The sequence below is a fragment of the Prosopis cineraria genome, unplaced genomic scaffold (genome assembly GCF_029017545.1).
Source record: "Prosopis cineraria cultivar Desert tree isolate PC_DT_omini unplaced genomic scaffold, ASM2901754v1 PC359, whole genome shotgun sequence".
Taxonomy (NCBI): domain Eukaryota; kingdom Viridiplantae; phylum Streptophyta; class Magnoliopsida; order Fabales; family Fabaceae; genus Prosopis; species Prosopis cineraria.
In genome coordinates this window covers 1-53,305 of record NW_026555686.1, presented here as the reverse complement: position 1 = coordinate 53,305, position 53,305 = coordinate 1, and the positions used below count along the sequence as shown (strand labels likewise).

Here is a 53,305-nt window from a genome sequence, read left to right as displayed (position 1 = left end):
AAGTTGGTGGTTCGTAGAGCCTCATGTCATGTCATTTTGAGTCTTTCGGACTGTGAAATCTCTCTCTATATAAATATAACAAACTCAATTAAAATTTCAAAAAGTATGATTTTTTTTAAATAATAATCAATCGCTTCCATCATATCAAATTAATTATGGACTCAAAAATATGATTTATAGAATAGAATTTATATGATTCTGGATAAATTTTTAACAAAGTATAATTGAAAAACATGTAATAATAGCTTATGAAACATCCATAATTTTAAATTCATAATTGATTTTGAAATATAATAAGAATCTCACATTCTGCTGCCAAAAACATGCGCCACATTAATTCATAATGATTAGGATCTAATTCAGGACAAATTTGCCATGTTCACATTTAAGTGAATAAGAAGTTCAGCACAATAGAACTTGCATTATTCTTGAAAGGAAAAATTATATTCTTCCTACAATTCTAAGATATATATTTTTGTTTAAATTTAGATGAAAAGCCACCCCAATTTTTCTATTTACAAACGGAATAAAAACAGAATTTACAGTACAAAGAAGAATTTCAAGAAGTTTTTTTTACAAAAATAAAATAAACTATACGGAAAATGACAAATAAGTTCCACTCAAATATGCAAATAAAAAATGAGATTAGATAGTAAAAAGCCTAGAAATTCATCCAAGGCGAGATAATTGTTCTAAAATCCCGAAGAATTCATCTGATATAATTTTTTTGCGAAATAACATTATTGCTGAACCTCTGTAAATAATAAAAAGCTTAGTTGTTAGATATAAATTGAAGTGTTTACAATGAATGTCATGTTGTACGTTAATATAGAAAGTATAGTCATTATTGCATCACTAATTGGGCGTTATGGCCAGTTGTATTGTTAATACCTATATACAAAAAATTGTTAATTACTAAACCGAAGTTGTTAAGTAGGGATCGTACTTGTTATTATACAAATAAATTAACAATTGCACTTCCTATAGTTTGCAAAAGGCCAAAAATGTAATTTTGCACAAAAAAAAAAGTTAGACTTTCTAAGAAACAATCTCATTTAGTGGTACTCTTTTATCATGTACCTACATGGATGGGATTTATTTTGCCGTTCTCCATAAATATATGTGAAATAAAATTAAAAAGACAATTATATACCCAGTAACAATAATTAAAGAAACATAAATATTGTGTTTGGGTGTGTTGACTTGGGGAAAGTATTTTTTTTGGGCATATTGAAAATACTTCACTTGACGGTTTGTTAAGGCAAATATTATATATATACTATATATATGTCTTGATCAAATGCCATTAGATTTTTTTTTTTTTGGCGAAAAAAATGCCATTAGATGGCTTTGGAGAATTTCACACTTCAGAGCTTTGATAGCTCATCAACTTTTGACTATTAACGGGTCGTTGGCTTTCAGCTCCTAACTTTTCCATACTTCAAAAATATCTAATCCAAAATTTTACAAGAAATTACTAATGTGAAAAAGACAAATTACTTCGCTATTCTATTTATTTATATTGGGAGAATAATAATTCATGACTTCGTAAGCAATTTTACCACTAAACTTGTGCATTTTTAGGTAACTCGCCAGAATTTGAACATGTTTTTGTATTTATAGGAAAAATGATAAATAAATTTCATTGAAATAGGAAAATGATAAAATAGTACTGTGAAATGTGTGTAATTACTCTAAAATTTATAGAGACTCTATAACTTTTTGTTTTATAAATTTACATCTATGTCTCTGTACAAAAAATAGAAAGCGTGGTGTTAAAACCTAAACTGAAATTATTAATTATAAAGAAGGCAAAGTTGTACACTAAACTGAAGTTAAGGCCATCAACTGTGCTGTTAATATCTAAACTGAAGCTGTTGATCATTAAATTGAAGTCGTTAAGATAGGAAGCATATTTTGATATTGCATAACTAAAATAACTAGGCTTCATATATTAATAACTTCACATTTGGTATAAACAACTTCAGTTTAGATTTTAACAACTACGCTTTCTATTATTTGTTGAGGCCGATCAAAAATTTCACAAAAAATTATGTCGATAAGTCCTTAAAAATTTTTAGAATAATATATATTCATTTGTGGTACATTTTTGTTATTTACATATTTCGATGAGATTTATTTGCTGTCTTTTACAACGCTCCGCTGCTTATAATTTGTCATTAGACTTTTGCAATTTAATTACGAGTCCGTGGCACCAGAATTTGAACGTGTTTTCTATAATGGGTTAAGGGATAAAAATATATATTCCGTAAGTATTCTACAAAAAGTTACAAACATCTTTAGTAATATTATGGGGCAATCTTTCATATTAATTTAAAAATTAGGTTAAGGGTTCAAATAATTTTAAACTCAACTTAGGATTAATTTTATTTTTTAATTTAAAATTTGATCTTTACGCCTTTGGTGTATTTCTTTGCTAAGTAGGCTCCACATTTAAATTTTTTGATGAATTAAAAATTGATAGTGGGTCTCACAATTTATTTTTAATATTTTTATAAATAAAAAAATATTGCTTTCTCTCCTCTCTCTCTCTCCCCCTCTTCTTCATCTTCTCTCTCTCTTTGATCTGAGAAGCAGCGCCGCCAAACTAGACTAAACCAGGGTAAGCAACACTAAGTTAATTAATTTAACTCGTTTCCTTTGTTGTTGCCTTACATTGCTTCGGGAGCCGCAACAGTGCACTTGCTGGTCCTTCATCGGCCTTTTCAACCCCTGCTGGTGCTTCCACCGACTGCGACAATAATGGAGATAGTATTGGCGCCTCCTTGCACTAGGCGCGGCGGCAAGTATGGGTCCCAAAGGCTGCCTTCATCTCCACGACTTCATCATCCCATTCGATGAGAACTTCGGCTATGGCTCCTTCTGGCAGGCATCACAAGTGGACTTCGAGGGGAGGTGTTGATGGTGGCAAAGTTCTCTCTCTCTCTCTCTCTTCTCCTCCCCTTTCATGCATGAGTGCATCTTCTTGAGACTCGCCCTTGCTCCTTCGTGATTTCCACAGTCGATCATGGAGTTCGAAGTGTCGAGAAGAAGAAGCTGCCGACGGTGATGATGAGTGCCGTAACAAGGGATGGAGAAGATAAGGAGGTTTCAGAATGGCTCGGATGTGAGAGGTGGTGGACAAAGAGATGGAGAAGATAAGGAGGCTTCAAAATGGGTCAGGTGTGAGAAGGGTGGCATTGGAGTGAGAGAAAGGGAGGAAGGTCCTCTTGCTGCGGCGGAAGCCATAGCTAAGAGCTTCAGAGAGTGGGTCATCAATGGAATCAAGAAGGAGGGTGAATCTAAGCGTGGGCATGTTTGGAGGGCTTGCTTGTGCAAGTTGCTCTGCATGGTGTTTGATGTGGGGACTGGCTACCGCATCAGTTTGTTTCATGAGCACTGTGTTGGCCTATTTGCTTATGATGTCCCCTTCAGTTTGGCCAAGGATGACGGTGAGAGCATGAGCATGATGGAGGAAGTAGCTAATGTTGTTGAGGACGGTGCCGGTGAAGGGAACTGTGTACTGGAGCTTATACTGTAACATTGAGAGAGTGGGGAGGAGAGAGGGAAAGAGAGATGTTAAAAATAACAAAAAAAATATGGAGTGGGCCCTACTAATAAATAACTAACAACAGGAGCAAGTAGAGGTTAAGGGATAAAATTGACCCTTAATTAAATTTAAAATTATTTATAAATTTTTGTATTACATTCAAGAGCAAAAATGATCTTTAATCTTTAAAAAAAATGTGCAAAAATCTTAAATCACAATGGAGGACTGATGTCCTTTAAGTAAGAGCTGTGGATCTCTCATCCTATACCAAGAAGGCACAAAAATAGTTACCCATAAATATTTTACAAGTTACTACAAATTAAACATCCTAAAACTACGTTGTTCGAGAGAGAGAGATAACCACATAAACAGATTTGAATGAACATTTGTCCTAAAGTTGTCCTAAAGTGGCCTACCTGCAAAGAGTTGAAAACCCATTTATTCTCATCGACTTGGCATTCTTATTCTATATCTGTTCTTTAAATGAAAAGCTAATTGATTTGTTTCTTATAAGATGATGAATTATTTTTGTTGGATGAATCTAGTTGGTTATATATTGTATGATGATTGTGTGGATCTGTGACGCTGTGACTGGGAGGAGAGGAGGAACAAGGAGGATGAGAAGAAAAAAAATATTGGTAATTTTATATTTATTTTTTATTTGATGAAATCAATATTATTAAAAAAAAAAACAGGGATGATGGCAATATTGCTTTATAGTGTTGTTTAACGCATGTGTGCTGTAGGTTCTTGCAGAATACTTTATATTGGTATTCGTGCACTAAGCTCAACTTGTGAGATTCACAACCCTTCCTTAATGGATATACACCTCTATCACATATTAAAGATTTTTGCATTGTTTTCAAGATTGATGGAGTAAAATTGTATTATAGCGTAATTTAGGGTGTCTGTACTTACTCGTAAAATATTGAGTACTTTTACCCAATTTTTTAAAATTTGTAAGTGGTGCTTCATAAATTAATTTGTTGTCGATCATGATAATTTGATGCTAGCTCTCAATTAGATAAGGACAACGTTATTAGAACAGAATCATTGTATAATAAGATGTATCATAAACAATAGTATCATCAATAACAAGAAATCCACACCAGAATAATACCCAAAAAACTGAAAAAGAAAACAAATAAAATATAGGATCACATACAACTGTCACTCACATACAGAGACAGAAGAAGAGTACAATCAAAGCCCATACAAATGGTCGAATTAGATGTGTGTGTGCTGGATAACTACTACGGATCCGATCAAAGCAACCAACACAGTGCAGTGAATAAGCGAACGATTTGATGAGATTAATTGGAAGGAGGAGGAGAGAGGAATGGAATGGAGGGCATAGTGGTAGGGATGGTGGGAATGGAGGGAATGTTTGGGAAGAATGATGGCAATGGAGGAAGAGAAACCTGCGGCACTGTCGGAATGGTAGGCATGGAAGGAAGATTCGGAATGTTTGTGGGCAAAGGAGGAACATTGTTTGGCTGCGGCATTGTTATTGGGATTGAAGGCAAAGGTGGTAATCCTGTTGGCTTAGGCAAGTTACTTGGAATTCCAGGCATGTTTGGTATCGAAGGCTGTGTCGTTTGCAGAAGATGACGACCTGCTACGACACTCGAACTCATCATCATGCTTGAGAATGTGAGAGCCACAAGGAAAGTTACGAGGATGGAGTTCCCAGAAGTAGAAGCCATGCTGGATTGTGAAGTATTGAAGAGTATTGGGGAAGATGAGAGGATGCTTTGGCCTCTGGGTAATTATTTGATGAGAATCGATGTGGGTTCATGGTGTTATATATAGATGTAGAAGAAGGTAGACGTAGGGCTTGTGTGGTTTTGGTAGGTCACCAATTCCTTGTATATATATTTCTTAGTGGTTGGACTGAAATATCAATCGGTGGTTATTATTTTAACTCAGAACATTCAAACGTAGGATCACCTACTTGGTAAAATATTTTATAAGTGACACAACAAAAGAAGAGGAAAAGGGAAGGAAACAAAAGGCTGCTACTTTTATTACATTCTTTTTATTTTTTTTATGCTGAATTTTGAAGCCTGGGTTGGACTAATATTGATTTTGAGAACATATTGAGGTGGTCTAAATAGGTTTAGATTACTCTTCCTATACAATGGGGTTTTCAACGATATACTTTATTTTTTTTTTCCTTTGTTTATGAATTTCGACCTTTGTGAATCCAACACTGAGAAAATTTTGGTCTATTACTAAAAAATCATATAAATTTCAACTATGAACATATATATGTATGTATTTACCGTGAGTGTGTATACGGGCCCAGTTTTTATATTTTTATTTTATGTTTATTACAAAAAATTATAAAATTTTAATAAATATATCTTATTATTAATCTCAAAAATAAAGATTTAATCTGAATTGTCTAATTTAATATTAAATTTTTATAATTTTTATAAATTGACTATACAAATATATTCTAAACAACCTAAATTTAATATTAAATTTTTTTAACAATTTTATAAATTTTTTATTAAATATAATATTAAAATATAAAAATAAAAATAATATTCAAACTAGAACTTTAAAAAAATATAACAAATCACAACTTAAAAATGTTAAATCTAAACTATTTAAAGTATATCTAAATAGTCAATTTATAATAATTGTAAAAATAATTAATATTAAATTTATCATTCAAATTAAATTTATATTATCTAGATTGATGATAAAATATATTCATTAAAATTTTATATTTTTTAAATAAATATAAAATAAAATATATAAATTTATACTGTCCAGATTGCTTTTCGTCTCATGTGTATTAAATAGATCTTTTGTTCTTTCTCCGCGAGTTGGTATATCCGGGAATTTTAAGAGAAGTACTCTCACGTACGCATATATATTCGAATCTGGGGCACAATGTATACAGTCATTCACTTGTTCACTTATTAAATAAGCCAGGTAAGTCCCACGAATTTACTTTGTTATAATTAGTTTTTGCTTCTCAAATATCATATGCTTTCTCTATTAAAAAATATAAAATATTTTTTTAAAAGTTAGATGTTCAAAAAATATAAGATATTTTTACTCTTTTGAGATATAATCATTATATTTTTTCTAAAAATATTCTCATTAATGAATGATTTTATATTTATTGTAAGGTATTTAATAAACATTAATATAAAAAGATAAGTTTAGTTTAAAAGTAGGTGACTATTTTATTAAAAAGTAAAATTTTGTTAAAAATACCTTACAATTTTAAAGAGAGAGAATATGCCTTTGTGTTTTGCTAATATTGACCGGTGTTGACTGGCACCCACACCAGCAGTATCGACCAGTCTAAAAATGTTTTCTAGAAAATAATTTTATGAAAATTTTAATATTTTGGCATTTACAGGTCAATATATTATAATTAATATTTACTTTTAAATCTATGATATTTGACTTGTAAATATAATATGTTTGAATTTTAAATAGTAAATTATTAATATTTTAATAAAAATATATAACCTTAAAGTAATAGTATTTCAACGTCAAAAAAAGAGAATACTTTTTTTTAAAAAAAGTATGACTATAGTTATTTCTATGATATCTTTTTAAAGAAATAGAAAAAAGAATATCTTTGGAGATTATTCATCAAGAAATTTAAAACAGAAAAAAATAATAGAAAATATATAAAAATAAAATATCAAAGAATTATCTTGTAAGTTATCTCCCACCATATTTTTAATAAACTAAAGAAATAATCATGAGTCAGTAATACCCTACCTATGTGATGTGAAACAGGGAGGGGGAAGGGTATGACGGGAAAAAAAAACAGAGAGAAAAGGGAGAAGGAGATAAAAGAGTTCTAAAAATATTAAAAATAATAATGAATTAAATTTTAATATAACAAGATAATCTAGATTTAGACTTAATTATATATTATAGATATGCAATTTTATTAAAAGAAAATAATATTTAAAATAATTATAAAAGATGGTGATAAGAAAATTCAATTAATTAAATCATAATTAATCTAAGGGATATTTCAAATATTTTTTATTCAAATAATCTTAATAAAATAACTCTAACTATATATTATCCCATATCTCACCACTAAAATTATCTTAGAATATTAAATTAAACAATATCCAAATGTTATTATCTGGCAAGATTTTAACTGATCCCATTATTCATGGGATTTTCTAAATATCTTATCTTAAAAAAAAAAAAACTATCTCTAAATCCTCTATAAATAAAGATCAGGAGATAACACTTGTGAAGAAGGCGATTTGCGAAAAGAGAAACGTAGAAGCCAAAGGACGTTTTCAAAGGTACGAACCCTAAATCTAAATCTAAATTCTCTACAATCACAATCATTAGCTTTCTTTTATACATCGTTTGTGTTTCTGAAACCACAAAACTTTTGCACACATATTTCTCTTCTTATATTTTTTTTCCATACATGGTAGCATCTGTTAATTCCGTATACTCGTACGTCATCATCCACATGCTCATGTTATTGTCACTAATGGTCTTGTAGCCCTAGTTATTGGTTTAATTCCTCCCCAATTATATGCGACTTCAAAGAACAAAGGTTTTTTCGGAGGGAAAAAAAAGATTTGATTATTTTCATAAAAAAGGATTTTTAGTATTTTTTTATCTACTGTTGGTTTAGGCAGGATATATATAAATAAATATGACATCACATGTTAATAAATCTTGAGAGTCTTTTCCATCCTTCTCACACTTGACAATCCAACAATAACAATATAATATATATAATCAAAATAATTTTGATGTGTTGCTTTGATCCCTTGTCTCAGACCTGATCAATTGTTTTTTTTTTTTCGGTTAACCTGAAAGTCTTTGGTTAAATTCACCCTCAAGGCTTCGCACGACATACATTTTTGAGATGCCTTGAACTCATTTTGATGATCTTTTCATTTTAGGAAAAAAAAAAAAGGTTTTCCAATATTCTGATTTTAAGAAAATTTTGGTGGAGAGTCCATTAAATTTATTTTTTTATTTTAGCTAATAAATTTCTATTATTATGTATATACACATACATACATCTATATATATTTGAAATCCACAATGGTTAAAACAGGGTCCATTCTTTAAAAATTTTAAAAAGAAACAATTTTTAGATAGTTTAAAAATTTTAAAAAAAATATGTTTATTCTGTAGATATTATTATTTAATATTTTAGATTCATGATATTTTCGTTGATCTCTTCATAAAAACATTATTATTTAATTATTTTAAAATTTTATGATATCTTTGTATATTTTCATATGCTTATATTATTTAGGATTTAATATTATATTTTTATTTTTTATGCCATTATCCCTCATCTGTTATATCAGATAATTTTCAAAAGGAGTAGATTTTGATTATTTTTGAAAGTTTAAACAAATATAGTAAAATTTCAAAAAAAATAAATTTTAATTATATATTCTTTTTAATCTTAAATATCAAAACATAAAATTATTTGAAACTCTAGACATTAACAAGATAATTACCTTCGTCACATAAAATTACTTGTTATCTTTTGTTGAGAATATAGTTTTTTTCATTATAAATGATAAACAATATCTTAAAAGTGAAAAATTCAAATCTAAATGATTCTGTGTGTGTGTGTGTGTGTGTGTGTGATTTAAATTTAAATTAATTAATTTTATATCATCATCTCACCCAACCTTCGTATATATATTGTGCCAGATTCTTTTCCAAAAGCCAACGAAAAGTGATCGAGTTAATTATCAGAGTGAGAGAGATCAGAAAAAGTTACTTAGATCAGATATTCAACGAAGATGCCAACAGGGTTCAGATTCAATCCAAAAGATATTGAACTGATCAGAGACTATCTTTACAACAAAGTCACAGGACAAGACTTACCTAGCCAAGGTCGTACTGTAATCGTTGAGCATGATCTTTACGGTTCTGAGAATCCGTGGGAAATGTGGCAACGTTTCCGTGAGAAAGTGGTGAGATCGGGTCATTGTGAAGATCTCTATGTCTTCACAAGACTCAAGAGAAAGAGTCCTCAAGCTAAGAATGTTGAGAGGAAGGTCGGATCAGGCGCTTGGGAAGGTGAAGCTGTTGCCAGAAAGGTCGTAATCCAAAGCCAAACCGGTGACGACGTCGTTGCTGGCTTCATGAGGAGGTTCCGGTTCGAGAAAAGCCGAACCGATCAAGATGGCAAGTGGATCATGCATGAGTATTCGCTTAATCCGTCGCTCTTTCACGACCTCAAAGTAAGTATATTTATTTATTTTACTCCAAATTTCTTTTATATTGCTTAATTATTATGTTTTTTTATTCTTTTATTTCACTGCTTTTGCCTGATTTTTATCAGTTTTCTGTTTATTCAATTCAATCAAGCCAGTCCAATTCAAGAATATATTTCAAAGTTTTAGGGATTTTCATTGGTAAAAATTAAATTTCAAAGAATAAATTGATAATTTAGGAAAATTTTGAGGGCCCTAAAGTTTCATCATCTCAACATATGCACTTTGTATATAATAAAATATGTTTTCTTTTATAAGTTTGTATATATATATGTACTTGACTATTTTTATTTTACATTGCATTTATACTAAGGAATAATATTTTTTTTGAAATTTACAGGTGAAAGATTATGTTATATGTCGAATACGAAAAAATGATAGAGCTATTAAACATCAAAATAAAAGAAAAGAGCCTGAAGCAAGCCAACAAAAAAATTATGAAGAGCAGAACAATAATCAAATAATAATCCTGCAAGAGGGCAAGAAGAGACGAAGAACAAAGGCAAAAGGAAATCAAAAAAGAATTTGTGAAGAAAACAAATATAATCAAAGAATAATCCTACCAGAAGATGACAGGAAGAAAAGAACAGGGCCAAAAGAAAATCAACAAAGAATTTGTGAAGAAAATAAAGATAATCAAATAACCCTTGCAACAAATGGGGAAGAAGAGAACAACATGTCGATGGATGAGTTTGCATCGTGGTTGGAGGAAAATATAAGGTAACAACAAGAAGAATAATAAGAATAATTGCTGTTTCATATAAGTATGATATAGTTAAATTAGATTGTTATATAATTCAATTATAAAAGTTTAAAAAATACTGTAAAAAATTTATGTACTTATACTTATATATTAAAATATTTTATATATTATTTATCCTATAATAAACTTTTATTATTAATATTAAATAATATTAATATATAAAATATATATTAATTAAATAAAAATATAATTTCTCCGTTCAAAAATGTAAAGTATTTTTTGAGGAGTTGAATATTCAAAAACATAAGTCATTTTTAATCTTTCAAAGTGTAATTATTGTATTTTTTTCAAAAGTGCCCCTATTGATAATAACTTTATATTTATTGTAGAGTATTTAATAGAAATAAATATAAAAAGATAGAGTTAGTTTAAAAATTAATAACTAGTTTAGTATGAGGTAAAATTCAGTTAAAAATGCCTTATATTTTTTAACGGAAGGAGTATTAAATATATAAAGTTAAGTACTTAAGTCTTCTCTTTTAAACCATATTTCCTACTCATATAAGAGATCTGTCCCAGCTTTCTTTCTTCTTCTTCACTATATTTCCATATTATGTTTTTTTTTACTTTATATATGTGTTTGTGTTACACTTATTAATAAAAATCATTTATATAGTATTTTAAAAAAAAATCAATTCTGCATGTAATATTTAAGAGAAAAATTTATGCACTTACGATATCTTTATCATAGAACTTGATGGAAAGATATAAATGAAAAATCTTATGATTTCTCTGTTGTTGATTTATGTGAGTCTGATATATATAAGATTCCTAGATAATAAAACTTGAGTATTAATTTCAATGTTCATGAAAAATATTGTGATGTAGCTTTGATGTTGATGAACAAGAAGAGGAGAAGGAATTTTATAAGCAAGAAGAGACTGACATGTCGATGGATGAGTTTGCTACGTGGTTAGAGACAAACATAAGGTATGACAACAACGAGAATAATAAGAATAATTATTTTGTCATATATATAAAAGTCCTCATTTAATACTATTTATAAATTACTTCTAATATATTTTATCAAAATTAAAAAAAATTAAAACTCATTAATTCATCTAAAAATTTAATAATAAAAATTTTAATTTTACCCCTATTAAATATACTCCCTCTATTCCTTTTTAGAGGAACATTGAACTAATTTGTCATAGCGAAGAAGCTACAGTTAAATTATTGATTCTATCTAAAAATAGAATAAAATTTTAATTTTATCCCTATTTAAATAAAAAAATTTTAAATTTGTATGAGATTTTTATCATAGTTAATGAATTTAAATAGAAATAATAATAAAAATATAATTAATACATCATCAATCCTTTATGTTAAGAATAGGAAGGGACACATTTTTTAATAACATCTTTTTTCTCATCAATATTTAATAGAGGGTAAAAAAAATTATAATAAAAAATTAATGACATAACTTATAAATAGAATCAAAAAAATTTTCTTTCTATGCCTTATTAGGAATAGAATCAAGGGAATTCAATTATAGAAGTTTAAAAATATTAAAATACTTTTTCACATAAAATATTTGTTTTCAATTAAATCAAAAGATCAGGTAGATCTTTTAATGTGTATATCATTTCTCCTATAACAAACTTTTATTATTAATATCATTAACACTTTGAAATTCACTTATTTTAATTTGACTTGATTAAACAAAAGCATATTATATATATATATAAGTACCTAGATCTTCTCCTTTAAAACGTATTTCCTACTCATAAAAATTAAATTTATATATATGAGTATGTTAAACTTATTAAGAAAAATTATTTATATATACTTTTAAAAAAAATCAATTCTGCATGTAATATTTTAAGGAAAAAGATTATGCACTTATCATATCTTTATCATAGAACTTGAAGGAAAGATATTAATGAAAGATCATATAATTTCTCTCATTGATTTATGCAAATCTCATACAAGATTCTTTTTTTTTTTTTGGTGAATCTCATACAAGATTCTCAGATAATAAAGCTTCAGTATTAATTTCAATGTTCTTAAAAAAAATATTGTGATGCAGCTTTGGTGTTGATGAAGAAGCGAAGAAGGAAGAAAATTTCATCCCAGATTTGGATGGTGAGGAATATATAGAAATGCCCATATCAAATATGATGGATCATCTTGAACTCTTTGTTGAAGAAGAGACCAAGTCAACTGTGGACGATTTTAACTCTTGGCTGGACAAATTATTTCGGTATGATATTGTTTTAAAAAAATATGTCTGTTTTCAAATGTATTTTTGAATACATACATACATACATACATACATACATACATACATATATATATATTGATATTTGAATAATATTTAATGTTTATTTTTGTATGGTGCAGGAAGCAGCCAGGGGAAGGAGAATACCCAGAGATATTACTGCTCTGAAGTCTGAAGTGCAAAGCAGAAACTAAGGACTGGTTTTGTAGAGACGAAATGATGTGTCATGGCATAATTTTAAGTGAATGTATAGATTAATACTTGTCAGATAACATACATTGAATATTGTAAGACTGTACTGCCAAGATTATGCATAGCAGCAGAAATATTTTACATCATTCAAGTATGAAAAAAATTAAATATGATACAAATGATATATATATATATATATATATATATTGATAGGATAAGAAGTAGGTTACAGTAGAGCAAAGATTACCTGAGAGTAAAAGATAGGTTCCACCATTTGTTTAAGTGACCAGAGCTCCCAGCCACTCATGTCGACTTAAATTAGTTTGTATGTATATATGTATTTACATTCTGTTCAATAAACTCACGTTAATGTTTTTTTTTTCCCTAATGACAGTCTGATATTAGACTTTTAATCATATTTGAACAGTGTGTAAACTTTAACTTATTATAACTCATACTTTATAATTTTAACTTAGATTGCAATTCAATTCTTAAACTTTAACTTAATATACTTAGTACCTCTAATTTTAATCATTCAAAATAATAGTCCCTATATTTTAAAAAAATAAAATTATAAAGGCTAAAGTTATTTCTTAAAACTTAAGGATAAAACTTAAGGACTTCTATTTTATATCACTCAAACTATAAGGACAGATTTGTAATAAATTAAAATTTAAAAATTAAGTTGCAATCAAGTCAAAATTACAAGGATTGAATTTCATCAAATTAAAATTTAGAGATTGACTTATAATTGAAGTCAAAACTATAGGAACCAAATAATTAATTTTTCTTTTTGACAAATTTAAAGTTTGGATTAATGAATTTGAATTTAAATTTTAAATTTGAAATCTTACATTTCAAATCTCAAATTTAAAATCGACGTATTTCAAATTCATACACAAATAAATCTAAATCCATAAATTTTAAAATGCCCAAACAAAAGATTTGGTCCAAATCCAAATTTATATATACATCCAAACATAGCATAAGAGTTATTTAATCTCTGCTGAACCCAACTTATAACATAATTTGAAATAAATGTATGGACTATAAAATCATCAGTTGACAAGAGCTCACTTAAGAAACATTTATTTCAAAAGAGGAAAACAATCCGCGAGAGCTGAGAGAAACAGAAGCAAAAGTTTAGGACCAAACAACTCTGTCTTTGACTAATAAGCTAGCAGTTCCTTCTAATTTCATTTTCATGTAATCTAATGTCCATTTCTCAAATGAGCATTCAATGAAATCATAATAACCTCCATGAATGAGCAGTTCTCCTTTGCACACCCTTTCTTCTATCCATGGATAGGTCAGAAGGTTCAATAAGGAATGGTTAAGTGATTCCTGCACATTTGAAATTAATTTCTTTAGGAATTAACATTTGCAAAGGCCCATATCATAGAAATCAAGAAGCTGATGAAAACAGACAACTAAGATATATGATAATGCATGAGCAAATAAATACATTAAGACAACAATAATAAACTCTACTTCACTAAGTGAGGTCGGTTAATTGCACAATGACATCGAGGATCTGTCAACAACTAACTGCAAAGATATACTCCTTCCAGTCTATAATATAGGGAATTAGTAATTATTTCATGATTCCACCCCAAAAAAAATAATAATAATAATAAGTCAATTGAAACCTTAACCTTCTAAAAAATTGTATATCTTTCCAAGTATACCCTTATTAAATGCCCTATATAAATGCTAGAATAATAACAATTGAAATTCCAACTGACCACTTTTTAAAAAGGAATAATAAAGTAAGAATATAGCTGGAAAAAAAAAAACCTAATGCCCTATATTTTGGACCAACAAGGTCTTCTAAAAAATGCCCTATATTGTGGACAGGAGAGAGTATCATTTATCCTAGGAAAGAAGACATTAGACGCTATAAATACATTAGCGGATGAAAACATTAGAAAAAGTACCTTCTCACAATGCCTGCACTGCTGATCAAAGTCAAGGCCCGAAGCAGCAGCCTCAGTTTTTATTCTGGCATTTTTTCCAGCAACAACCCAGCTTTCTAAGAGGCTATGGAATAAAAATAACCAAGTAAGAAAGTGAGAGGTATTTTTTTCATCGTAGAAAGGAAAACACTAATGAATGTTTAAACTATCTTAAGTTCAACCTTCCATTTGCATCATCTTGCATGCTCATAAGAGCACGAATTCCCCCACAGCAGCTGTGACCAATGACTAAGATGTTCTCCACCTACAGTGAGAATAACCTTCATCTTTCAGCTCAAAGAAGTCTAGAAGAACTATATGTTTTCAGAACAGAAGGTTTTATATATACACACACACACACACACACATAAACTGAAATGTCCTCCAGCTACATAACACAGTCGCAAACCCAAGCTATAAATTGTTATTACAACGTATGGCTTAATGTTATTGCTCAAATCCATTAATGACCCAGACTTGAAAATTCTGAGCGGTTGACCAAACAAAGCTGCCATTATCATATATGCTTCCCTTGCTTCCTTTCCCATATTGAGCTCAAAACTTGTCACCGAGCAGTTCATTGAAGATATAATACAAGATCAACCAGAATTATAACTACAATCATTGTCTTTCTCTCATCCTAGTTTGTGAATGGGCCCATGAGAGAGAAATGAATTTGAAATCCTTGTAATTCAATATAGCCGATTTCAGGGTTCCAGCTAAGTTCTGTAATGAACTTCAAAATTTTACTTGACTTTGAGAAGCGCATAATGCATAAGTAAATAATTAAAGACCAAAGAAACAAAATGTACAGAGATAAATGAATATAACCATTAAAAGCTCCAAATCCTTAGGCAAAAATATCTTACTTTAAGCGTAGTTACGGCAAATTCCAAAGCAGCATTTGTCTCTGTTGGTCCATTCTGCATCGAGGAAGATGGAGCCAGATGTTAGAAAGGGAAAGCAGGGTGTACCTCCCACAGTGCAACAAGAATACTAGCTTGTTGATGTAGGCATATACCTCAAATGGAGTTACCAAATTAGCAACATTCCGAATCATGAAAGCTTCACCTGGTTGAAATCCCAGAATATATGATGGGCAAACCCTAGAGTCTGCACAAGCAATGACCATAAACTGTTCTCGGACATGTTAGTCAAGAAAAATTAATTTCACTACGAGACAAATTGAAGAGTGGCCCAAAAAGACTAAATGAAAACCCATAAAGCAATACGCAATTAAATCAAATTCTTAGTCAAAAGTGTGGGGAAAGACATACACAGAATAATTACCTGTGGTGATTGTACCTCAGCAAGATTTTGGAAATGTTCCAAGTTTCCCCTGCCAGAAAGCAGAAACCAATCTTGAAGAATTCTATTCCACTTATGACTATTAGAAGTAAAACTCTTGCGAACAAGAAACTACTGAAACTTACATGTATTTATTCTTTTTAAAACTTAAGAACCTGTCCTTCAGATCATTAAATAGATCATGCCCCTTTTCAGCTTCTGTAACAGTTCCTGGATTGTTGTTTTCACGTTGCTGTGTAAATCCAGAAGGCCCCATGGAAGCCTTTAAGTCTGAATTCTTTTTGCTCCTGCAAACATAAGAACAAGGTACTAAGTGATACAACAAAACGGTTTTACAGGATTTCATCACAATAAGAACAAATCACTTTGTTATTCTAACTTTTACTTCAAAGTGTTGATTATAAAATCAACAGAGAAGTAGAACTATAGGGTCCATTAAACCACAAAGAATTAAAAAATTGATCCATGAAACACCATGGGATCATATCACACATAGCAGCATTCAATATAGAATAGTGATTAAGAGTATTGGTGTTATCAAACAAGCATAGATTGCTCAAAGTTAAGCATAATCAAGCTGCAATACATATAGAAGACACACACCAAGATGAAAAGTCTTATTTTTCTTTTCAATCTATGTAATTTACACACTGTTGTGGGGAGCTCAAACATTTTACAGATTAAAATGAAAAAAAGGTAAACAATAACCGAGCCCTCTATTCATAGGGCTATCTCTTACATTCAGACAACTATAACGATCCCCAAAGAACCAGGGGATTAGTTGAGAACAACCATTCCAGAAACTTGTAATTTTTGTTTAAGTAGATACAAGTAAGTTAACAGTAAGCACAATCTAACAGTACTAATTTAACTTTAAGTAGATACCAAGGGAAAGTTGAGCACTCACCTCAAACCCTTCAACAATCTCAAATGGGTTAGCTCAGTTTTCCGTGTTTCCAGCTTAAAGCTAAAGATCTGCCACAGTAATGGTTACATAATTAGCTCATTTGCAAAAAATAGAACAAAATGGGCAACTGGGAGATAAATCATACAACACGACAGAAATACCCTTGATGCCCTCAATGTAGCTCCATGAAGCTGAATGCAGGAGGAATTGAAGGATAAGGGTGAAGCAAGAGGCCTGGAAATGGAAACAAAGGGATCACCTGAAACTGAAATCGGAGCAGCAGAAGCAATCATATCAGAGAGCGCAAACAAAAATGGGTTCGCTTCTCCTTGAGTACGACTCGAGAATTGAATGAAACAGTCATGGCAGGGCAATTATTTTAAAGGGTGGGTGGGTAAAGTAAAGTTGGTTTGATCAGGACGCATCTTCGAGTCGAGTCCAGTCGTCTCCAACAAAAAAGGAGAAATCTAAATTAAAAGAAGAAAGAAGAGAAGAGAGAAAGTGACTATATGTTTATTCTTTTTGCACCGTAGCTACTTCATTCACCACCAGTTCACCTTGGTATCGTGAAGGTGAAGCTTTTTCCTTTTTAGGGCAGCCAGCAAGATTCTCCAATTCGGATTGTCCCTCTCGTCCGACCTTCTTCAGGCTACACACTAAACAATTCCTTCAACCATTGATGATTGACCCGTCAGTACAATTTGGTAAAAATTTGACATTATGACTCACAAACCACCGAATTTAGATCCAAGTTTAGATTCTGCCCCAGCGAGGAGCTTATTTTTGGGTCCAAGTGTATTGTAAGCGCTCGACCCTTAATCATGTTTCAAAGGCCGACCGCATGTCAAATCAAGACAGAATTTCAGATAAGGATCGCGGAAGGAAAAATATAAATATAAATATATATATATATATATATATTTTTTATCTGTAAATCTAAAAAAAAATTAAAACTTCTCTGCAAGGTTATAAAATGAATTAAAATAAAATAGGTGATTGAAAAGAATAAAATACTCTTATGTAAAAGAAAGATAAAAAATTATTGACAGTTAATATTAATAAATTAATAAATAAAGTTAAAAAATTAATAATTAATAATTTTACATTTAAGACAAAATGATTGATTTAATATGATTATTGACAAGTCATATGATTCACCACTGATATTGGTAAATTAATAAGTAAAATTTAAATAATTAATACTTGATATTAGTATGATTATTAACAGGTGAAATAAGATAATTTACAACTAATATTAATAAATTAATAAATAAAATAAGAAAATTAACAATAAATAAAGGTGCTTTTTGGTCAAATCGAGTCAACAAATCTTGTAAAGGTTCACAAGTTAAATAGTTAATAAGTCATATTAATAAATTAATAAGTAAAATTATGAAATTAAGTAATGTTCTTAAGGTTATGAAAGCGTGAAATTGAGTAATTAACTATTTAACAATTACAGTTAAGAAATTAACAAATACAAGTAAATAATTAACAAGTAAAGTTAGATACTTCCTCCATTTAAAAATGTAAAATATTTTTTAAATAATTAAATATTTAAAAATGTAAAGTATTTTTAGTCTTTTAAGGAGTACTCATTGCCTTTTTTTTAAAAAGTGTTCCTATTAATAATAATTTTATATTTATTATAAGATATTTAATAGAGGTAGATATAGAAAGATAGGGTTAGTTAAAAAGTAAGTAATTAATTTATTGAAAAGTGAAATTCAGTTAAAAATGCCTCACATTTTTTAACAGAAAGAGTAGTAACTAAGTACTTGATAATTTTGCAAAAGGGCATTTTAGTCTCTTTAGTCACTCATTTTATTCCAACTGAACTCAAAAATCCTGTAGAGAAAATTTCAAATTTTTTTAGGACCCGTGAGTAAATATATTTCTTTCATGGTTCTTAACTAAAATTCTCACTTAAAACAAAAAGAAAGGTCATGATTTCTAAATTTTATAGTCTAAATTGTGAGACAAATAGCTAGAACTGTCAATTAGAACAGAGCCTATTATGTTAATCATTTTAAATCTAAAAAAAGTTAAGGTTGAACAAGTACTGGAGGATAGAAAATAGTAATTTGGGGCCCTTTTAAGCTCAAAAATAAAAGCATTAGCCCTTTTTTAAGTTCTTTTATTTTTAAAAAAATCAATATGAAAAATATAAAAAGACTAAATAACTAACTAAAAGAAATAAAAATCCTACACTCATCCTTCCTCCCTCATTCTTTCATTAAAATTTAGTTGATGATATTAACAGAGTTTAATTTTTATTGGTGTTAATTTTGATATTGTTATTTGATATTAGACTTAGATATTTAAGTTTTATATATTTGTTATAGTGTGAATTGACTTAAATTTATTTTTATAAACTTAATCTTATATGTAATAATTTTTTTAGAATTATAAATATATTCTTTAGGTTTTAAAATTAAAAAGATAAGGTTAAGGCCTACAAGGCCGACCCTTTAATCTTGAGAGCCAGGGCCAAGCTTTACAAAATAAAACCCTTAAATATAATTGAGCATATTAGGGTTAACTCATTTTGATCTTAGCCCTTCAAGGGTTGGGCTATCCCTAATTCATAACTCTATAGGTAGTTAATTATATAGTAACTAAATAAAAAATAATATTAAATGTATGTAATATATATACTCCCTCCGTTTAAAAATGTAAGGCATTTTTTAAAAAGTTAAATGTTAAAAAATGTAAGGTATTTTTAATCTTTCGATATGTAATCATTACCTTTTTTTTCAAAAGTATCCTTATTAATAATAACTTTATATTTATTACAAGGTATTTAATAGGGGTAAATATGAAAAGATAAGGTTAGTTTGAAAGTATGTAACTATTTTACTGGGTAAATATGTCTGTCTTTATATGTATCTAAAGTTCTCTATCAATGTAGCTCCATGAAGCTGAATGCAGGAGGAATTGAAGGATAAGGGTAAAGCAAGAGGCCTGGAAATGGAAACAAAGGGATCACCTGAAACTGAAATCGGAGCAGCAGAAGCAATCATATCAGAGAGCGCAAACAAAAATGGGTTCGCTTCTCCTTGAGTACGACTCGAGAATTGAATGAAACAGTCATGGCAGGGCAATTATTTTAAAGGGTGGGTGGGTAAAGTAAAGTTGGTTTGATCAGGACGCATCTTCGAGTCGAGTCCAGTCGTCTCCAACAAAAAAGGAGAAATCTAAATTAAAAGAAGAAAGAAGAGAAGAGAGAAAGTGACTATATGTTTATTCTTTTTGCACCGTAGCTACTTCATTCACCACCAGTTCACCTTGATACCGTGAAGGTGAAGCTTTTTTCTTTTTAGGGCAGCCAGCAAGATTCTCCAATTCGGATTGTCCCTCTCGTCCGGCCTTCTTCGAGCTACAGAATAAACAATTCCTTCAACCATTGATGATTGACCCGTCAATACAATTTGGTAAAAATTTGACATTATGACTCACAAACCACCGAATTTAGATCCAAGTTTAGATTCTGCCCCAACGAGGAGCTTATTTTTGGGTCCAAGTGTATTGTAAGCGCTCGACCCTTAATCATGTTTCAAAGGCCGACCGCATGTTAAATCAAGACAGAATTTCAGATAAGGATCGCGGAAGGAAAAAAAACAAATTATCAGTGAACCTTAAAAAAAAAATTAAATTCTCTACAAGATTATGAACTGAATTGAAATAAAATAGGTGGGTGAAAAGAATAAAATACTCTTATATAAAAGAAAGAAAAAATTATTAACAACTGATATTGATAAATTAATAAGTAAAGTTAAAGAATTAATAATTAATGATTTTATATTTAAGATAGAATGATTGAACTAACATGATTATTGACAAATCATACGATTCACTATTAATGTTGGTAAATTAACAAGTAAAAGTTAGATAATTAACACTTGATATTGGTATGATTATTAACAGATGAAATCAGATAATTTACAACTAATATTAGTAAATAAATAAGTAAAGTAAAAAAATTTAATAACAAATGAAGATGTTTTTTGATCAAATCGAGTGAACAAATCTTGTAAAGATTTACAAGTTAAGTAGTTAACAAGTTATGTTGACAAATTAACAAGTAAAATTATGAAATTAATAAATAGTGTTCTTAAGGTCATGGAAGTACGAAATTAAGTAATTAACTATTTAACAATTATGGTTAAGAAATTAACAAATACAAGTAAATAATTAACAAGTAAAATTAGATAGCAACTAAGTACTTGATAATTTTGCAAAAGGACATTTTGGTCTCTTTAGTCACTCATTTTATTTCAATTGAACTCAAAAATCCTATAGAGAAAATTTTAAATTTTTTAGGATAAATGAGTAAATATATTTCTTTCATGGTTCTTAACTAAAATTCTCCCTTAAATCAAAAAGAAAGGTCTTGATTTCTAAATTTTATAATCTAAATATTGAGACAGATAGCTAGAATTGTCAATTAAAACGAAGCCTATCAAGTTAATCCTTTTAAATTTAAAAATAGTCAAGGTTGAGCTAGTATTTGAGGATAAAAAATAGTAATTTAGGGTCCTTTTAAGCTCAAAGATAAAAGCATTAGCCCTTTTTTAAGTTCTTTTATTTTTTAAAAAAATTAATATGAAAAAAATAAAAGACTAAGTAAGTAACTAAAAGAAATAAAAATCCTAGACTCACCCTTCCTCCCTCATTCATTCATTCAAATTTAGTTGATGATATTAATAAAGTTCAATTTTTATTAGTGTTAATTTTAATATTATTATTTAATATTAGACTTGGATGTTTAAGTCTTATATATTTATTGTAGTATGAATTGACTTAAATTTATGTTTATAAACTTAATCTTATATGTAATAATTTTTTTAGAATTATAAATATATTCTTTAAGTTTTTAAATTAAAAAGATAAGGTTAAGGCTCACAGGACCAACCCTTTAATCTTGAAAGCTAGGGCCGAGCTTTATAAAATAAAATCCTTAAATATAATTGAGCTTATTTGGGCTAACTCATTTTGATCCTAGTCCTTCAAGGTTGGTCTATCCCTAATTAATAACTTTATAGGTAATTAATTATGTAGTAACTAAATAAAAAAATAATATTAAATGTATGTAATATATATATATATATACTCTCTTTGTTTAAAAATGTAAGGTATTTTTAATCTTTTGAGATATAATTATTGTCTTTTTTAAAGGTATCCCTATTGATAATGACTTTATATTTATTGTGGGGTGTTTAATAGGGATAAATATAAAAAGATATGTTTAGTTTAAAAGTAAATAATTACTCTATTAAGGGGTGATATTCGATTAAAAATGCCTTATATTTTTAAATAGATGGAGTATATATTATGTGTTTTTTGCCAAGAAAATCCATATTATGTTTAGTTATTAATAAGGTAACATAATATGATCATAAATCAATAATATTATAATTTATAATTTTATAACTCATTAAATATAGGTGGGTTTCAATTAAAATGGATAAATTCAAAAGTACCTGCATTTGTATTTATAATTACTAATATTTTTGTAAAAAAAATTGGTCCCAAATTATATTATATATGTGGATGGCTGCAAAATGAAGTTAGCTTTTAAATGTTTTTTATATTATGTTTATACCTGTTTGATTTTTTTAAAAATCATTTTAGTTTCTAGTTCATTGGAAGCTCAATTCCAATTCAACTCAACTTAACTATAAAAATAATTTTTTGTTTCAAACCAAGCCATTAATGACTTTGGTTAATAATCCAACCAGTTCGACCATCCAATCTGGTTCTTAAAATAATGATCAAAGCATCTATTAATTTTATCAAGATCCAACTCACCTTAACTTAATATATTAAAAAAACTTATGATTGAGTTGTATGTTTTTTTTTTTTTTTGGTGAATGAGTTGTTTGTATTTTGGTTTGTTTGTCATGACAAGTCTAATTATGAGTAACCCTCTTAAAAGCTACATTTACACTATTGGAACTCAAAATTTCTTGTACAGTCATAACTCAAGGCTTGTGCTAGCCTTGAGTTAAAAAGATATAAATACTTTTTGTAATTAAAAATAACAAATATAAAAATCTTGAAATTGAAAGTGTCTAAAATTTATCAACTCAAAGTTTACGCAAGTGATAGAAATTATCGACACACATTACTTAAAGCAAGTGATTAAAAGTGGGAATCGAATCTCAACTCTTATAAATGGGTTTAGCTTCAGTACTCTGTTGTTGGTGGAGTCCTTGTGCAGTCTTAGATTTTCTATTACAAAAAATTGTTATATAAAAAGAAAAATAAATGTATAAAAAGACGAACCTCTCTACTTAGAATATACAGATCAGCACTGAAGAGGATCACAGGATCCCATTGATATATAGACACAAAAAGTGACCTTTAATTTTTGGGACGGCTCATGAATTTTTTTCTTTTTTTTGGGCAACACTAATGACTCATTAGTGTTTGACTGGTCACCAGTCTGAGGCCGGTTCTTGTTTGATTCAGTCTATTGTTTGCTCAAAATCAGAATAAGTATTGATTCTCAGTTTAACTAGTTCAACCAGTTGGTCCCGTCCGGTTTTCTTAACAATGCTAATGAGTTCTCAAACCCCACATTAAAAAAATATATATATGAGTGTAAGAGTACATGAGATTGTTACATTATCACTTTCATAAAGTGATTTTATATAAAAAATTAAAATAAGTAAAAGCAATTTTTTTTTGGTTTTTGGTTAAATGTAATTATTATGACTATAATTTATATCATTTAAAACAGGCGTGAATCTTAGAGGAAGTGATTATAATTGCTTAAATGCAAAGTTTTGAGTTCGAGTTTATATAAATTTAAAATATATATTTAAGAAAATTATCCCCACTTAAATTTGACAATATTCGAATATGACTCTGTTAATTTGTAAATAGTATCTTTACCATTAAAGCCCAAGAGGAGGAGCCACTAGTGGTATAGATTGGCACTGGGCCAAGCTTTTCTTGCTTTCTTTTTCTTGTGTTTTTTCATGGACCCAACTTTTGCGAAATTTGTCAGTCACACTCTACAGTCCATTGTTGGTGGATACAAGGTGCAACGTCCCAGTGATATGATGCCATGACATAGACCTAATTACCTAACTATCAAAAGTTTGGATCCAACGAAACAAACTACGATTTTTGTAATTAAAATGGGATTGTTTCAATAAAAATATATTTATGTGTAATAAAAAATAAATCGAATTCATAACCAGCTTCTCCCTCAGTTTCATGAATTCTAAGAGGCACCTTACTCTGATTCCAAGTTTGCATCACATTTTCAGAGTTAAATCGCTCAATTCGAATCTTGTCGTTATACCCATTTCTTTGCTTCTTTTTTTTTCCCCCAATATACATGGCCATGGTAGGAGCCGTGCAAGAGAACAACAGCTAAGTTAAATCAGAATCCAAAAGATCTCAGTCGTTATACCCATTTCAATACCAAGCTCAGAACGATGGTTCATACGTGTTCAAACTAAGATCTGGATTCTGGATGGTGTAGCTCTGTGACAATGAAACTGACCATAATCAAAACAATTAAGCATAAATGACATAAATACAGTCTAAATGATGATACTGGAAAATATGAATAGGTGCCAAACTCTTTCACGCTCTGAAACAACTCAGGGAAGCAGCAAGTTTCGCATCAAGTGATTGTAGCAAAGAAAATCTTTTAAGCAATTCTGGGCTCAATGATTCATCATCAAGAAAGCTTACATGGTGTACAGGGAACGTTGGCGGCACAAACAGCATTGGTCCTCTCTTTGCGATTCACTCACACAAGCACAGGTCTCCATTCAAACTATGGACAGAAGAAGTGATGAGATCCTATGTGACGTCCTAGGTGGCATGCCATGTCATCAAGACATCCAATGCCAAATCATTCAAGTAGAAGAAAGCACAAGGAAAGAAATCAATATCCAAGAGCTTATAGTGTGGAGGGATCTCACCAGGAAGAAAGCATATTTCATGTGATAAACGAAAATAGTACTTTCCAAAGTCATGGAGATCTGATACTTCAGAACTCAATACATGACTATACAACATAAATGCACAAGTAGGTAATTTAGATTACATAACCACTGTTAACACATCAAAACTTCAAGAGAACAATAAAAAATCCCATCTTTTAAAGGAATGTAGCCAGGTCCCGATTAAAACATAAACTTACATTCTTCAAATTGAAAGGTGCTATTAAGTCAAGAACATTGATCAACAAATGGGACGATTTCTGAAAGGGAAGAAGAGGACTAATATAGTTATCAGTGCATAGTATATCAGGTCAATAATTCAATTCACTTGTAAACTGAAAAATGCTTCACCCATGACCAAAGAAACTACATAATGAATTCCTGATAGACTCCCATCCCAACCAGTGGCACTTTGGGTCAGCTAATGCAAGTAGACAAGTCAAGAGATAAAAAAAAGCATGCGTCTCTCCCTTTAGCTATGAGTATTGCATAACTACAAGAGTAATTAGCCTTGGAATAGTCCTAACAGGCCTAGTTAGACTCTATCATTGCCTTTTAAGCAACATTAACTGTCTTTCAATCCTTTTATAGTAAAAGGAATGATAAAGAAAGGAACAGGCAATCAGGCAAGGGTAAGGGCAAGGGTATTTGATACAAAGAAAAGCATTAATCATAGTAATAAGCCAAGAAAGATGCGTCATCCAATCTTTTCAGTTTCAGGACATGCAAAACTCATCAGACAGATATAAGGAATATGCAAGTCATCAGTATTTGTATTTCTGAAGACAAGAGCAGCAAAACCACATAATGCCAAAGGAAAAAAAAAAAAAACAGAACAAACACTGCAGCCAACTATACTACCAAAAAAAGCCAGAGAAAAGAAAAAACATATATGCATCAGGAGAATAATCCATAAACTAGAATTAGCTAGCATGGTTAGTATACCAATGAATAATACCCAAATAATTGCCAAAGAAAACATATAAAGACAATAACTTTATGTATCAAGACTGTGATGGATACAGACTGGAGTTAAGAGAAATGTGCCATTACAAATTGATCTTGCATGCAGATACACATCATAAAACATAGAATACTAAAATTATCAGCTGTAGAAACATAGTGATGATTCTTGAGGGGGATGACAGTTCAGTAATTTAAAGCATCAATAAGACCATCAACGAGTTAACAGACATCTTGGTTCATAGTTTATTAGCGAGAGTGTGTGACTATTAAACTTTAATTCAAAACGAAGTATGCACAAATTGCCGCAAATTATTATAAGATTAACCGGAAGATGATTCGCAGTACCTGTTACTACAACACTTACAAGCATGCATACAACTACAGGTAGAAAATCTACAACAGGGAACAAAAATACAGGCGGCAATAAAAGCTAGTGACCCTTAACCTTGTCATCTGCTACAACATTGAGGATGGGCAAGCTATTGAGGAATTCATCAAGACCTTCAAAAAATGCATTCCCTTCTATATTTTCCTCAGCATTTCCAGCTACATTACCATCTCTCACTGCTGGGGCTGGCTCTTCCACCTCATTGCTGAACTCCACATTCAAATCCAATTTCCCCAGATTCCCTGCACCCCTTCTTCTAGAGCTATTCGCGGCTTTTTTACTCAATTCTGCCCTCACAGTATTAGGCACACCAGACCCACCGTCTCCGACCACGCCATTTTCTAAATTGGCATGTCCTGACCCACTCTGGCTCCCTCTCCTAGTTCTTTCAGAAAAAGCTCTTCTAACTTCACCACTAGCATTACCAGAGGTTTTTCCTTTGTTCTTAGCCCTCTTCTTTGCCCTCTCGCTCCTCGCTCCCCAATCAGCATCATCAGAATCATCATCACTTGGATCAGAAAGTTCAATGAATGCAGCAGCAGCTTCATCATCATGAAAAACCCAAGGACCTCTCCGAGAACCCTTGTTAGATGCTCCTCCTCCTCCTCCTCCTCCTCCTCCTCCTCTCAAAGGGCATGCAAACGTTGCAGAGAATGGGTTCCACTTGGAATTAGTCCCACTTATGTGTCTGAAATCCCCAGAAAACCCTAACGGGAAAAACCCCCAACAGCAATAATACGAATCTTTCCCCGCCACCGGCGGCGTCCGTACCCTCACCGCATGGAATCCCCTTCTACAGCTCTGGCACCTTAGGGTACAGTCCTCGTACAACTCCGGGTACTCGTACATAACGTAACAATATGGGCACGCCGTCCAGAAACTCGAACCCGTCTCCGACACCACTGGGTCACTCGTCCGAGCTTGTGGGGTCGGCTCCGTCGTGGCAATGTTAGGGCTCGGCCTACGCTCGCCGGCAGCCGCCTTCCCATCTTTCGACCTTGGGCCCCGCCTTGCCGGACTTCGCTGCTGCTGTGGTGGCCGCTGGACAAGGGGTGGATTGGGAGTCGGAATCGGATTCGAAGTCGGAACCGGGTTCGGCGCTTGCACCGTTGCCACCGGAGCAGGTTGTGGGGGAGGGGCTGTAGGAGGTGGGCCGGTGACCATACGCAGCTCGTTGTCGTACATAGCCTTCTTTGCGGGACTGGAGAGTACAGACCACGCGTCATGAACGAGTGTGAACGCGTGGCTAGAGAACGCAAAAGGGTTACGGTGAGGGTCGAGGAGGAGAGCGAGACGACGGTACTGCGAAGCGATGTACTCGATGTTATGAGTGTAAGGCAGAATCTGGAGGATGCTATACCAGTCATGGAGGCCATTGATCCGATTCTCGCCAGCGAGGAGGGTGTCGAGGACAGCGAGGAGCAACTCCGAGGCGTCAAATGTAGGATCAGACTCGCGAGCTCGAACTGCAAAAGACCTAGCGCCGTGCAGATCACTGGCGCTGAGGAGCTTATTGGCGGTGTAGAGCCACCGTTCGGCTTCGGCTCTGCTGCTACTATTGTCCATTTTCACGGTGGCTTTGGGCTTCGATTGACGCTGCAAGTGCTGTCGTAGTGTTGTGTGTGGGGTTTGGGAGGAGATGGGGGAGAGTGGAGGAGAGAGAAAGGAGCTGATTCAGAAAGGACAGGAAAGGAAGGAGTAATTACGAGGTACGAAGAAGGGAGGGAGGGCAGAATAGAAGGGCATAATGGCCATTGAATTGGGATAGGAGTTGCTGATGCAAAACAGAGCAGAACATCAGGATCTGTGCAAGAACCGAAGGAGCAGAAATGAAGTAGGTTGGATACTTCAGTTCAGTGACCAGTGATGTGAGTTGTGACCGTTGACCTAGGAGTTACTGTGTTAGAAATGAAAAAGTGTACTATTTACCATGTAATATTTTTTTTTAAAAAAAAACACACATACATATATAATTAAGTGGGCAAAATATAAATATAAATAAATATAAAATAAGTTTGTTCTCCCTTTCATTTCTGAAACGTAAGTTGTTTTTATAAATGACACATTTTTTTCTAATTATCTGCCGTATTTATTATTTTTTTTACAAGAATGCCTTATTAAATTCTGACATTAATTATTTACGTGACTATGAAAGAGGGACAAGATGTTCAACCATATTGAAAAGCATTTTTGACAGGAAATGATAAAAATTTTAATCTTTTAAATTTATTTTAATTATTAATTTACTCTTTTAAGTGTTTTGTTATTCATGAATTAGTAACAACTTAGTTTCATTTAAATTTTGTATTATGTATAGAATTAAAAGGGGATGTAAATTGTGTGCCTTGCACAATTATGTATAGAAAATTAGAATAAGGTAAATTTTTTAATAACATAATATTTATAAATACAGGCACATAAACACATATATGTAACGAATTGGCAATATATATATATATATACACAAAATAAAGTTAATACAAGAACATTTTTGCAAACAAAGTTGCTTTGATATGTGATTTTTTCCTAATTATCTACCGTTTTTTTTTACAAGAATGCCTTATTAAATTTTCACATTAATTATTTAATAGACTATGAAAGAGAGACAAGACGTTCAACTATATTGAAAAGTATTTTTGATAATAAATAATAAAATTTTTAATCTTTGAAGTCTGTTGTAGTAATCAGTCCTTAAAATTTTATCGTTTATGACTTGTTGATAGTTTTTCATATAAATTTCATATTATGTACTATAGAATTAAAAGGGTGTCCAAATTTTGCATGTGTCTTACACAATTATAGTGTTAACTAGTGAATGAATTTTTAATCAATCTTAAAGTCAAATTTTAATTGTTTGCTCTTTAATTGCTCAAATGACGATATTGGTATCCGTTAAAAAAAAGTGCATATTATATTTGAATATTGTTAGAGTAAATAATATGAGACAACGAAATTTTTTTGTCATTCAAGTTTATTTTGATTATCAATTTAGTCTTTAAAGTTTAATTTTTATTAATAAAGTTCCCAAAATTTCATAATCATACATAATTAGTCTCCATGATTCTTTTTTAATGAAAGGACAAATTTTATTTAAAGAAACATATCACAAGCTGGAGGCCAATTCCAAAGAAAAAAAATCTCTTGGGAATTTGCCTAAGGTAAGAACAGAAAAATAAATATTAGAAAAATTACAACCATAGTAGAAAATGTCCTGATGAATGGGTTTGTGAGAAAAGTTCTCTGTGAAGATAACTGGGTTGACAAGTCTTCTCTGAAGACATTGGATGAAGAAATTTCTATCTCTACTGGTGGCATGAATTCATGAGAAGATGCAATCTAATGAAGAATAATCCTTAAAGCAATTAAAATCAGACTTTTGCATTTGAAATTGGTTGGGATAATCCATTTGAAAAATCTTTCCAAACGGTCACTAGAGTTAACATAAAAGAGAAGGCAGATCTATTTGTCAATTTTGGCCTATTTATAAGATAAGAAGAGAAGAATTTTTTTGTTTATTTATGTTATCCTATTTATAAGAAAAGAGATTGTTTATTTGTTTATACTTATAAGACATCTTAATAATTATTTTATTCATCTTTAACCTTTTATCCATATTATTTGTTTGTCAAAGCCAGTATATATATATATATACATATATTAATCATAAAAAAAATGATAGGCAATACTCTTATTAAAAATTTGTACTTTTCAATCCTTATTCTAAAGCAAATTGCCTTTCAGTGCCGCATTAACAATAATTTATTACCTTGCAATGCCACTTCAACAATCACATTCTAGGTTCATGACTATAAATATATAATACCCCATCCCTTTTAAATTATAAATATTTTAAATAAAATCTCACATATCAATAAATTTCATTAAATACACTTAATATTCTTATATTTTTAAAATAAAAATATAAATTTTTAAAAATACTTATCATTTAATATATTAAAAAAGAGAAAGAGTAAAAATTAATTATAGAGAGAGGAAATATGAAATTGAAATTGGAGCATTTAATATAACCTTAATCTACTCAAAGTGTCTTATATCTTAAAATAAATAATCTTTTAAAAATATTTTATAATTTAACAGGAGAAACTATATGTGTGTAAACCTGAAAGTTTATGGCCTTACTACAATTCCTTGCATTCTGTGTTATGAAATCAGCCCCCTACCAACGCAGTTCCGTCCTTGCCAGTATGAAATTATCTAGAACTAAATGTTAATTCAATAAAATCAAATTGTTATTTTTGAACTGTTTGTTGTTATTAAATTCTGAATTGTGTAACATTTTTTGTTTTTTTTCTAGGTTATCAGGGAAAAATCACAACACCAACTTGAGAAGCACAGATATTTACTCGTCAAAAATTATACTTGTTCTTGGAAAAAAAAAATCAAAGTTTAACGTCTTTTTTTTTTTATGTAACTTGTATAAAATCTAAACTTTTCCTTCTATAAATTTGGAGTTTGACTTATAAGTTTTTTGTATCGTCTCGGTAAAAGTTTTTAGTAAATGAGGAAACCACATATACACTTAAAAAAATTGAACATGTCCTTGTTAAAAATCGAAGTTTGACTCCTAATTTTTTTGTGTCACTTAGATAAAAATTTTCCGGTACATGTTGAAACCATATATATACTTGTAAAAAAAAAAAAAAAAAACTGTCCTTGTCAATAATTGTGGTTGGCTTGTTAATTTTTCGAAAATCTTGGATAAAGTTTGTCGATATATGACAACCACCGTCTGGACCTTTGAAAAATCGAACATATCTTTGTCAAAACCAAAATTTACTTGTTAATTGATTTACGAACTTGAAGAAATACAAAACAATGCTTGAATTTATGAAAGTCTATTTTACAGATCTTGTCCGAACATGATATACCAAAAAAATGCATGTTCAAATCAAAATACTCACTTTGTCAAAAAAATATAAAGTATTTTTAATTGAATATCACTCTTAATAAAAGTAATTATTTATTTTTAAATTAAAAACATATTTTTATATTTACTCCTACTTCCTCCATTTTTATTTATAAGAGAAACTATCACTTTTTACTTTTTTTTATATAAGTAAAATCACATATTTTAATAAATATTTATTACATATTTTTTAAATTACCCCTCACAATTTACATTAATAAAAAATAATTAATATATACTTGTGTTGATTAATATAGGACATTTTAGTTTAATTTTTTTATTTTCAGACATAAGTATTATGGTCAACCAACTTTTTTAAACTATGTGATATAGTTTTTTTTTGTTATATATAGAAATGGAAAGAGTATTTAATATGTTATTTCACTTTAAATAAATATAAAGTGAATTATTTATCAAGGGTGCTTGTGAAAAAAAAAAATAATGATTACACTTTAAAACACTAAAAATACCTTATATTTTTTAACATTTAATTTCTTAAAAAATAAGTTACATTTTTTAACAAGGAGTACATACTTGTTAAAACATAGGTCTCGTTTGCTTATTAAAAAGAAATGGAATGAAATAGATTGAAAAAATAAAAGTAAAAATAAGATGATAAAAAGGACAAGAGAGCACATTCATAAGGGAGAAGGTAATTTAGTTTATGGGCTTAAAATCATAATTTACAAGATTTTTTGAAAGATGTGATTATTATCACATTTATAATATATATTAAGGAGTTTTACCATACTTATTATAAGAAAGGATAATTTAGTTCATTTTTATCTTTATATTTTTAATTTATTCATTTTTAGTAACCAAATAAGACCATAAAGTTTTACTTGTTAATTCAGTGTAATAGAATAGTACAAATATTATTCTCCTCCCCTTCTTCTTCCTCTACATCTTCATTTTTTTCTTCATCTTCCTCTTCTTCTTTGAATCTTTCAGTTCCTTTTTTCTTTCCTTGCATTTTTCTCTTCCTCTTCCTTGTCTTCCTTTTTTCTTGTTCTTCCACGTGTATCTATTTACATTTGCAAGGCTATTTTACAAAAAATGTGAACATGATATATTGAACTTTTACATGTTAAGGTTACGAAATCTTATTAATACGTTAACTTTTACTCTCTCTTTTTTTTCCTTTGCCCTTCTGCTTCTTCCTCATCCTCCTTCTCTTCAATACCATCTTCCTTTTCTTCCTTCTTCTTCTAACACGTTTCCTTCTGACTATGCTGGCAAGGTGAAGAGGAAGTTCATTACTTTTAGTTGCTTCTAAGTAATGGATGATGTTCCATGCACATTCATGGTGCTTCTTTAAATTAGGGTTATTTTCGTCATTTTCTATCAAAAGGTATTTGCAACTTTGGCTGTTAGGCTTGCGAAACAAATTAGTCACTAGATTGATAAAAACTAAATTTCAGAAATTAAGTTGATAATTAAGATAAATGTGAAAGATAAAAAATTTTATTATCTCAAAAAGAATATTTTATCATGAGCCATTTGATATAAACTAATGAAGTAATCTAAAAACGAGTCCCTCCTACAAATTGAAGTGCACATTTAATATAGTACATTCACATTAAATTTACAAATTAATGGTTTCTTTAACAAAAATTTAGGTGAGTTGGATCCAAAACTTTATCAGGTTGCGAGTGCATGCCTCTAAACTTAATGAGTATTTAGAAAGATACTTACATATTGTTTAATAACAAGGTGCTCACATTGATAGCTAGATTCAAACCCACAAATTTATGAGCTATGAACTAAATCTTTACCAACTAAACTAATCTTTGTTGGCAATTAACAAGTTAAATGTTAATAACTTTGTTCAAAATTAAGTATTTTTAATTTAAAATTTTGAAAAGCTTGGATCTATTTTGAGCGACTCAACTTATAGGCGCACCATGCATGACCATATATGCTGCGTTAGATGTTTTACAATTTAATATCAGAAAGAAACATAGAATATAACTAAAAACAAAATCATCGTTAAAATTTAAAAAATCCCTTTTATATTGATAAAAAACAAATACATTAATTTAGTTTTACAAAGGTGAAGTCAAGATTTAATAATAAGGGGGGTTGACATTAAAAAAACATATATATTATAAAACTTCCATAAATTTTAGGAGGAAAAATGTGTAATATATATAATACTAAGAAAAATTTACTATTGATCCCCTCTTTCCACCCTTGATTTTAAATGAATAGTAAAAGCCATCCTTCAATAAGTGATTAGAGATTTAAATTTTAACTCTTAATACTCTTAGTTGAAAGGGTAATTCATATACCCTTCCTGCGTATGGAGATTAGTCTTTCATATTGATTTTAATGAATGATGCTCTTGATCCCATAATAAATAAATAAATTTTTAAAATAATATAAAAAAAAAGTTTACAATATCAAATCGTTCTTCTCCAATTAATGGTCTCTTTCCCTTGAACGTTCATATATAAGCAAAAATAAATCTCAAATCCAAGCAAGTCTCTTTTAGTCACAAATGAAGACTGACTTTCGTAATAGTACTAAGTACACAAGACTCATAGGGGCTAATTACGTCATGTTTGGCTAGCTGAAATTTGAGGCAAAGAAAAAGAAGATAGTGTACGTCCCTACAGGTAACATTTGAGAGTGCATTTGAAAAAGTTACTTTTCACATTTAAAAAGTTGCTTTCTACTTTAAAAAAATTACATGTTGTTTCGGGATTATTTATGGTGTAAAATTGACTTCTCAAATGTGCTTTTCGGACCTAGGCTGAACCGCAAAATTTGAAAGCTAATATAAGTAGCTTGTAGAAAGTCAGTTGAGGGAAGATGTGATATCTATTATTTTAAAATGACTATGATACCTTTGGCCTCATGTTTGTCTTTTCCTCCTGCTCGAACTCATCCGCATTTCCTAACCTACCTTCGTTCTCTCTTCTTTGTGCTCTCGTCTCATCCGCCTTGTCCTCCCTATATCTCCGGTGACTCTCGTCCTTCTCTCCTCCGTCTCTCCCCAGCCATTTAGTCACAGATATAACTCCGTCCATTCTTCCTTCGCCGAGCTCGTGGTCTCATTCTGTCATCCTTCCCTGCCATTCCAATCTCCATTTTTCATTTATAGCTCATAGATCGAGCTTCTTTTAGGTCTTGGACGGCATTACAAAGCTGACAGAAATGAAAACACCTGAGACCTATTGAACTGAACTCGGACACTTAAAACTAAAGCCTGACACTCTGACCTCCTTTCCAATCTACTATTCCATTTAAAGATATGATGTCGTCTAACCATTCTTTACTAGATCCAAAAATGGTGGTCCTTTGTTTTGGATGAATATATGAAAATATATGGGCTGTATCTTCAATCGGTGGTCCTCTGATTTTTCTCCAGATCAGTTATGCTATGTTTTTTTTCCATTGAAGGTACTTCTGCTTTGTTTGACTGTTTCTTCCACTTGCATTGGTAATCCAAAACTTAAGAGCTTTTGGGCGTTGCGAATCTGAACATTGAAGAAAAAGGTCTGGTTTGAACTTTCTTATACTCAATGAATAGGAATGTTGTGAATCTAAACGTAGTTCTGCTTTGTGTGTATGGTTCAAACTTTTCTTATGCTGAATGAATAGGAACCGAAATAGTGGAAATCTGAACATTAGTAGCTTGGTTCTGTTTTCAGATCTTAAATTATTTAGTTCTGCTTTGTGTATGTTTGTAAATTTTCTTATAATCAATGACTGATTCTTCGGTTTTGATCTCTTCTCTTGAGAATGTATGTGTTTTAAAATTTTCTTGTGCTCAGTTACTGGTGAATTATTATGGGTTTATGTGTGTTTATATATATATATATTTCCAAGTTTTCTTTTGTTTAAACTAATGTTGAATTATGGCTTTTGGTTTGGTTTCATATATAAACATTGGATGGTTTTACTTAATTAATTATTAGTTGCTTTGTTTCCTGTTAAATATGGGTTGACAAATAGGTCTAATTTATATTAATTAATTATTGAGAATGTAATATTTCGATAGTAAATGTGAGTAAGAGAATGTATTGTAGACTACTGAAGAGACATGACTATTCATCAAATTAGCTCTCGAACAAGTTAGAAAAAAACAAGCACAAAGGCTCTACCTTATCAAAGGAAGGTTGGGAAGCGCTAGTGTAACAGTTCAATGCTTTGAGATCTGGAAGCTATGATGAGAAGCAGTTGAAGAACAAATGGGATAATTTGAAGAAAGACTAGAATATATAGGACAAACTGCTAAATAAAGAGACCGGCTTGGGATGGGATAGTGAAAAGAATGCTGTATCAGCACCGAATGAGTAGTGGAATCAAAAGATTAAGGTATAGAATTATATACGGCATGCTATATATTTGATGCTTTATTTTGTAAATATATTGAACTCAGTTCTTGTAAATGTGTAAGAGAATCCTAAGTATTAAAAAATTCAGACATAGACCACTTCCATATGTACAAGAATTGACATAGTTGTTCTAGCCAATTACAGCACGAGGTACTTATATGTGGACACCTGCAGCTGATAACCCACAAGATGTGTATAGGCCTCAACTGAATTTGACTGAAGGATCAGGAGATAGTGATGATGTGAGAAATATTAGTGGAGGAGCTCTCCTAGAAATTAGGCAAGTCAACTTGAACAATGCATATAGTAGTGGTACTAATTTGGGGAGCAAGAGAAAGAGAGGTGAAAGTGGTCAAAACAAGAAGGGAAAACATTTGCAACCGTGATGGTTGATTCAATGAGTCGATTGGTGTCTACACAAAAGGATAGGATTTCAACATTGAAGTCAATTCTTAATTCCATAGAGGGTAGGACAAAACCAATTGATCAAAATGTAGTGGATGTTGCAAAGGAACTTTATAGAATTGAGGAGATTGCTTGTGATAAGGCGCTTCTTGGATAGTGTGCTGTGGCTTCGTTAGATAAGACCGCAAGGGACATGTATATTGGGCTTAGGGACAATAGAAGAGCATTAGTGACCTATTTGAAGTGCTTGGAAAAAAAAAATAGATTAGATCAATCCTAACTTACCTTCTTAATGTTTTAAATTTAGCTAGTGTCGTTCATGTTGTTAACTTTGTTTTGAACTTGACTGTGTTATTTAACTCTTGTGTTATGTGTTTCTTATGTTAAGTCATGGACAATAGCATAATGGTTGTCTAATTATACTATTCAATTTTTATGGATGACAATGCACAATCTCGCTCATTACAATTACTTGTACATGCGGAAGATAATGAGGTTGAGGCTATTACTGCAATAGTATCTAATTATTCAACAATTTTATTGAAAGAGCCTTGTAGAACCAGTTCACAATCAAGTCATGCATGGGTGTAAGAAATTTTGCAAGGGCATCATTAGTGTTGTTATGACATGTTTCGCATGGAAAAAGATGTTTTTTTTTCAACTTTGTGATAAACTAGTGCAACATGATTTGTGTCCAACTAGAAGAACAAGGATTCATGAAATGGTCGGTATGCTCCTAAATATTATTGGACATGGGGTAGGGAATAGGATGGCACAAGAATGATTTTAACATTCAATAGAAACTGTTCACAGACATTTTAAAAATGTATTGCGTGCTTGTGAGAAGCTAGCAAAGGAATATATCCAACCAAAAGATTGTACTTTTTAAGATATTTATCCAAAAATTTTAAGTGATCTGCGATATTGGCCATTCTTTAAAGATGCCATAGAAGCAATTGATGAAACACATATCCCGTGCGTGGTTAGTGTTGAAGAGCAAGGAAAATGTATTGGAAGGAAAGGTATTCCAACACAAAATATAATGGCCATATGTGATTGGGATACGTGCTTCACTTCTGTCATGGCTGGATGGGAAGGAACTACCCATGATGCTTGTTTGTTTGACTATACACTCACAAGGTTGAATATGAAATTTTCACATCCACCCCAAGGTATATTTCATATTTATCTAATTTAAAATAATTTACTCAATATTTTTTGGGATCTTATAATTTCTATTTTTTTATTGGTAGGTAAATATTATTTGTTAGATGCTATTTATTCAACACCACGTGGATATTTAGGTCCTTATAGGTCTCATAGGTACCACCTCCCAGATTTTAAGCGTTTATCTAGATTTGCAAATAATAATGAGATTTTCAATTATTATCATTCAAGCTTAAGGACCACGACTAAAAGGACTTTCGAGGTTTGAAAAAATATATTCGCAATCTTACAACATATGCCTAGCTATCCATTTGTGACGCAAGTTTGTTTTGGTGCAACAATGGCTATACATAATTTTGTTAGAAGAAAATCTGTAACCGATTCTAACTTTAGGGGTTTTGAAGACGAAAATATGGTTAATACTAATGATGATAATGACGAGCATGTATTTTCATCAACAATTTTCAAGTGCAATTTCAAGCGTAGCTTTTAATAGAGAGATGAATAGGGTTCGAGATTCTATTATAGATTAGATTGTATATTAAAGATCAAACCATTAGTCATGTAACTATTCAATATTAATGAATGTTTAACTATTTATTACATATTTTTTCCAAAATTAAATTTTATATTTTTTCTTATTATTTAACATTTTAAATTTTATGTCATTTTAAATTTGTTTTACATTTTTCAAACATTGCTAATATATTATATTTGTATAATATAAATTATAAATTATCATAAATTAATGTCCTTTTTAGTTATTACATATTAAAAAGTACATTTCAAAAGAATAAATTTTTATTAATTCAAACAACTTTCAATTTGTCAACCTAACTTTTGAAAAAATATATTCAAACACAAATTTTATTACAACAATTGACTTTCATCAAATTGACTTTTGCCAAATTGAAAACCAAACACACACTAAATTGATGGATTTTTTAAATTTGAAATCTCGCACACATTTCAAATATCACATTTTAAATTTATATATTTAAAATCTTTTTATTTGGATAATTTAAAAAATTTCAAATGAAGGAAATAGATGGATTGATATTCGAAACAAAAATAAAAAATTGAGAATGATAGATTTATCTTTATATTTTAATTAACAAGAGACAAGAATGAGATATGAAAAAAGATATAATAGTCATAGAAGTATGAATAGTAAAAACACAAAAATCCCGTTTGGTTATTAGAATAAAATGTAATGGAATTTGTTGAAAAAATTAGCACAAAAATAAATTAAATCACCCTTCTCCCTCATGTTAAGCATGATAAAATTCATTAATATATATTATAAATGTGACAATTATCACACTCTTCAAAAATCTCATGAATCATAATTCATAACTTCATGAATTAAATTAATCCTCCCCCTTATGAATAAATTCACCTATCCCCTTTGATCATTTTATTTTTACCTTTATTTTTTTCAATTCATTCCATTTAATTTCTTTCTAGTAAGCAAGTGGGACTAAAGAGAGTGAGATATTTAAAGTGATTAGAATTTTAAATGACTAAAATACAAAAGGAAGCGAGAATGACAAGTAAGGACCCCATAAAAATATTAATATTAAATTAGAATTTTTTAACACTAACGTTCCCAAATTCAGTATTCCTTCTCCCATATTTCAATATTAAAATTCTTGATTTGGAATTAATTTTCTTGCAAAGTCTTTACTTGTCATTCTATCAAAAAGGAATTTAAAATTACAAATGAATTGTAAAAAGAAATGAATTTAAATCAAATTTAAATTTATAAATTTTTGCTTATTTTGACAGGGCATTTGAACCAAATCCAAATTCTTACTAAGCTAAACACACCAGTTTAGTGTGAATGAATTTAATTTTTTTAGGTACATGCATTTTTCAATTGGAGACAATTATATTTGAAGGATGATTGGATCACTAAATGTGAAATTTTTGGTTAGTAAGGATTTAAATTTTGATTTGTCATATTGCATTGGACCAACCTCTTACAGTAGATCTATGTCCTATTTACAGTGTGAATAAATTATCATTTTCCATCACATTTAAACTCTAACATTCTATCAATGAAGTTAAGAAATAAGGAGAATCATATTAAAATAGTTTTCAATAACCTTAATTCAATTCTAAATAAATCTTATAGTAATAAATTTTTTTTGTGTAAGATCTATATGTAATTCTCCCCAAAAAATACTACCATATGTATAAAGGCTGAAAAGTCTGATATACCCTTACAGCAGCAACTTAACTATTTGATATTTCCATTAAGTTTCAAAGATTCATATTTCCTATTCCTTTTCTGTCTTCATCATACCAAACATTACTTTGAAAATTATTTCCTTCTCTTTCTCATGCATAACAATTATGACTTCTTTGTTCCTATCCCCACTCTCATATATTCATTCCTACACACCAATTATACTCCAAGTGGTAAAGTATGTTAAGGAAATTTCTTTTTTCTTTTTTTGTGAAAAATAAACATCACTTTTGATCCAAGTTTCTATAAAGCAACGAAACTCAAAAGCCAATTGCTCTGTCCTTTTTCCAAAAAGAAAAGTGCATTGGTAAACTTGATTTTTATATTAAAGGCTAAAAGCTCATGCTTTTGTCTAACTTCCTCGTCCAACATGTCAAAGGGTAAAGCTAGTCTTGAAGGGCATAAAAAAGTTAATTTAATTTAAATCAATGTTAGTGACACACATTTTCTTTTCTCTTTGAGCCAATAGTTCATTTTCAATTTTTTTAATAACAAAATTTATGAGTTAGATTTTGAACAGTCACGGTACACAAAACTTGCCTCCAAATTCAAAAAATGTTTATAAAAATATTTTTAGATTGTTCACAAAAAAAAAAAAATCTTCACATCGATAATAAAATTTAAGCTTATGATTTTACACCTATGAGCCAAATACATTTATTATTTGTATTTAATTTTCAACCATTGTGTGCGGAGTTAATAAATTCAAAGATATAGTCCTCACAAATCACAAATAATACAACTTTTTTTTTTAAAAAAAAGAAAACAAAATTACACTTCAGTATAAAATCACATGCTACTTTTACTTGAAGAAACATTTATTAGAATGTATTAAGAGAGTCCTACATTAATTAATTAAAAAATAAATTGAAAGTGCTTTAATAGAAAGACAAACATAATATATATCTAATTTAACAAAGTTTAATGTAACATCAGAGTCATATGATCTGGTACGCAGACAAAAAAAAAATAGAGAAGGAATTTTTTTTTTAAAAAAAAAGACAGAATATGAAAATGAAAATTGTAGAAGAAAGAAAAAATGAATGAATGTAAGACGCAGGCCAAGAAAAACAAGAAAGTAGGAACATTTTACATTAATGTTGACATTGCTATAAATAAAAAATTTAATAATAATCTAAACTCTCGGTACATATAACAGGATTAAGCCACACTATTCGACATCCTATAAATAGTTGAGCCTCCAACATTTTTATTTCACAGTTATGTTGATCCGTCTTTAATAAATTCATTACTTTAATCACTGAAATGGGGATACAAAATGATTAATTTCATAGTTTGATCTGCATTTTAGTTCCGAAAATCCTCAAGTCTTGTCAATCATCTCTATACTAACCTCATGAATATGATCTCATAAGGGCAACCATTTAATGTACATGAACCAACCTCAATCTAATGGTCAGTGCCATGACCAGTGAAACTATATATGCTATGCATCGCACGTGATGGAAAGAAGCACGCCGCCATCTGAGTTTGTACTAGTAATCCTATGTTACTAATTCTAAATGGGTATGCTAGCAATTCTAAATCACAAAAATCCTACAATCTCTATTCCGTAGAATAGGACCCAACTTCAGACTCAATCTGGCATAACAATATCTGACATGGAGATGCCACAATTTTCCCCCCAGGAGACTTGGGGTATGTTTGTCTTCTGTTTTTAAAAATCATTTTTTATTTTTAAAAATAGAAAATTTTAAAAATTTGTTTGGATAAGTGTTTTTATTAGTTGTTTTTAAAATTGTTTTCATTTTTTTAAAAAAATATGGAAACAACTTTAAGTTGTTTTCATTTTATTTTTATTGTTTTTAAAATGTACTGCATTTAATTATTAAAAATTATAGTTATCTTAATTAATTTCTATTATTAATCACCACCGTTAATTGCCTAAAACCATTACCACCAATCCATTTTTTAATTCTATAACTGTTTTTGACCAACATAAACAAAAGAATTGTCATTTTATTTTTGTTTTAAAAACACTTTTGAAAACTGTAATATAAAACAGTTTTTAAAAATAAAAAATGAGAATAGAAACCAAACAGGCCCTTGAAAATACCAAATGTCTATTCTCAAGTACTAGGACTCCACCTGGCTATGTTAGTAATCCTAAGTCACAAGAATCCCATAATCTCTATCCCGAAGTAATAGGACCCGACCCCACTTCAGATATTCTGAACTCATGGAATACCTCAATTAGGCATCTTCAAGTCATTTGACCTTTTCAAGCATTGTAATATCCCTACGACAGCTCCTTATTCTTGTATGAGTCAGGTTCAGCATCAAATGAACAGTTTTTCTGGGTCATGTGCTTCTCATTATAGCCCCCTGAATGAATTTCTGAACTCGTACCTGGAGTGGAAATCCTTGATGGATTTAAACCATCAGTCAGACCATTGCCTTCTGTATTGACCTCGTTTGGATTCACACTATCCTCTCCTTGACTGTCATACAATGAGTCCAGAGTTTGCAAAGAACTGTCTTCCCCGTTAAGTTTTGGCTGGCCTTCCCCTTCTGATTGAGTTAAACGGGAGTTACCTCCTCTAGATTCAGAAGAATCATCATCAGAGAGAACACATTCATAATCAGCATCTATTGCAGTCTTCAGCTCTATCGGTTTCTGCCTTGGTCTAGATTCCAGGTCACTCTCGTTGGAATTGCTGACAGAATCAGGTCCTAATTCCTCCCATGGGGATTCTTTCTCTTCTGATCGAGTTAAACAGGATATATCTCCTCCAGATTCAGAAGAATCATCATCAGAGAGAACACATTCATAATCAGGATCTATTGCAGTCTTCAGCTCCATTGGTTTCTGCCTTGGTCTTGATTCCAGGTCACTCTCGCTGGAATTGCTGACAGAATCAGGTCCTAATTCCTCCCATGGGGATTCTTTCACTCCTGATTGAGTTAAACAGGAGTTATCTCCTTCAGATTCAGAACAATCATCATCAGAGAGATCATATCCATAATCAGGATCTATTGCAGTCTTCAGTTCTATTGGTTTCTGCATTGGTCTTGATTCCAGGTCACTCTCGTTGGAATTTCTGACAGAAACAGGTCCTAATTCCTCCCATGGGGATTCTTTCCAATCATCTTCAGAGTATGAATCATGCAACTCATTATCTGAATAGTGGTAGTCTGCATCACTTAGTTTTGTCTCTTGTGCTTCGAGAATTGATGTTTCATTAACAGAAGCATGTATGCCACGATTTGCAGGAAAGAAACATGCATCCTCTGTGTCCACTCCAGGCAGACTCTGGATGAGGTGCGATAACTTAGAATAACCAAGCTTCCCAATATCTAAATGATAGCCATACTTCTGGAGAAAGAGCGTTCGTATCAGACCCATATTGCACCCATTCGGGTGGTCCTTCAATATCTTACTCACAAGTTTCTGAACATCTGCTGTCATGTCAGTTCTAGACTTCTCAGTGCTAGACTTCTCAGTGTGCTCTTTTTGAGGGGCAGGTGAAGAAGCCTCAGTATGAAGAATACTCTGTTTTTTATCAACTTGACATTCTGATGATTCTCGTAAGTTAATTTGTCTAGTTCTGCCTGGAATGACACGGAAAGGAAAAGCCTCAGAAGGCCTTTCCTGCAGCCATTTCTTCTCAGATATTAAAAAACCCACCAATAGAAGTAGATCACTTTCACTAAGCGAGCGGAGAACCTGGGGTCCATACTTTTGAAAACTAAGCGCTATATCCTTCCTGTTAAATAAAAGATATTGCATATCATTACTTCGAGGTTCTTTCACCACATGGCTATATAATGAATATCATAGAAAATTGAGAAAGTCTTGCAACTATCTACACATTGTTCATTTAGTACATAGAAAATTTACAATTTTTCGAATGAGCTGTAAAGGACTATTATACTAACCAACCTGCTTCTTGAGTGGAAGACAAGAATTGCTCCTTTGGAGGTGAAAACAAAAGATTCCATTTCCTCCCAAAAGGAACTACAAGAAAATAACTTAGGCTCTCCAGAATGATTCACTGTCTGTCTCAGTTCTGACAACCCAGCCTCCATAAATTGACTCGCCATTTGTCTCTGTTCAAATGACTGAAGCTCTTCAGAATGACCGAAGCTCTGTTTTAGACTTGATAACTCAGGCTCTTTATAATGACTAACTGTCTGTTGCGAACTCAATAACTCAGGCTCTTTAGCGTTACTAACCATCTCATTCCTGTGAGCGGTCAAATTATGAGTGTTTTGAACTTTTTTCCTGAATGGCCACCAACTTCCAATCCAACCCATGAAAGTTAGACGTTTGCTAACAGTACTGCTGTGAGTTTCCGTGTGTCCACCGCTGCTTTTGGCAACCACAGATTCAGTGCTTCCAACAATGTGACAAGTTGCAGTTTCTGCAACAGCTTGACTTGCATCAGTAGAGCAAAGTATTTCATTCTCCTTAGGAGGCAATTGACTCTTGGTCTTGGTCACATCCGCAACCTGTTTGACTTTCTCTGGAATATCTTCCCCACTAAGTTCATGAGATGAGGCCATTGAAGTAGCCACATGATTCAACTCCTCATTATCAACTAATTCTGTTGATGACACAAAACTGCTTGCAATGGGTTTAGGAGATTTTTTGGAGATGTAATGTGCAATAAGTCCTGCAGGTACAACCTGAAGATGTACACATGCCACTGATAAAAGCAAAAGGGAAAACTTTTTATATCCATAGTAATCTTTAGGCAATGAAATACCAGCTTTTTCCAACTCCATTCGAAGACATGTTAAAGGGATGCCGTTTGGATATGAACTCAATATTTGATGAACCTGCCTCACAACTAACTTTGGAATTGGACGTAAGTTCAAACCTGAGATAGATTTTGGGAATTCCTCAATTCGTGGAAATGTAAATTTCTTTCCATCTGGGAAAGGGTCTTCAAGAGGTTCATCATGGTGACCATACCAAGTACCATACAAACCATCAGGAGGATGATTGAAATGTTTTCCCTTAACATTTTCTCCTCTAAGTAATAAATTCCAGTGCCACACTATAGTTGCTACACTGCAGAGAACATTAGAAATCTCCATACTAGCAATTAGGATATTGTAGTTATTCATTCTCAAACGATGTAACACTTCTGCAAAATCCTTATCACCAGAAATTAGAAACAAATGAGCTGGAGGAGGATTTTGGGAAACCCAATACATAAGGTCAATTAGAAGAGATCTATCGGCACTATTCTTTCCACCTGCAATCATGTAGTTAGAGACAAAATAATTTTGAAATGTGAAGAAATAATGAACAATACAACAGAAACATTGCCATGAGAACTGTAAGCATAACAAGAGAGATGCAGAAAAGGACCAAAACTCCCCTCTTATCTCACTCTCTCACAGCCAAAAGCATGCTTTTGTTCATTACTTTCCAAATTGAAACTTATATTCAGCCTCTAAATTAAGACAGATCACGAGTTTTATAGTCCAATCAGCCACCCAATTACAGAATAGTGGAATATATAAATAGTGAATGAGACACCAACTTTTGAATAAAAATGAAATGCAGTAACATACACTCACTATCTGAATGGTTCCATGAAATAATCAGCTTTGACCATTTATTCTCTGTGTTTCCCTCACCTAAAACAAGTGGGCAAAAAATACAAATAAACTACAAATCCCAACAAATAAGAGCAACAAGACCAACCTTTAGGAACATGGATGATTTTGATCCCAGTAGATGCGAGAGCCTCCTGGTTAGTCCTTGTGAGCTGATAAACGTCACCAAATGCCTTAATTTGAAGGGGACCCATGATCCCTTTGGCTCTAACTGCCTCACTTATGCAGTGAGCAATTTTATAAACATTCACATCAGATGGTGGATTACAATTCTCAAAATCCCACCATACTGGAACTGGTATATTTCGGGATTCATGATAGTGACATCTAAGTAATGAAGAGTTATTCAACAAGCTAGGGAAGTGACAAATTTGAAAGAGAAGAGGACAAACTAAAGATGATGAAGAACAAATGGATGAGAAAATGAAGATATTTTTGGAAAGCATACGGCTGACCATAGTGGGCAAAATCAGAATCAAATGCTTAGAACCTCAAATCATAAAATCATAGAGATAAGTGTGGAAGTGAGAAACACTGAAATACTGAACTCTGAGTGGGAAGAGGAGTCATTAGTTCAGAGAAGCCAAGCTCTGTTTGCCCATCCAATCTTCCACCTCATTCAAAAGCTCTTCCTCCAATCCTCCTTTGCCAATTCAACCTTCGTCTTCATGTTGAGATACCTGCTTTGGTGTTGATATGAAGTATTTCTCAACGAGCTAAGGCTGCCTCTTAACTTATACATTGAATATACCCATGTGGCAGAGCAACCCTATAAGTGAGTAAGACAACAATCACAGTAATGAAATTAGCCATGGTTTGGATGCACCAAAGAAAAGAAGAACGCAATGGAGGATGGGAAGATAAACAAGCAATGAAGAATGTTACAATAACAGTTTCTAATATATTTGTCTTCCTGCTCTCCCCATTTCATCATTGATTGGCGTCTCATGGTCTACTTTGACAAGGAGGAAAATGTTTGCAAATTGCAATTTTAGGGACAATTATATTGGATGCATGACCCAACTATACAAAACTTATAGTTATAATAAAAAATTTTAAAAATCTGAATTACTTAGAAAGTCATTTCCATTAATTTTCAGCATCTATAGTCTAAAATATATACATATATAGACACTAACGATTTTCTCCTAGTAATTACTTTTGTAGAGTTATAAAAGGATTTTGTTATCATCATCATCATCATCATCATTGAGATTTAGATTTCTTATTATCAATCTTACTTTGCAGCTTTAATAAAACACACAGGCATGTGCACACAGGATAAATATTCTCTCCAATCTCTATTACAAGGCACCTCTAACTGCCTCACTAGAATTGAGGAGAGGTGATTAAGTCATTAATTTTGTCTGAAAATAAAATAAACTTCCAACTTTAGCTATATTAAAATGAAAAATTTTCAAACTTACATTACATTCTCTCTTATAATTCATGAGTTTAAATAATGACAATATTGGAAAAACTTAATTAATACCCTATCAAGTGTTTTATATTAAGGATCATCAATCTCTTCTAGAAGATGCCTTATAATAAGGACCAGAGTAATTCAACACATTTTCCTATCATCATCTAAACAACAAGAAGCCTTATCTAACAAGGTGAAGTCAATGTTATCGTCTAAATTTCCCAGAATTATAAGAGATTTTTTTATAATAATTTAGCATAAGAAACTGTGCAAGGAATCAAGCAATGGAGGTCATCATTCCCAGAAAATACGCGGGGTAATGAACTGGAAATCATGGAACTGCCTGCACAAAAGAATGATATAGAGTAATTCCAGGTATCAACTTCCAAATACACATCATAAAACAATCATACAAAAAAGAAACTAGAAAAGCAACTCCTCTAATTTCAAGTTAGTGCCTTTCTGAACAAACTATACCTTAACAGTGATTTTACAACATAGTCATCTGTCATCACTCATCTCTTATGAAATACAGCAGCAAATATACTAAGATTTCCTGTAACGTATAACATACCTCTTATGAAATTTCTAAGACTTTAGTTGATCCAAAATCTTACTAAACATCTAAAAGAATAGAAAGGCTTACTTCACATTGACTAGAGCATTATTGAACAGATGGGAAAAGAAAGTCTGAAACAGGGGAAGCAGCGCATGGAATTTGTTCCTTACCTCTACCAGCGCGAAGACGCTGGAGAAGATGGAGAATGAAGACACCGAAGTTGATGGAGCCAGTCACCTCTGCCTCCGGAGGATGATGGCAAAGAGAAAACGAAGAAGTGAAGAATCGACGCAGTGTGCCCTAAACCCTCACTGCACGTTCATGCTATTTACAGTCTTCCCACGTTTGCTTTCGCATCTTCACTGTTCACTCTGATTTTAAAAGGAAAGCGGGAAAAATAAAAAAAACCCAATAATGTTTACATTCCACCGTCATCAAAAAATACAAGGATAATGACGTACACTCACTTCATTTAAAAATATAAAAAAAATTTTAAAAGTTAGATGTTTAAAAATATAAAATATTTTTAATTTTTTAATATGTAATTATTTTTTTAAAAGTATCTCTATTGATAAATAATTTTATGTTTATTATAGGTGTTTAATAGAAATAAATATGAAAAGATATGGTTAGTTTGAAAATAGATAATTATTTTATTAAATGTGAAATTCAGTTAAAAATATCTTATATTTTTTAACAAAGAAGTAGCTATAAAAGAATCAACTTAAATTTTAAGTATTAAATTTTAGAAATTTGTAAGTTCATTTTTTAATTTTATAATTTTATTGTGATAAATTTGTAACTTGTGTTTCAAATTTTAGTCGAGAAAAAAAATTTATTTATTCTTCAATCATGTTAAAATTTAAAAAAAATAAATAGTAAATTTATCATAATAAAGTTACAAAATTGAGGGCTAAATTTATAAATTTTTAAAATTTAACATTTGGAATCTAAGTTGAATCTTTTTGGAAATGAGACCTCTCTGTCATTCTTCAAAAAATATAAGATAGTTTTAATCAAATTTCACTTCAAATAAAGTAATTAATTATTTTTTAATTAACACCATCTTTTCATATTTATTCTTATATAATATAGTATTTTATTTTAAAATAAATAAAAAGTGACTTATTTATTAAAAATGATTTTAATAAAAGTAAATTAATTATACTTTAAAATATTTAAAAAATTAATATCTAAATTTTAAAAAAATACCTTATATTAGAAATATCACATGCATGCATGCAAACGCATATCATCCCTGAATGATCTCGTTTATTATTATTATTATTGCCGCAGAATGATCTCGATTCTTGCGTTTGATTCTTGCTTGGTATCTTTGAGGTCTCCTCTAATCTTCAGCCTCATCTAAATTTTTATTTAAAAAAAAAAGAAAAAACTAATCTCATGAAAATTCCACAAATCATCAAACGGATTGGGGTTTGATAGTGACATTGTGGTTGAACCGTTGTTGAATTACTCTTACTAAATTGATATATTTTAAATAATATATGTTTAAAATAAAAAATAATCATCTATGATAATACAAATGAATAATTAAATTCTTAGAAAATAATATATAGTAAAAAATTGTAACGTCAACCCGTTCTTCAATATCTTCATCCAAAATTTACATACTTAATTTATAATTTATAACTTATAGTGTTAGAATGCTTACACGTTTCATACATGTTTGTTCATTTTTCTTCCTTTTACGTATAAAACATTAACTGCTTTGAAAGATTCATTTGCCTCAAAAGCAACTCTTGTTTATTGAACAATTGATTCACTCAGCTCTTTCCTTAGGAGATGTTCTCCAACATCATTAGTTAAATGTTCAATCTTAGAGTATTTTTTGTTGCATGGACTCTAAATTTGTATAACATCTTTTTGGTGGTTGTAGTTATGTAAAATCCATTTGATTTGAAGCTTTATATATTCAATTTTCCTTTTTTGAGGAAATAGGTTTGTCTAGTTGGATTATCTCCACTCTATTCCAACTACACAGTGATTGTTTAGACCTTTAATTAAGAGGCATAATTATTTTGCTCAATCTAATTTGGAGGAAAAGAAATCTAGTTTTTCATAATGGAGTCATTTTATTTCCTGTGAAAGTGGTTAAAGAATTTGATTGAACTTATTTTATCTGGTAAATATTTGTTAATAACAGAATAAATTGCAGCCTTCTCTTCATCACTTTGCTATTCATCCTACTCTCTAATAGATTGTGGTGCTGAAATACCATATCCTTGCGTCTGAAATATTAGAATGATGAAATATAAGATTTGAGGAATCTTTGGTTAGCTTTGTTTTATTGCAATTCAAATTTTTTATATAGCATCAAGTGGAGACGTTCGATCACCATAGAATCAAATTGTCTCAACCTCCTTTATGTTCGGGTTGCTTTTACATGGATTAAAGCTTATCTCCATAACACCACCTCTTCAACAATGTTGCATCTACTTCCAATACTTTAACTATTATTTGCTCCATCTTTTATTGCAAGGCATTAACAAGCTAGTTGCTTTATTTGGTATGTTGAATTTGATGTTTCTCATTATCTTTGTCTTTTCTTGTCTCCTTCTCTTTTAGACTTTTTAACTACTCATGTTTTGTAAACTATTGTTTTTTCTTAATGTTATTGTTGATTTTTTATAAAAAAAAATATAAACATAAATTGTAACAAAAAAAATGATTAAATTTTAGATTAAATAATAATTTAACCTCCCAAACTATAGGTTCAGGAGCATTTAGGATCCTAAATTTATTTTTTATACAATGTTTCCTTTCAACTTTTGAAAATAATGCAATGCAATCCCTATTAATAATAAAAGTTAACTTTAACCAATGGTTAACCATAAAATGATAAAAGGGATCTTAAAAATTACAAAAAAATTTTCTTGATCTTTTTTTTGAAATTTTTAGGTCCTTGTTTGTGATTTTTAGAACCTTTTGTTTAATTTTTGGTCCTTTTCTATAATTTTTTAACCTTTTTTGATCATTTCCGGTTAACTAATAGCTAAAGTTAATTTTTGATTACGATAAGGCTACATTACACCATATTCAAAAGTTTAGGAAAACATTATATAAAAAATGAGTTCAGGGCTTCAGATACTTTCGAACCTATAATTTAAAGGTCAAAACATATTATCCAATAATTCTTAATTTTTTTTAAATGTAAGTGATCGCTTTAACGAGAACAGCCACCATTTTTTATCAATTTTGACCAATTCTTTGGTCTCTATTTTTTTAATAAAAGAAAAAATAGTTTCAAATACATAAAAAATTAAAAGAAAAAAATGAAAATAATACAAGTTGGAAGCTAACAAAAGAAGTTAAAATGCAGGAAGCACACATCCACTTGCGCTAGTTTCAAACGCAAACTCAGAGTGTAGAGTGTAGACCACATTGAAGTTACGATGGAGAGAAGAGAGCAAATGTCTTGCAATCATCGCAAACCAAAGCCTCCGACTAAAGATTTATCAAGGAAGAAGTTCAGCCAACAAAGGAGATTGAGGTCTTAAAATTGAAGATTATTAGTAGCAAGAGTCATGGTCAGGGTCAAGCATAAGGTTAAACGAAGGCAAAGAATTTCAAAGTCTCTCAAATTAATAGATATGTATTTAGACCATGTAAATATGATAGCTTTAGCTTGTCATCTATCATGAAGAATTAAGATTTTTGACCACCTTGAATAACCTCTGATTTTCCTTGGTACACATAAAGTTCCATCTGTCTCCTTAAAAATTTGGAAGACTTCTTTTAGTAATAGTCACAACCAAATTTCGCAATCCCAATGAGCTGTTGGAAGCATTAGTTCTAGATGCATGCAGATCAATTTCATCTCATGTACATATATGCTTTTGAAAGTGGTACTAATGATGGTAATCTTGAATGGCTTTACAAAAATCTAGCTTGTGATCATTATGAATGATAGAGTTTTGGAGCTTCTAAATGTAATTGATTAAAATTATGAATCTCTCCAATATATCAAATTTGCTATTTGAAATAAGATGCTTGATGAAACCCTTTAGAGATTTCAAATAGCTTGAATAATCTGAAAAATCAAAATTCAAGGATGAAGCTCCGAACCAAAGAGCTCTTGAAACAGGACAATTGAAAAAGATTAGGAATGGTTTCCTCATTTTGTATCCAAATGGATACTTGTTAGTATACAAGTAATGCTTTTGGATAATATCATTAGTGGGAATTGCTTCATAAAGAAGCTTCCAAAGAAAGGCAAGATGCTTTCAAAGGAGCTTATCGTATGTTTGGATTATTAATTATTTGAATTTGGATTTGGATTTGAGCAAAATTTCTTTTTTAGATATACAAAATTTTATGAATTCAAATCCAAATCTATTTTAAATTATAATTTTCTTATAATTTCAAATTTCATCTAAATTCTAGTTATTTAAAATTATAATTACTTTAAACATCTTGTTTTCTTCACATTTTCATTATTGATATTTTTATAACTCTCATATCTTTTCTTATCAATTGTCAATAAAAAATAGAAATAAACTCATCATTTTTATTTTTTTATTTTCATTTTGAATTTTGATTCATTTATCTTCTTCATTTATTTTTTTTAAATTACCTAAATAAATAATTTTAAATTCATGAATTTCAAATGTAAGATTTGAAATGCAAGATTTCAAATCTAAAATTTAAATCCAAATACATCAATCAAATTGCTACCTTAAGCTTCCAAAAGTTAGACTAAGGGAAGTTATCAAGATTGTTACTGTCCAAATTGGTAATGAGAGACTTGAAGCCTAATGTTGAATTGTAAGAGTCAAAAGTGCACCCTTTCCATACCAACTTACCTTGCTGTCCCGAGAAAGAAATAGGAATATAGAAGAAATAGCTTTAACTGTTTGAATATGGTAAGTTTGTTGTAGGACATTAACATTCTATTTTAGTGGAAACCAGGGGAGTTAGTGGAAGAGATAAGATTAGAGATATTGAGATGGGTAAAATTCAAATTAGTGGAAAAGACCCTTCCCAAATCTATTAGTAAGCTTAATATTCCTCCCATTGCCAATATTCCACTTTAATAGTCTGATGATGATGTTAGAACAACTAAAAACACCCTTCCAGATCAATGAAGTATTATGGGGTTTCTTAATTAAAGCAAGCAAGTTAAAATCCACATTCTTTCTTTTTAATGAAGAACCTACAAGAGAATTATCAGGTGATTGAGTTTAGCCTAAAAATTTGCTTAATTAAAAGAATTTTATTGACTATATGAATAAGTTTGGGTCCCATACCTCCCAAGTGTTTGGATGAGAATAGGAGTTCTTTGTTTGCTAAATGCATTCTTTTCTTGCCATCTTGAATGCCCAAAAAAAAAAAAACAAGAAGAACATCCAAACATTTAGCATGAATGTTGTTATAGATTGACATCAATAACTTAACACAAGAAAGCTGATAAATGTTGTCTGCAAACAAAATTGATTTGATAATATTGTCAACTTAGAGGCTTGTGAGAGAGTAGAAGTCTTCCATGAAGATAATCTTTTATCAATAGCTTCCTTAATTTGAGCATACAAAATATATTTATCTTTGCCTAGGTGAACTCATGTCCCAAGATATTTCTCAAGATTGTTGTCACTCACTACAAGTGCATGGGTCGTAGCAAATAATATAAAATGAGTAAAGTATCGTTTCTCGAGGATTTGTTTAAAAACTATAATCAAGCAAAAGACTAAGAAAATTCAATCAAGTTGAGCTACACATAGTTAGATGAAAATGATTTTGCAAATAAAACTAACACTATAAAATAAAAAAAAGTGAGGGATTCACAAACTTCAAACATAATTTGGGACCTAGGATTATTTATTCCCTTTGTATTTCATAACACTAAAATTATCTCATCTCATAAATGCTTTTAATGAAAATAAGTGCTAACCTAGGGTTTTAAAAATACTTGGACAAACTCTCTCAAGTCATAAACAATGTTTAGTTAAATTAATTGCTCAATCTCTTGTTATAATTAATAAAACTCAATTTTAAACACCAACCCTAATGTGGCTATGTAAGGCTAGCAAGTATATTTCTATCTTACTAGTAAAAAGATCCATTCAACATGCAAATATCAAGTTCTTACACAATTTTACCCAAGTTCTACACTCAACCTAGCCCTCTCAAGTATCAATTAA

At 30.7% G+C, this 53,305-nt stretch overlaps 5 protein-coding genes across 9 annotated transcripts; 1 reads left to right on the top strand and 4 right to left on the bottom strand.

Moving 5' to 3' along the window:
• Nucleotides 1–4,586: 4,586 nt before the first annotated feature.
• LOC129296581 (uncharacterized) lies at nucleotides 4,587–5,331 on the bottom strand. Its single transcript, XM_054935162.1, has one exon. It carries the CDS (start codon nucleotides 5,254–5,256, stop codon nucleotides 4,864–4,866), a length of 393 nt encoding a protein of 130 aa, XP_054791137.1. The 5' UTR covers nucleotides 5,257–5,331; the 3' UTR covers nucleotides 4,587–4,863.
• A 2,481-nt stretch (nucleotides 5,332–7,812) lies between these two features.
• LOC129296578 (NAC domain-containing protein 41-like) lies at nucleotides 7,813–12,962 on the top strand. The gene is made up of 6 exons (XM_054935157.1): nucleotides 7,813–7,851; nucleotides 9,242–9,777; nucleotides 10,151–10,530; nucleotides 11,402–11,503; nucleotides 12,603–12,776; nucleotides 12,917–12,962. Exons 2-6 carry the CDS (start codon nucleotides 9,334–9,336, stop codon nucleotides 12,960–12,962), a joined length of 1,146 nt encoding a protein of 381 aa, XP_054791132.1. The 5' UTR covers nucleotides 7,813–7,851; nucleotides 9,242–9,333.
• Nucleotides 12,963–13,930: 968 nt separating this feature from the next.
• On the bottom strand, nucleotides 13,931–17,938 carry LOC129296580 (beta carbonic anhydrase 5, chloroplastic-like). The gene is made up of 9 exons (XM_054935161.1): nucleotides 17,318–17,938; nucleotides 17,157–17,224; nucleotides 16,375–16,536; nucleotides 16,232–16,280; nucleotides 15,963–16,076; nucleotides 15,811–15,864; nucleotides 15,124–15,206; nucleotides 14,924–15,026; nucleotides 13,931–14,330 (listed from the first exon to the last, which is right to left on the bottom strand). Exons 1-9 carry the CDS (start codon nucleotides 17,447–17,449, stop codon nucleotides 14,130–14,132), a joined length of 966 nt encoding a protein of 321 aa, XP_054791136.1. The 5' UTR covers nucleotides 17,450–17,938; the 3' UTR covers nucleotides 13,931–14,129.
• A 6,326-nt stretch (nucleotides 17,939–24,264) lies between these two features.
• On the bottom strand, nucleotides 24,265–28,339 carry LOC129296576 (uncharacterized). 3 transcript variants are annotated; one of them, XR_008589838.1, is made up of 3 exons: nucleotides 26,535–28,336; nucleotides 24,755–24,954; nucleotides 24,265–24,656 (listed from the first exon to the last, which is right to left on the bottom strand). XR_008589838.1 is itself a non-coding variant. In XM_054935156.1 (2 exons), the coding sequence occupies exons 1-2, from the start codon at nucleotides 28,041–28,043 to the stop codon at nucleotides 25,282–25,284; spliced, it is 1,611 nt and encodes a 536-aa protein (XP_054791131.1). In that variant the 5' UTR covers nucleotides 28,044–28,339; the 3' UTR covers nucleotides 25,015–25,281. The 3 variants fall into 3 exon arrangements, 1 of the variants encoding a protein (XP_054791131.1); XR_008589837.1 differs by having other exon boundaries at nucleotides 24,870–24,954; XM_054935156.1 differs by lacking the exons at nucleotides 24,265–24,656; nucleotides 24,755–24,954 and adding an exon at nucleotides 25,015–25,383 and having other exon boundaries at nucleotides 26,535–28,339.
• A 12,467-nt stretch (nucleotides 28,340–40,806) lies between these two features.
• On the bottom strand, nucleotides 40,807–47,470 carry LOC129296579 (uncharacterized). Of its 3 annotated transcripts, none has more exons than XM_054935159.1 (4): nucleotides 47,315–47,470; nucleotides 45,251–46,928; nucleotides 43,475–44,795; nucleotides 40,807–43,298 (listed from the first exon to the last, which is right to left on the bottom strand). In XM_054935159.1, exons 2-4 carry the CDS (start codon nucleotides 45,618–45,620, stop codon nucleotides 41,831–41,833), a joined length of 3,159 nt encoding a protein of 1,052 aa, XP_054791134.1. In that variant the 5' UTR covers nucleotides 45,621–46,928; nucleotides 47,315–47,470; the 3' UTR covers nucleotides 40,807–41,830. The 3 variants fall into 3 exon arrangements, with proteins under 3 accessions (XP_054791134.1, XP_054791133.1, XP_054791135.1); XM_054935158.1 differs by having other exon boundaries at nucleotides 45,251–45,931; XM_054935160.1 differs by lacking the exon at nucleotides 47,315–47,470 and having other exon boundaries at nucleotides 45,118–45,384.
• Nucleotides 47,471–53,305: the final 5,835 nt, after the last annotated feature.

Bases quoted from the DNA above. Each gene is read 5' to 3' on its own strand.
- LOC129296578 (XM_054935157.1), top strand. From the start codon at position 9,334: ATGCCAACAGGGTTCAGATTCAATCCAAAAGATATTGAACTGATCAGA. The intron at 9,778-10,150 runs GTAAGTATATTT...TGAAATTTACAG, and splicing joins CGCTCTTTCACGACCTCAAA to GTGAAAGATTATGTTATATG. The intron at 11,504-12,602 runs GTATGACAACAA...ATTGTGATGCAG, and splicing joins TGGTTAGAGACAAACATAAG to CTTTGGTGTTGATGAAGAAG.
- LOC129296579 (XM_054935159.1), bottom strand. From the start codon at position 45,620: ATGGTCAGCCGTATGCTTTCCAAAAATATCTTCATTTTCTCATCCATT. The intron at 44,796-45,250 runs GTTGGTCTTGTT...ACATGATTGCAG, and splicing joins AATCATCCATGTTCCTAAAG to GTGGAAAGAATAGTGCCGAT. The intron at 43,299-43,474 runs GTTGGTTAGTAT...TTTATTTAACAG, and splicing joins GTCTTCCACTCAAGAAGCAG to GAAGGATATAGCGCTTAGTT.
- LOC129296581 (XM_054935162.1), bottom strand. From the start codon at position 5,256: ATGGCTTCTACTTCTGGGAACTCCATCCTCGTAACTTTCCTTGTGGCT.
- LOC129296580 (XM_054935161.1), bottom strand. From the start codon at position 17,449: ATGATTGCTTCTGCTGCTCCGATTTCAGTTTCAGGTGATCCCTTTGTT. The intron at 17,225-17,317 runs GTATTTCTGTCG...TTACTGTGGCAG, and splicing joins CTACATTGAGGGCATCAAGG to ATCTTTAGCTTTAAGCTGGA. The intron at 15,865-15,962 runs GTATATGCCTAC...TCCTCGATGCAG, and splicing joins ATTTGGTAACTCCATTTGAG to AATGGACCAACAGAGACAAA.
- LOC129296576 (XM_054935156.1), bottom strand. From the start codon at position 28,043: ATGGACAATAGTAGCAGCAGAGCCGAAGCCGAACGGTGGCTCTACACC. The intron at 25,384-26,534 runs GTTAAGGGTCAC...CTTCCCTTTCAG, and splicing joins ATGTTGTAGCAGATGACAAG to AAATCGTCCCATTTGTTGAT.